Consider the following 72,089-nt stretch of genomic DNA (forward strand, 5'->3'; position numbering starts at 1 on the left):
ACATACAAAAAGAAGAAAGAGCCAAAATCAGAGAACTGTCCCTACAACTTGAACAAATAGAAAGTGAGCAACAAAAGAATCCATCAGGCACCAGAAGAAAACAAATAATAAAAATTAGAGCTGAACTAAATGAATTAAAAAGAACAGAAAAACAATTGAAAGAATTAACAAAACCAAAAGCTGGTTCTTTGAAAAAATTAACAAAATTGATACACCATTGGCTAGACTGACTAAAGAAATACAGGAAAGGAAACAAATAACCCGAATAAGAAACGAGAAGGACCACATCACAACAGAACCAACTGAAATTAAAAGAATCATATCAGATTATTACGAAAAATTGTACTCTAACAAATTTGCAAACCTAGAAGAAATGGATGAATTCCTGGAAAAACACTACCTACCTAAACTAACACATTCAGAAGTAGAACAACTAAATAGACCCATAACAAAAAAAGAGATTGAAACGGTAATCAAAAAACTCCCAACAAAAAAAAAGCCCTGGCCCGGACGGCTTCACTGCAGAGTTCTACCAAACTTTCAGAGAAGAGTTAACACCACTACTACTGAAGCTATTTCAAAGCATAGAAAATGACGGAATACTCCCAAACTCATTCTATGAAGCCACCATCTCCCTGATACCAAAACCAGGTAAAGACATTACAAAAAAAGAAAATTATAGACCTATATCCCTCATGAACATAGATGCAAAAATCCTCAACAAAATTCTAGCCAATAGAATTCAACAACATATCAAAAAAATAATTCACCACGATCAAGTGGGATTTATACCAGGTATGCAAGGCTGGTTTAATATCAGAAAAACAATTAATGTAATCCATCACATAAATAAAACAAAAGACAAAAACCACATGATCTTATCAATTGATGCGGAAAAGGCATTTGACAAAGGTCAACACCCATTCATGATAAAAACTCTCACCAAAATAGGAATTGAAGGAAAATTCCTCAACATAATAAAGGGCATCTATGCAAAGCCAACAGCCAATATCACTCTAAATGGAGAGAACCTGAAAGCATTTCCCTTGAGAATGGGAACCAGACAAGGATGCCCTTTATCACCGCTCTTATTCAACATTGTGCTAGAAGTCCTAGCCAGGGCAATTAGGCTAGACAAAGAAATAAAAGGCATCCGGATTGGCAGGGAGGAAGTAAAATTATCTCTATTTGCAGATGACATGATCTTATACACAGAAAACCCTAAGGAATCCTCCAGAAAACTACTGAAACTAATAGAAGAGTTTGGCAGAGTCTCAGGTTATAAAATAAACATACAAAAATCACTTGGATTCCTCTACATCAACAAAAAGAACATTGAAGAGGAAATCACCAAATCAATACCATTCACAGTAGTCCCCAAGAAGATAAAATACTTAGGAATAAATCTTACCAAGGATGTAAAAGACCTATACAAAGAAAACTACAAAGCTCTACTACAAGAAATTAAAAAGGACAAACTTAAGTGGAAAAACATACCTTGCTCAAGGATAGGAAGACTTAACATAGTAAAAATGTCTATTCTACCAAAAGCCATCTATACATATAACGCACTTCCGATCCAAATTCCAATGTCATTTTTTAAGGTGATAGAGAAACAAATCACCAATTTCATATGGAAGGGAAAGAAGCCTCGGATAAGCAAAGCATTACTGAAAAAGAAGAAGAAAGTGGGAGGCCTCACTCTACCTGATTTCAGAACCTATTTTAGAGCCACAGTGGTCAAAACAGCCTGGTACTGGTACAACAACAGGCACATAGACCAATGGAACAGAATTGAGAACCCAGATATAAATCCATCCACATATGAGCAGCTGATATTTGACAGAGGACCAGTGTCAGTTAATTGGGGAAAAGATAGTCTTTTTAACAAATGGTGCTGGCATAACTGGATATCCATTTGCAAAAGAATGAAACAGGACCCATACCTCACACCATGCACAAAAACTAACTCCAAGTGGATCAAAGACCTAAACATAAAGACTAAAACAATAAAGATCATCGAAGAAAAAATAGGGACAACCCTAGGAGCCCTAATACAAGGCATAAACAGAATACAAAACATTACCAAAAATGACGAAGAGAAACCAGATAACTGGGAGCTCCTAAAAATCAAACACCTATGCTCATCTAAAGACTTCACCAAAAGAGTAAAAAGACCACCTACAGACTAGGAAAGAATTTTCAGCTATGACATCTCCGGCCAGCACCTGATCTCTAAAATCTACATGATTCTGTGAAAACTCAACCACAAAAAGACAAACAACCCAATTAAGAAGTGGGCAAAGGATATGAACACGCACTTCACTAAAGAAGATATTCAGGCAGCTAACAGACACATGAGAAAATGCTCTGGATCATTAGCCATTAGAGAAATGCAAATTAAAACTACGATGAGATTCCATCCACTCCAACAAGGCTGGCATTAATCCAAAAAACACAAAATAATAAATGTTGGAGAGGCTGCGGAGAGATTGGAACTCTTATACACTGCTGGTGGGAATGTAAAATGGTACAACCACTTTGGAAATCTATCTGGCGTTATCTTAAACAGTTAGAAATAGAACTACCATACAACCCAGAAATGCCACTCCTCGGAATATACCCTAGAGAAATAAGAGCCTTCACACAAACAGATATATGCACACCCATGTTTATTGCAGCTCTGTTTACAATAGCAAAAAGCTGGAAGCAACCAAGGTGTCCATCAATGGATGAATGGTTAAATAAATTGTGGTATATTCACACAATGGAATACTACGCATCGATAAAGAACAGTGACGAATCTGTGAAACATTTCATAACATGGAGGAACCTGGAAGGCATTATGCTGAGCGAAATTAGTCAGAGGCAAAAGGACAAATATTGTATAAGACCACTATTATAAGATCTTGAGAAATAGTATAAACTGAGAAGAACACATACTTTTGTGGTTACGAGGCGGGGAGGGAGGGAGGGAGGGAGAGGGTTTTTCACTCATTAATTAGTAGATAAGAACTGCTTTAGGTGAAGGGAAGGACAACACTCAATATATGGAAGATCAGCTCAATTGGACTGGACCAAAAGTAAAGAAGTTTCCAGGATAAAATGAATGCTTCAAAGGTCAGCGGAGCAAGGGCGTGGGTTTGGGGACCATGGTTTAAGGGGACTTCTAAGTCAATTGGCAAAATAATTCTATTCTGAAAACATTCCGCATCCCACTTTGAAATGTGGCGTCTGGGGTCTTAAATGCTAACAAGCGGCCATCTAAGATGCATCAATTGGTCTCAACCCACCTGGAGCAAAGGAGAATGAAGAACACCAAGGTCACACGATAACTAAGAGCCCAAGAGACAGAAAGGACCACATGAACCAGAGACCTACGTCATCCTGAGACCAGAAGAACTAGTTGGTGCCTGGCCACAATCAATGACTGCCCTGACAGGGAGCACAACAGAGAACCCCTGAGGGAGCAGGAGATCAGTGGGATGCAGACCCCAAATTCTCATAAAAAAACCATACTTAATGGTCTGACTGAGACTAGAGCAATCCCGGCGGCCGTGGTCCGCAAACCTTCTGTTGGCACAGGACAGGAACCATCCCCGAAGACAACTCATCAGACATGAAAGGGACTGGACAGTGGGTAAGAGAGAGATGCTGATGAAGAGTGAGCTAAGTATATCAGGTGGACACTTGAGACTGTGTTGGCATCTCCTGTCTGGAGGGGGGATGGGAGGGTAGAGAGGGTTGGAAGCTGGCAAAATTGTCAAGAAAGGAGAGACTGGAAGGGCTGACTCATTAGGGGGAGAGCAAGTGGGAGTACGGAGTAAGATGTATGTAAACTTATATGTTACTGACTTGATTTGTAAACGTTCACTTGAAGCTCAATAAAAGTTAATTTAAAAAAAATACCAGTATTACTACTAGCAGTTAGACTATGTGTATTCAAATTAAGATTTTTGCATCTCTATTTGTTCGTAGAATATATTTCAATAAGGATGCATGGTCAAAATACTGTGTTTTTTTTTTAATTGAACTTTAGATGAAGTTTACAGAACAAACTAGTTTCTCATCAAACAGTACACACACTGTTCCATGACATTGGTTAAAAATCCCATGACATGTCAACACTCTCCCTTCTCAACTCTGGGTTCCCTATTACCTGCTGTCCTGTTCCCTCCTACCTTCCAGACTCTGCCCCGGGGCTGGTGCATTCTTTTAGTCTTGTTTTTTTCCATGGGACTGTTCCATCTTCAGCTGAAGGGTGCACTTCAGGAGTGGCCTCATTACTGAGCTGAAAGGGTGTCCAGGGTCCATACTCTCAGGTTTTCACTTTCACCAGTCTCTGTCAGGCCAGCAAGTCTGGTCTTTCTTTTTGAGTTGGAATTTTGTTCTACATTTTTCTCCAGCTCTGTCTGGTCTCTCTATTGTGATCCCTGTCAGAGCAGTCAGTGGTGGTAGCTGGGCACCATCTAGTTGTACTGGACTCAGTCTGGTGGAGGCCGTGGTAGATGTAGTCCATTAGTCCTTTGGACTAATCTTTCCCTTATGTCTTTAGTTTTCTTCATTCTTCCTTGCTTCTGAAAGAGTGAGACCAGTTGAGCATCCCAGATTGCCAGTCTCAGGCTTTTAAGACCCCAGACACTACTCACCAAAGTAGAATGTAGAACATCGTCTTTATAAACTCTGTATGCCAACTGAGCTAGAGGTTCCCTGAGACCATGGTCCCCACAGCCCTCAGCCCAGCAATTCGGTCCCTCAGGTCCATGTGTCTATGGAGCTACAATGGGCTTGCCTTGTACAGGTTGTGCTGGCTTCCCCAGTATTGTGTGCTCTCTTAGCCTTCACCGGAATTACCACTTATCTATTGTCTATCAAGTGTTTTTCCATCCCCACCCCTCCCCTCCCTCATAAATGTCAAATATGATTTCTTTTTGTATGTAAACCTTTTCATGAAAATACTGTGTTCTTAAGTTATTTGCAATAATTCTTTTCTCTATGTGGTTATGCCACTATCTTGATATATAATTGGGTTCATTTGTTTCAATTTGGTACCAATTTTTAAGGATAGTTTTTTAATCTTTTTTTATTTTAATTTTAAATACATAATTTAAACTTGATCAGAGAAGTCTCAATTCCTTCCCTGTTCCCTCTACCCTATTACCTTATTCCCTGGTAGCGTAGTGGTTAAGAGCTCTGCTGCTAACCAAAAGGTCGGCAGTTCAAATTCACCAATGGCTCCTTAGAAACCCTACAGGGTGGTCCTACTCTGTCTTATAGGGTTGCTACGAGTTGAAGTCAACTCAACAGCAATGGGTTTTCTCATAGGTAATCATTTTTATTAACTTTTGGTTTATCATGACTCCATGGGTCAATTAGCTAAGTGTAAAAAGTAAAACCACTTATTGCTAGAAAATAAGTTGGTGAATTGCTTTATTATGGGGGCATAAGGAAAACCTTCCTACTTACAACTCAAAGTCCAGAAGCAATAAAAGAAAAAAAGAAAAGGATAAATTTGACTACCACATATGTATTCATACCACCACCACCCCCACCTAAAACATAAGGTTGTCCTGGGGCAATGCCATCAGATGGTGCAGTGGTTAAGAACTTGGCTGCTAACCAAAAGGTCAGCAGTTCAACCCACCAGCTGCTCCCTGGAAACTCTGTGGGGCAGTTCTACTCTGCCCTACAGGGTCGCTAAGGGTTGGAATCAATTCAACTGCAATGGATTTGGTTTGATTTTGGGACCACACCATACCAATGTAAAAGATTTTCATCACTTCTTTTTGTGGCTGCTTCATTTTATTCCATTGTGTGAATGCACAACTAGTCCCCTCCTGATAAGCATTCATGTTATTTTCAAACTTTTGCTATTACAAATAATGCCACCATGAATAACCTTGTCCATAAGTCATTTTGTATTTTTGCCAATGTATTTTTGGGACAGATTCCTGGAAGTGGAGCTGTTGGATGAAGGGGTAATTGCATATGTAATTTTTCAAGATATTGTCAAGTTCCCCTCTATTTTATATTCCCATCACCAATGTATGGGAGTATCTGCTTACTCATAGTCTCACCAGTAAAGTATGTGGTTAAACTTTTGATTTTTTGTGAATCTTATAGAAGAGAAGTAGTATCTCTTTTAGTCTGTAATTCCCTTATAAGTGACGTCAAACATCTTTCTTAATATTTAAGTATTTCTTCATAAAATATCTGTTCACTTCTTTTACCCATTTTGTTTTTGATCTATTTTTAGGAGATGCTTTTAGGTTGGAGATATTAGCTCTTCATGATATAAGTTGCAAATGTGTTTTTCCATTGTCTTATGATTTTGCTTTTCACGTTTTTTGACTTGCAAAAGGTTTTTTTTTTTTAATTTTTATATAGTGAAATTTATTCATTGTTTTTCTTTATTGCTTCTGGCCTTTGAGTGGTAGGTAAGAAGATTTTCCCTACTTCCAAGTTACAAAGAAATCCATCCACTTTATTTCTAATAATTTGTGTTTCACTTTATTTTTACATTTAGCTATCTGATCCATCTGGAATTTATCTTGTTGTATGGTGTGAGATTTCCAATTTTCACATAAGAATCAATATCCTAGGCATTAGTGGGCTGAAATGGACTGGTATTGGCCATTTTTAATCAGATAATCATGTAGTCTACTATTCTGGGAATGACAACTCAAAGAGGAATGGTGTTGCATTCATCGTCAAAAAGAACATTTCAAGATCTATCCTGAAGTACAACACTGTCAGTGATAGGATAATATCCATATGCCTACAAGGAAGACCAGTTAATACCACTATTATTCAAATTTACGCACCAACCACTAGGGCCAAAGATGAAGAAATAGAAGATGTTTATCAGCTGCCGCAGTCTGAAATTGATCGAACATGCACTCAAGATGCATTGATAATTACTGGCGATTGGAATGCGAAAGCTGGAAACAAAGAAGAAGGATCAGTAGTTGGAAAATATGGCCTTGGTGATAGAAAAGATGCCGGAGATCAAATGATAGAATTTTGCAAGACCAACGACTTCTTCATTGCAAATACCTTCTTTCACCAACATAAACGGTGACTATACACATGGACTTCGCCAGATGGAACACACAGAAATCAAATCGACTACATCTGTGGAAAGAGGCGATGGAAAAGCTCAATATCATCAGTCAGAACAAGGCCAGGGGCCGACCGTGGAATGGACCATCAATTGCTCATATGCAAGTTCAAGCTGAAAATGAAGAAAATCAGAGCAAGTCCACGAGAGCCAAAATATGACCTTGAGTATATCCCACCTGAATTTAGAGACCGTCTGAAGAACAGATTTGACACGTTGGACACTAGTGACCGAAGACCAGACGAGTTGTGAAATGACATCAAGAACATCATCCATGAAGAAAGCAAGAGGTCATTGAAAAGATAGGAAAGAAAGAAAAGACCAAGATGGATGTCAGAGGAGACTCTGACACTTGCTCTTGAGTGTCCAGCAGCTAAAGCAAAAGGAAGAATTGATGAAGTAAAAGAACTAAACAGAAGATTTCAAAGGGTCTCTCGAGAAGACAAAGTGAAGTATTATAATGACATGTGCAAAGAGCTGGAGATGGAAAACCAAAAGGGAAGAACACGCTCAGTGTTTCTCAAGCTGAAAGAACTAAAGAAAAAAATTCAAGCCTCGAGTTGCAGTAGTGAAGGATTCCATGGGGAAAATATTAAATGACGCAGGAAGCATCAAAAGAAGATGGAAGGAATACACAGAGTCATTATACCAAAAAGAATTAGTCGATATTCAACCATTTCAAGAGGTGGCATATGATCAGGAACTGATGGTACCGAAGGAAGAAGTCCAAGCTGCTCCAAAGGCATTGGTGAAAAGCAAGGCTCCAGGAACTGATGGAATATCAATTGAGATGTTTCAACAAACAGATGCAGTGCTGGAGGTGCTCACTTGTCTATGCCAAGAAATATGGAAGAGAGTTTCCTTGCCAACTGACTGGAAGAGATCCATATTTATGCCTATTCCCAAGAAAAGTGATCCAACCGAATGTGGAAATTATAGAACAATATCATTAATATCACACGCAAGCAAAATTCTGCTGAAGATCATTCAAAAGCAGCTGCAGCAGTATATCGACAGGGAACTGCCAGAAATTCAGGCCGGGTTCAGAAGAGGACGTGGAACCAGGGATATCATTGTTGATGTCAGATGGATCCTGGCTGAAAGCAGAGAATACCAGAAGGATGTTTACCTGTGTTTTATTGACTATGCAAAGGCATTTGACTATGTGGATCATAACAAACTATGGATAACACTGCGAAGAATGGGAATTCCAGAACACTCAATTGTGCTCATGAGGAACCTTTACATAGATCAAGAAGCAGTTGTTCGGACAGAACAAGGGGATACTGATTGCTTTAAAGTCAGGAAAGGTGTGCGACAGGGTTGTATTCTTTCACCATACCTATTTAATCTGTATGCTGAACAAATAATCCAAGAAGCTGGACTATATGAAGAAGAATGGGGCATCAGGATTGGAGAAAGACTCATTAACAACCTGCGTTATGCAGAGGACACAACCTTGCTTGCTGAAAGTGAAGAGGACTTGAAGCACTTACTAATGAAGATCAAAGACCACAGCCTTCAGTATGGATTACACCTCAACATAAAGAAAACAAAAATCCTCACAACTGGACCAATGAGCAACATCATGATAAACGGAGAAAAGATTCAAGTTGTCAAGGATTTCATCTTACTTGGATCCACAATCAACAGCCATGGAAGCAGCAGTCGAGAAATCAAAAGACGCATTGCATTGGGTAAATCTGCTGCAAAGAACCTCTTCAAAGTGTTGAAGAGCAAAGATGTCACCCTGAAGACTAAGGTGCGCCTGACCCAAGCCATGGTATTTTCAATCACATCATATGCATGTGAAAGCTGGACAATGAATAAGGAAGACGGAAGAAGAAATGACGCCTTTGGATTGTGCTGTTGGTAAAGAACACTGAATATACCACGGACTGCCAAAAGAACGAACAAATCTGTCTTGGTAGAAGTGCGGCCAGAATGCTCCTTAGAGGCAAGGACGGAGAGACTGCGTCTTACACACTTTGGACATGTCATCAGGAGGGATCAGTCCTTGGAGAAGGACATCATGCTTGGCAGAGTACAGGGTCAGCGGAAAAGAGGAAGACCGTCTACGAGGTGGATTGACACAGTGGCTGCAACAATGAGCTCAAACAAAACAACGATTGTAAGGATGGTGCAGGAACGGGCAGTGTTTCGTTCTTTTGTGCGTAGGGTCGCTATGAGTCGGAACCGACTCGACGGCACCTAACAACAACAACAACATGGTGTGAGAAAGGAGCCCTGGTAGCACATTGGTTAGGTGTTCGGCTGCTAACCAAAAGGTTGGCAGTTCGAATCCACCAGCCACTCCTTAGAAACCCTATGGGGCAGTTCTACTCTGTCCTATAGTCAGAATTGCCTCGACAGCAACGGGTTTGGTTTTTGTTTCTCTGATCCATTTGGAATTTATCTTGTTATATGGTGCAAGAAAAAGATCAATTTTATCTTTTTCCAAATGGCTATCCAGTTGACCCAACATGGTTTATTAAAACAGCCAGCTTTTCACCCACGTATTTGACACACTACCTTTATCATATACCAACGTTTCTGTATTCCTTAGATCTATTTCTAGATTTTCTATCTTATTCCATTGTTTGGGCCATCTATTCGTGTACCAGTACCACAGAATTTTATTACAGGATTCATACGTATTGCTCTCTTTGAAAAGTATGTATTATTGAATGCTCTCTGCCCAAGGTTGGAGATGTAGTAATTTTTTGCCTTAGTATTGGTCAACGGTTAATGTGCCCAGTGGCCTGCCAGTGCTGATAGTATAAATAGGCAGAACTGATGAAGCTAAGAACTCTGCAAAAACCTCACCTAGACTATTTCGGAACACTTCTCTGTATGTAGTGTAATGATTCAGAACACAGGCTTTAAAATCACGAGTGTGAATCCAGTTTAGGGTGTTTATTAACTGTACAAAGTTGATCTAGTCTATTGAGCTCTCTAAACCTTGGTTTCTTATAATGGTGACAAGACTATAGAATGTGGTGGTCTAGAAGACTAAATGAAATAACCCACGGCTGCCACAGAGTGTACTATTAGCTTGTGACTTATTTTCACAAAGCTGTTTTTAAGGTTACCATCTGGAGTTGTACCTTCTCTTCCCCCACCCTCACATTGTTTTCCATTCAAATACGTAATGCCTTTTTGGTAATTAGCACTTGTTTCCTCCAAGCAGTTAGGTTTCACTAGCTCTATCCTGGGTTTACAAAGGTGAAGCGATGATGAGCACTCAAAATCTTCACGCACAGAGGTCATATTTTAATCTTTTATTGCTATTTTATTTAAAAATGGACAGCCATTTATATATAACTCTTTCAATGGTACTCCCAGTACTGTATCTTTGTGATGCTTATTTATTTTTTTATGTGACATTTATTTTTATTTTTTCTGTGAAATAGAAAATTTGTGCTATTTTGAGAAAGAGCAAAGAGTTATTTACCTAGCAAGTCTTTTTTGGAGGGTGCTCAGCTCAATTGGCATAACAAATTGGCATAACAAAATTTGTAAAGAAAATGTTCTACATCCTACTTTGGTGAGTAGTGTCTGGGGTCTTAAGAGCTTGTGAGCCGCCATGTAAGATAGATACATCTTCTGGTCCCATCCCATCTGGAGCAAGGGAGAATGAAGAAAAGCATAGACACAAGGGAAAGATCAGTCTAAAGGACTAATGGACCACAACTACCACAACATCTACCAGACTGAGTCCAGTACAACTAGATGATGCCCGGCTACCACCACTGACTGCCCTGACAAGGATCACAACAGAGAGTCCCAGAGAGGGCTAGAGAAAGATGTAGAACAAAATTCAAACTCACACACACACAAAAAGGGACCAGATTTACTGGTCTGACAGAGACTGGAGAAACCCCAAGAGTATGGCCCCCAGACACCCTTTTAGCTCAGTAATGAAGTCACTCCTGAGGCTCACCCTTTAGTCAAAGATTAACCAAAAAAAAAAAAAAAAAAAAACCCAGTGCCATTGAGTCGATTCCGACTCATAGCGACCCTATAGGACAGAGTAGAACTGCCCATTAGAGTTTCCAAGGAGTGCCTGGTGGATTTGAACTGCCGACCCTTTGGTTAGCAGCTGTAGCACTTAACCACTACGCCACCAGGGGTTCCAGTCAAAGATTAGACAGGCCCATAAAACAAACAACACAGGTAGTTCAACCATGCGTAAGAGACTAAATAGGCACACCAGCCCAGGGGCAAGAATGAGATTGCAGGAGGAGACAGGAAAGCTGGACGAATGGTTGAGAAGGGGAGAGTGTTGACACTCAGGATTGGGAACCAATGTCACAATACAATATGTGTATTAATTGCTTAACGAGAAACTAACTTGCTCTGTAACCTTTCACCTAAAGCACAATTAAAAAAAATTTTTTTTTGGAGGGAATAAAAATGGTAATTTAAAGTACTTACTGTTGTGGAGCTCTTAATAAGATATTTCTTCTGCAAAAGTGAGGGAGAAGTGATGAGCTGTAGCATTCCTCTGGGCTTATTTTAGTACTAAGCAAAATAAAGGCATTAACTAAAACCCTGCTGGGTGAACAAAGTTTATAAACCAGTTCCCTTATTCGGTCACCTCTAGGTCCCATTGAAAGAAACAATGTTCTCCTTAAAAAAAGAAGAAAAATAGGTACTTTAAAATCTAATTAAAATATTCCTCAAGTGCATTTTTAATATCATAATTAAGTGTTGGTGCCATTTACAGTAAAAATGATTGCATTTTTCCTCAAGTGATAATTTTTATTTCAGAGTTTCTACCTGAAAGGTAACTTTAATCATTTTCCGGTTGACTTTAACATTTGAAAGCAGCGATTAAACCTCTACTACTTGTGGTAATGAAAATATATGGGCTGCCTGGAGGTCTAGGTATGAACTAAATAACTTGGCATATGCTGGATGCTTCAGGCCAAATTTCTTAAAGGTTTTGAATGAAATGTACTCTGAGTTCTCTCCAGCTATTTCCTGAAAGAGCTTGGAAGCATCAAGATCTGGCACTCCAAAAGCTGCCCGCAGTATAGAAGTTAACTCCTTTTCTGTTATGAAACCATCCTTATCAAGATCAAAAAGCTTAAAGGACATTTTCAGAATCTTTTTAGTGTTGTCAGGGTTGCACAGGACAGTCAGGCCTATCACATACTCTCTGAAGTCTATGCTGCCATCATTATTTCTGTCAAAGAGGGCAAAAAGTTGTTGCAGGGGTTTTGAAACTGGGAGTTTTAAGAAGCTTGCAAACTCTTCAATTCCTATCTTTCCTCCTTTTGAGGCAACTGCAATTGCAGCATATTCATCCAAACGCTGATGAATATTATCCCAATCTAACTTCAATTTCTGGCTAATTTTCGTAAATTCCACCAAACCGGCTTCCATGGGTAGTTGAAGGTGACCTGCAGAAATCATCAGTTTGCAGTCTTCGTAAGTGTGATCTGTCACTGGCACGCCCAGAGCATTTGCCATGTTGATCCGCACTGCATTGGCAAAGAGGATGGGATCTTCTTTTTCGTCATCATTTGGGGTATAAACAGACATAAACTCAACTGTCACCCTAGTGAAGAGTTGACTCAGGGTCAGCATAAAGACCTGTAATGCTGAAAACCCCTGCCAGGTCCAGGTCACCGTGTCCAGGGTGTTTGGGTACCTGAGCAGCACTGGCTGCACCGGAACACCTGGAGAGAAGGCCCCAAGTTTAAAAGTGACCAGACAGGAGCGATTAGTACACACTCCTTCTGGGAAAATCAGGATCTGTGGCCACTTCTTTCCGGATGTCACGCGCCTCACGATTTCTTTCCGGGTACTCCTCCTGGAATTGGGGTCATCCCGGGTCACAAGTACTGGCTGCGTGGACAGCATGACTTTCCCAACCCCTGGGATCCTCATGTTTCCACTAGCTGAGACCACGGATGGCAATCCTGCCACAACACAGGCGATTACGTCAAAGAAGGTGGTGTGCGGCGCCACCACTAAGATGGGGGCCTCGTCTCGTGTTGCCTTTTTCCCTTTCACTTTAACCACGAACCCCACCAAAAAGAGCATAGCCCGAAACAGGAACTTAAGAGCTGGTTGCGTCAGTTGTCTTCTCCAATTCGAGGCGGGCTGGGCAGGTTGAATAGGACGGCCAATGGTGGCAAGTGTGGCCACGGGCCAGATGAAGATGAAGAGGAAGGCGATGCAGGACACCCGCACAGGCACCAGCACAACCCCCAAGAGGATGGTGCGCACCCAGCCCCAGGCACTGATGCGCACCTGGTGCACAAAGGGGTTGGCCACCGCCGGTGGGTATAAGGACTTGCTCCTCAACTGGATGCGCCTGGATTCCCATGGCTCTGCTTCAGAGGCCGCCTCCATCACCTTGTCCCCTCCACGGGCGACTCGGAGTCCTTGGTGAGCGAGTCATGTAGCCCACTTTGCCCGTAGCCTCTGGGGGCGGCACCCGTGGCTCGCCCCTCCCCCACATCGCGGTGCTTTTTCTGTTCGCGCATAATTAGAACTTGGAGACAATTGTGGGTTAATAGGAAATGTTCCGTTACTTTTAAAATCGGAAAAATCAAAGACGGCAAATTATGTAACAGAAGAATTAGAATAATTTCAACAGAAAAATGGTGTTTTTTTGTTTTTTGGAAACATCTTGCTTCTAACATATACGCTTAGTAGGGTTTTCAAGGCCGTGACCTTTCAGAAGCAGATCCCACGCCTTTCTTTCAAGGCACCTCTGGGTGCGTTCAAACTACCAACCTTTTGGTTAGTAGTCCAGCACTTAATCCTTTGTGCCACCCAGGGAATAGATGAATATTAATCGCAACTTTTAAAATTTAAATGCCACTGAGCCCTGGTGGTTCAGTGGTTAAGAGCTCGGTTGCTAACCAAGAGGTGGGCAGTTGAAATCCACCAGTCACTCTTTGGAAACGGCATGAGGCAGTTCTACTCTGTCCTATAGGGTCACTATGAGTCAGAATCGACTCCATGGCAACAGGTTTGGGTTTTTTTAACCAGTAAAGTTTACCTACTTTACTGGTTTTGGCAGCTGGTAAGTCAAATCTATTTACTCCCCCTACAAATTAATTTCTAAGGAGGTAGTAAGGTGTCTTTATCCTAAGAAGTGTAGCTGATGGCACCCTTGAGCCTGCGTATTTGTTAGAAGCACTTTTTCCACATTTATTGGAAAAATTGGAGCATATCATTATAATAGGCTAGAATTGGCTGTGGCATGTTGGGTTTATGTTCTTAACAGTAGTCCACAAGAACCAGTCAGCGTTCCAAAGTGACATAAGTAACAACAACAACAAACCTTAAAATCACATTTGTCCATGACAGGTTTTAGTTAAGTCAGGATTACTTTGAGTGTCCACACACAGTCAACTGTCTGCTCCTTCTTTTGTGAGCAGCAAAGTGATCTGAAGTGATCAAGAGGGAAACAGAGCTCGTGTGAACCAGACTTTCTGTAGCACTTGCAGCTTTAGTAATGCTGTAGAGAATATTCCTGTATTTACTAATTGCTAACTTAAATTCATTTTCCAAGATTTAAAAGTCAAATTTTAAGTTTCTGAGAGATGTTTCCATTTTTTGGAGCATACCAAGTTACAAATGAAACAGGAAGAGCAGTGTGGCTGCCAAAGCCTGTTAAAAAGAATGTGATCTAACTGGAAAGATCATGGGCTTTACAATCAGATTGATCTAGGTCAGGTTCTGGCTTTAACACTTATACTGTGGGCATTGGCCAAGTTACTTGTTGTCTTAGTTATCTAGTGCTGCTATAACAGAAATACCACAAGTGGATGGCTTCAACAAACAGAAGTTTATTCTGTCACAGTCTAGTAGGCTGGAAGTCCAAATTCAGGTGTCAGCTCCAGCGGAAGGCTTTGTTTCCCTCTTGGCCCTGGAGGGAGATCCTTGTCATCTTCCCCTGGACTAGGAGCTTCTCAGTGCAGGGACCCCAGGTCTAAAGGATGCGCTCTTCTCCTGGTATTATTTTCTTGGTGGTATGAGGTCCCCATTTCTCTCTGCTTGCTTCTCTCTTTTATATCTCAAAAGAGATTGACTTAAAACACAATCTAATCCTGTAGATTGAGTCCTGTCTCATTAACATAACTGCCGATAATCCCACCTCCTTAACATCATAGAGGTAGGATTCACAACACATAGGAAAATCACATCAGGTGACAAAATGGTGGACAATCACACAATACTGGAAATCACAGACTAGCCAAGTTGACACACATTTCTGGGGGGACACAATTCAGTCCATGACACTTGTTAAACCTCATTTTCACATCTGTAAATTGATGATATTTCCTACCTTGCAATGTTGCTATGAGGCATAGATATAATGTATGTAGACAACTGGGCTTTTATTGTAAATACAAGTTGCTAGGATACAATATTAAGAATTCTTAGAACATTCCACTCTCTTCTGTCACTTTCAGAGCTAAGCTGAGTGAGGGAGACATTCCTTTCACCAACTTAGGACTTGTTTGAGAACACAGTTGTAGTCTCTAAGGAGTTGTGATTTGGCAATGTTATTATTTCCCATACCGAAGGAGAGCAACCCAAGAGAATGAGTAGTAGTCCCTTGAGCTGGTATCATTTCTCTCTTCTGTAACTCTTCCCACTCTTATTTGTAATGTTTCTTTCTACTCTTGAACCATTAATTTAACTGCATTCCATGTATGCCCCTTAAAGGAAAGTTCACTATTACCATGTCACCTACTTTTATCCCCCATAGTGCCTAGCAGTGTGTCAAATGTATTATTTACTCATTAAGCCAATAGCTGAGTGCCTACAATGTGTCACACTCTTATTCTAGATGCTAGCTACACATCAGTTAACAAGGCAGTAGAAAATCCCTGTCTTGTGGAGTTCATATTCTAGTGCACATAGGAAGTACAGTATTCAATTCTAATTGCATTGAATGGCACAAAAGGACATTTTGATCCTTTTTCTAAACCTCTCAGTTATTAAGCTGGAGATTTAAGGCAAGTATTTTAATGGATGTGCTTCCCTACTTTGCAATGTTTGGCATGTATATATATATATATATATATATAGCCACATCCTCCCTTGGTTGATGTGGCAAGATGAGTCAGTTTTTAAAAACAGTTAAATCTTCTCTCTATGAGTAATATATTTCATCTAGACATATTAATTTAAACATATTTGCCTTCAATTTAATAGATACACTATAAATTCAAGATTTGGTAATATAATCTTTTAATGGTTAAAAAATAGTAAAAAGAACTTTTAAACAATAAAATGAAAAATTATATCATTGCAGGTTTGTCTTTTAATATGGCACAGCTAATCTTTAATATACATTTGAAAAAGGCACCATATGTAAACAGGGTAAAGAAAGCAAAAAACCAAATCTGAGCTACTTTCCCTAACTTCATTCTTCACAAGTGTATACCTTTTAAGGCAGGCGCTTTTCTGTGCAAAATACAACTAAAGAAAATCAACATTATATTCTATGTTCGCGCGCTCTCACATTTTTTTCAATACCATTTATACCAGTATATTTATGACAAAGCATATTAAGACAATTTTCCCTAATAAAACTTAAAGAAGTCGATGAACAATTTTTAGAAATTATTTAGAGATTTCATTACGGACCCTCAGAGAAGATATAGAAAAGTCAATCTTTTTTTCTCGTTTCTTCTTTTAGAAATGTCCATATCAACTTGTTCACTATGTCAGGCTGGTCTTGTTGAAGCCAATGACTGGCTTCTGACAAAATAGTTAGCCTGAAATAGTTTTTAACATAAATCTTTGTGACTTCAGCCATCTCAACCTCCATAAATGCATCTCTCTCTCCCCAAAGGAGTAGTGTTGGAGTGGTCACCATGTGATGTTTGAGGGGCAGGCAGCTATAAAACAAACAAACAAACGAGAAAACCACGTGGGCTTGCAGCTCATTGTAAAAGTTAAAATAACCTTTTCCATAACACTCCATCAGGTCATGCATTCTCAATGTCGCCCCCCAAAGGGGCAAAAATTGATTCCAGGGGCGGTGTGTGTGTGAAAAAATCTTATTGTTTCTATATATAAAGCATGGATATATGTGCAGTACATAAACAGATACATAGCATATCTGTGATATTAAAATTTCATGGGACAAGGATGATTAGGAAAAAAAGGTCTAACAAGTCTTTCTTTTTAAAAAAAGGAGGTGATAATGAGAAAAAGGTTGAGAACAGTGCATTAGGCAATTAATCTGTACAATAAAAGATTTAAAAGGCTATTTAAGAAAGGGTCCAATAAAATTTTAAATTAGACGAGGCGAACAAAATTTCTAATGAAAGCTATAAACGGAATACGAAAGTTACCACTATGAGGAATAATTTGCTTCAAAAGCATACCAGAAGTAATGACTGTTGTGATGAAAAAGAAGCTTTGAACTGTATTACTGTTTAAGTATATTTTATGTTGTTTGTCATATAATTTGATGCATTTTATGTGAAATTTAGAATTGAGAAGTTAGAAGAAGTATATGGACTGAGCTTTAATATTACCGTTGCCCGTTGCCGTTGAGTCAATTCCAACTCATAGCAACCCTATAGGATGGAGTAGAACTGCCCTATAGAGTTTCCAAGGAGTGCCTAATGCATTCGAACTGCCGACCTTTTGGTTAGCAGCCGTAGCACTAAACACTACACCACCCAGGTTTCCTTTAATATTGCCTGATACTATATTTATTTCGCAAGATTTTTTTCTAAAATAAAGTTTTTATTGTGTATTTTCTTAAATATAGAAAAGCATAAAGAATAAAAATTAAATCATGCATAATTTCATCATCAAAAGATAACCTTTTAGTGATTTTCTATACATGTAATTGAACCCATATGATACAATACAATAAATGTACATAACATATACAAAATACATATGCAAATGTCATGTTATATCTAGATTTTCTCATTTCATAATATTTTTTCAAAAATTATTGTAAAATATACTATTTTATGGTATAAAAACAAAAAACCAAGCCCACTGCTGTCAATCCCGACTCATAGAGACCCTATAGGACACAGAGTAGAACTGCCCCATAGAGTTTCCAAGGCTATAATCTTTATAGAAGCAGATTGTCACATCTTTCTCCCATGGAACAACTAGTGGGCTGGAACGGCTGACCTTTTGGTTAGCGGTAGAGTGCTTTAACCACTGCACCACCATGGCTCCTAGATTTTATGGTATAATAAGCTATAAATGACTAACTGTTCCCCTATAATTGACAATTTTCACTTGTTTTAAGTAATGCTATGATGAGCATTTTGTGCTGAAATCTTTGTTGGCATTTCAGATAATTTCCTTGGGCTAAGCTCTGCAAGTGGGATTTGCTGAGCTAAACGGTATAAATATTTTTAAAGCTTTTGACACCTTTCCTTTTTCAGAAGAGTAAGATGGTATTAATTACACTCCTCTTGACTAAGAATGAGAATGCACATCCAATTAGACATCTCCAGCACTGTGTCACGTTTTTGGTAGTTATCAGAAAGCTTGACTTGTGGTTACTTCAGGTTGATAACAATATGCTGCTGGAATACCCACCAGGGACTGAACTTTTGACTCCCATGGAAGTGACCATCATTTGGTTGTGACGCTGCTAAAAATTAGGTTCTTTGTAAACAGGTAAGCCAACAGAAAAGTGTATTCTATACATAAGTATTGATGGATGGACTGCTACGCAAACTTCCAAAGCCACATAAATTCTACAGTACATAAAATATTCAAAGCTAAAAAAATTTCTAACATCTATTTGCATATTTTTAGCAATATCTGTGCATATAGTAACTGAATCAGTAAGGTAAGGGAGTTTTAGATTATTAGTCAAAGAATAAAGAGTAATATAAAATCCTCACCAGGTCAAATTGGGAATAAAAGGCTTCTGGAAAACTAAAGAAACACATATTCTCTGGTCCTGATGTTTCAAACTGTTAAATTTCACATGAAATAGGAGCCCTGGTGGTGCAGTGGTTAAGAGCTCCGCTGTTAACCAAGAAGTCAGCAATTTGAACCTACCAGCTGCTTCTTGGAAACCCTATGGGGCAGCTCTACTCTGTCCTACAGGATCTCTATGAGTTGGAATCAACTTGATGGCAACTTTTTTTTTTAAATAAGTTACATATAAAATAAGGGAAAAAAATTAAATATTTTAAGAAAGTAGGTTTTAGTATGTTGAATAACTTATTAGAAAACACTTGATAAAACAGTTTGATTAGAAAAATAATTATTTTAGTCAAGCACAGAAGCAATTTGAAAAATCTAAAAGTCTGTAACAAGTAGTGACTTGCCCCATATTGTTAACCAATTAACCTATGAAAAGGTTTTTTTAACTTAACTATTTCAAATTAGTCTGAATTTAACATATTGTTTTCCTCTAAACTCTGAGCTATCAGCTGGTTTATAAGTATTAAGGCAGTGATTTTCAGAGTGTTACACACTCCATCATTACTTTTGCATGTGGACATATTTTACTACTTTCATTAAAAGTAAAGTAGCAGATAATAGCATCCACATATTCACTACCCAGCTTAAGAAATAAAAACATTGCAGATATAACTGCATCTTTCTGCTTACCTTCCTTTCGTTTGTCTCCTTCCCCTCACCATAAGGCAGCATCAGCGTCAACTGTGAACTTACTACGAGTGCAGATTCCTGGGCCCCACTCCAGACATACTGAACCAGAAGTTTTAACAAGCCTTCCAGGTGATTCTGATACACACTAAAGTTTAAGAAACACTAGTCTAGGAGTAATCATTATATAAGCTGAATTTGATTCTTGCCAAATCATATCAGAAAAGGAGATTGAAAATTAGTGGAGCTAAAATTCTAATTCAAGAAGTTAGAAAAAGAAAAGCTTAGAATTATGCATTCGTTACTGTGATTATTTGATTAATGTCTGTCCCACTAGGCTACAAGCTTTGAGGTGTCAGAGACCTTGTCATTACAGTATCCCGATATTAGATTAGAAGGAAGATAATTTCAATTACGTAAAAGCAAAAATTAATATAATAAAAAACAGACACAATAGATAGAATCAACAAAACCAAAAGCAGTTTCTTTGAAAAGACTGTTAAAATCAATAAGCTTTGGTAAGATTGGTCAAAAAAAAAAAAAAAAAAAAGGCACAAATAATATAAGGAATCAGGAATATAAACATGTAAAACTATACATTCCTAAGTATTAGTCCACATTTTGATATTATCATTTTGTTCTAAGCTTTACTAATTTCCATTATGGTGTTTTTCTTTGACCTGTGAGTTATTTAGAAGTGTTTTCAAATTTCTGGATATATGGAGTTTGGTTTTTGTTTTTTTTTTTTAATTTTGTTTTGTTTTTATTTTCTAACTGCATTGTGTTCAGAGAACATAATCTATATGATACTGAATCTTCAGTATTGGTTAAGATTTGCTTTTTTGTCCAGTATGTAATCAGTCTTTTCAGATGTTCCTTATGTGCTTAAAAATGAGTATTTTCTAGTTTTGGGGTGCAGGATTCTAAAGTTGTCCATTAGCTCCAGCCCATTCTCATACCATGCCTTCTTCTTGCCCTCACTCTCCGCGCTCCAGCCACATTGGCCTTCACTGTGTTCCTTGAGACCACAATCAGCCATTCTCCCACACAATTTTGGGACATGCTGTTTCCTTTTTCTGGAATGCTAGCTGCCCCACTCCCAGCCTTGTCTAGTCAACACCTAACTCATCTTCCACTTCTTTGTTTAAACATCATTTCTCCAGAGAAGACTTCTTTGACCTCTCCCTCCACCCCAGTCTAGGCCAGGCTCTTTTGCAAATACACTTTCTTAGAACCCCATGACTTTCTTTCAAAGCTTTTGTGTTAGCTTAGAATTATGCATTCATTACTGTGATTATTTGGTTAATGTCAGTCCCATGAGGCTACAAGTTTTGTGAGATCAGGGTCCTTGTCTAGGTTTGCTCATTACAGTATCATGAGTGCTAGCATGGTCTAGAACATAGAAAACAGTAAGTATTTATCGAATGAATAAATGACCATTTTAAAAAATTACTAAAAATAGACATCTATTCATAGTAATCCAAAGGGAGTAAAGAAGTAGATAAAGTGAAGAATAAAACAAATGACAGCTATGTGGGGATGGGGGAGAGGGGTTTCATTAAACTATTCTAACCCTGGTGGCGTAACGGTTAAGAGCTACGGCTGCTAACCAAGAAGTCGACAGCTCGAATCCACCAGGTGCTCCTTGGAAACCCTATGGGGCACTTCTGCTCTGTTCTTTACAGTCACTATGAGTCAGAATTGACTCGACAGCAATTTTTTTTATCCCTGTGTTTGAAATTTTCATAAAAATTATTATGCAACTTATTAAATAGAGTACTTTATTTGAGTCTTTGGATAAGAGATGAACTTAATCTTAAAAATAAAGCCTCAGCTCTTTAGGATCAGACTGAAATATTTTATTTAACTATAAAGAAATTATACAAACCTGAAGATATTTCTGTAATGGTTAATTGGGCCAGTTAATGCTCCAGGCTGAGAAAAAACGTAAATATAAGCTTCAAGATCTTCTGTTGTTAATCGACATCCCTTTCTTCCAATGCCAGTGCTGTGACTGGTAAAGAGATGTTTCAAAGCCTAATTTAAATGAAGAGAGAATAATTAATACTTTCCAGTTATCTAATAATGAACTGAATTCTTGGCTTTTGAAAGGGAATGAGGGACAGTGGGCAGTGACAACTCCTGGTTTCTGCCATAGCCAGGCTAAGGGATCTCACTGTTTACAAACACATTTTATGCATTTCGCTTTCCTGACTTTTTAAAAAATATTCTTTCCTTCTAGTCTCCCAAGCACTCTTCACTTTTGTGAAGAGCATTCTGCCTTCTCAGTGCCTATTCAAATCCTACAAGGCCTAGCCACAGTGCTACTCCCACCCTGAACCAAAAAACCAAACCCGTTGCTGTTGAGTCATAGTGACCTATAGGACAGAGTAGAACTGCCCCATAGGGAGTTCTGAAGCTGTAACCTTTACGGAAGCAGACTGCCACATCTTTCTCCCTTGGAGCAGTTAGTGGATTCAAACTGTGGACCTTTAGGTTAGCAGCTGAGCACTTAACCACTGTGCCACCAGGGCTCCCTTTCCCTCAAGTCTTCCTTAATGTTCCAACTTAACAATAGTTTCTTCACTTTTTCACAATCAACCCTCTTCCCCACCATAGAGCTTTTTTTTTTTTGGTATCAATATTGCTCAAACTTTTTTGAGCTCAACCCAGAGTAAGAGATACATTTTACATCACAATCCAGTTCGCACCCATACAGTATATATAACTAAAAACAGCTCTTTAATTATAGTGTGCACTAATATTTTCTATTCAATTCTGTCCTACTTCATTTTTTAAAATTCGAATTGCAAAGATTTCGTGACTCATTGATGGATCCCCACCCATGATCTGAAAAACACTGTTCTATACCAGCGTTTCTCAAAGTATGGGTTTAAACCATCTGCATCAGAATCACTGGGATGTTTTATCTAAAATGCAGATCCTTCAGCCTAAAAATACACTTGGAAGGTATGAAATGACATATACATGAAGTGATTGCACCATTATTCATAACAAGAAAAGACCGAAAACAAGCAAATGTTCATCAGAGGGGGACTGGCTGAGTAAACGATGGCATATTATATTATTTAAAAAATAGTGTATTACAAAAGTAAATGAAGACAATCTCTGTAGGCTGATATCGAGTGATCTCTAGAATATATTGTTAAGTGGCGGGGGGGAAGCAAGGGTGGAAAGTAGTGTTTTATGTTCCCTTTTGTGTAAGGAAGGAAGGGGTGGGGGACAAATATATACATATTTGCTTGTATTTTAAGAAAGAAACAATAGAAAGATAAACTAAAAACTAATCAAAGTAGTTTCCCATGGCAGAGGGTGGGAACAGGGTAGAGGAAAGAGAGAAGCAAGTGAGACTTCCCTGAATGTACCTTATTTTAGAGTTATCACTTGAAACCATGCATGTGTTTTCTATAAACTCACAGAATTAAAAATCCTGTAGTCTGAAATTTGGTTTGGAAATACAAGTGTGAATTCATGACATATTTTTCTTTCTAAAAAAAAAATATGTATGTCCAAATTCTGTCCAATGGCAAGACCTAGAAGCAATGAAAACTCAGTAGCAATGATCACCTTGACACCCAGATTGTGATCTCTGGGGCAGGGAATAAAAATGGTGTTGTTATTGGATTGCCATCGAGTCAATTCCGATGCATGGTGACCCCACGTGTGCAGAGTAGAACTATATCAGAGTGTTTTCAAGGCTTTGACCTTTTGGAAATAGATCGCCAGGCCTGTTTCCTAACATGGGGCAATTTGGGCATCAAAAGAATGATTGTAATTGATTGATACATATCAAATATTCTTAAAAATCATGAGCTCATAATGATATACAAACAAAACCCCTCACTGGACATCACTGAAGATTTTTAGGGCACTAATTCATTACTCTAAAATTGATTAATAAGTGGAAAGAATAAGCATTTGACCTGTTATTCTTGTGTAACCTGTATTTCAGAATAACCAAACAGTAGATGTGGAAAAGTTCTTTACAGAGGAATTCCAGTTAATAAAAGCAAAAAGAATGATTAAAAAAAAAAAAAAAAAAACATTGCTGTTGAGTCGATTCTGACTCATAGCAACCCTGAAGGACAGAGTAGAACCGCTCCATAGAGTTTCCAAGGGGTGTCTGGTGGATTCGAACTGCCGACCTTTTGGTTAGCAGCCATAGCACTTAACCACTGTGCCACCAGGGTTTCAAAAATATATATATAGAATGAGAAAAATCACTGTTTTGCACACCTTAATGAAATAATGGATCCAGGCAATGATCCCCCCAGGAGTCTGTCAGTTTGTAGTACTGTGGGGGCTTGCGTGTTTCTGTGATGCTGGAAGCTATGCCACTGGTATTCAAATACCAGCAGGGTCACCCATAGTGGACAGGTTTCAGCTGAGCTTCCAGACTAAGACAGACTAGGAAGAAGAACTAGGTGGTCTACTTCTGAAAAGAACTAGCCAGTGTAAACCTTTTGAATAGCAGTGGAACATTGATATAGTGCCAGAAGATGAGCCCTTTGGGTTGGAAGGAAATGCCTCCTCAAAGTAGAATTGACCTTAATGATGTGGATGGAATCAAGCTTTTTCTGATGTGGCACGTCTCAAAAGAAAAAGAAACAGCTGCAAACATCCATTAATAATCGGAACCCGGAATGTACGAAGTATGAATCTAGAAAAATTGGAAATTGACAAAAATGAAATGAAACACATAAACATCGATATCATAGACATTAGTGAGCTGAAATGGACTGGTATTGGCCATTTTGAATCAGGCAATCACATGGTCTACTATACCTGAAACGACAACTTGAAGAGGAATGGTGTTGCATTCATCGTTAAAAAGAACATTTCAAGATCTATCCTGAAGTCAACACTGCCAGTGATAGGATAATATCTATACCCTACAAGAAAGACCAGTTAATACAACTATTATCAAAATTTACACACCAACCACTAAGGCCAAAGATGAAGAAATTAAAGACTTTTACCAACAACTGCAGTCTGAAATTGACACAACATGCAATCAGGATGTATTGATAATTACTGGTGATTGGAATGCCAAAGTTAGAAACATAGAAGAAGGACCAGTAGTTGGAAAATATGGCCTTGGTGATAGAAATGATGCTGGAGATCCCATGATAGAATTTTGCAAGACCAACAACTTCTTCATTGCAAATACCTTTTTTTCCACAACACAAATGGCAACTATATATGTGGACCTCACCCGTGGAATACACAGCAATCAAATCAACTACATTTGTGGAAAGAGATGGTGGAAAAGCTCAATATCATCAGTCAGAACAAGGCAAGGGACTGACTGCTGAACAGACCATCAGTTGCTCATATGCAAGTTCAACTTGAAATTGAAGAAAGTAGAACAAGTCCACAAGAGCCAAAGTACAACCTTGAGTATATCCCACCTGAATTTAGAGACCATCTCAAGACTAGATTTGATGTGTTGAACACTAATGACCAAAGACTACACCAGTTATGGAATAACATCAAAGACATCATATGTGAAGAAAGCAAGAGTTCATTGAAAAGACAGGAAAGAAAGAAAACATCAAAACGGGTGTCAGAAGAGACTCTGAAACTTGCTCTTGAATGCAGAGTAGCTAAAGCGAAAGGAAGAAATGATGAAGTAAAAAATCTGAACAGAAGATTTCAAAGGGCAGCTCGAGAAGACAAAGTATCATAATGACATGTGCAAAGACCTGAAGTTAGAAAACCAAAAGGGAAGAATACGCTTGGCATTTCTCAAGCTGAAAGAACTGAAGAAAGCATTCAAGCCTCAAGTTGCAATATTGAAGGATTCTATGGGGAAAATATTAAACAGAGCAGGGAGGCGTCAAAGGAAGATGGGAGAAATACGCAGAATCCTATTTCAAAAAGAATTGGTCAATGTTCAACCATTTTAGGAGGTAGCATATGATCAGGAACTGATGGTACTGAAGGAAGAAGACCAAGCTGCACTGAAGGAATTGGTGAAAACAAGGCTCCAGGAATTGATGAAATACCAGTTGAGATGTTTCAACAAATGGATGCAGTACTGGAGGTGCTTACTCGTCTATGTCAAGAAATTTGGAAGACAGCTACCTCACCAGCCGACTGGAAGAGATCCATATTTATGCCTATGCCCAAGAAAGGTGATCCAACCAAATGCAGAAATTATCAAACAATATTATTAATATCATATGCAAGTAAAATTTTGCTGAAGATCATTCAAAAGTGGCTGCAGCAATATATGGACAGAGAACTGCTAGAAATTCAAGCCGGGTTCAGAAAAGGACTATGGAACCAGACATATCATTGCTGATGTCAAATGGATCTTGGCTGAAAGCAGAGAACACCAAAAAGATGTGGGAGAGAGATGTGGCAGTCTGCTTCTATAAAGATTACAGCCTTGGAAACCCTATGGGGCAATTCTACTCTGTCCTGTCAGGTTGCTATGAGTCAGAATCCACTCAACAACAATGGGGTTTATTTTGGTTTTTGAGCCACCATGTAAGAAATCAGGCTACACTGCTATAGAGATCATGTAGAGAGATCACATGGAGACACCATATGGAGAGAAAGCGGCTCTGAGACCACTAAGACACAGAAAGAAGCCCAGCAGTTCCTGCTGTACCTATTGTCCAAGAGTCAAATGAGCCATCTTGAACTCCCAGATAATGGCAGCCTCAATAGGTATGATATGGAAAGCAAGAACCACCCAGCTGAGCTCAGGAAACTCACAGAAAGGCAAAAGATAATGAAATGGTTGCCGGTTTAAGCTAATAAGTTTTGGAGTGTTTTGCAGTATAGTAATAACTGAAACAGAGGGAGAAATGAAACAAGATCAGAAAAATGTTGAACACTGTTGAAGCTGGGTGATGGTTATATGGGGATTCATTGTTCTATTTTCTTTGTGTTTTAAATTTTCCGTAATAAAAAGTTTATAAGTAAAATGCAAATTCCTGGGCCCCCAACCCAAGCCTCTTAAAGATCAGAATGTCACAAGGTTCAATGGTAGAATTCTCGCCTTCCACAAGGTCATCCAGGGTTTGATTCCCAGTCAAAACACCTCATGTGCAACCCCCACCCGTCTGTCCGTGGGGGTTTGCCTATCGCTACGGTGCTGAACAGGTTTCAGCAAAGCTTCTGGATTAAGACAGACCACCCATTACCGTCAAGTTGATACTGACTCATAGCGACCCTATAGGACAGAGTAGAACTGCCCCATAGGGTTTCCAAGAAGTGGTTGGTGGATTCAAACTGCCCACCTTTTGGTTAGCAGCCACAGCTTTTAACCACTAAGCCACCAGGGCTCCAAGACAGACTAGGCCTGGTGATCTACTTCTGAAAATCAGCCAGTGAAAACTCTCTGGATCATAATGGTCTGATTTGCAACCAATCATGGGGATGATGCAGGACTGGGCAGTGTTTCATTCTGTTGTGCTGAGTTGGGAGCCAACTCAACGGCAGCTAACAACAACAAATATCTAAGACAATTCTGAACATATAAGAAGCATTTAGCAAGCTTCCAAGCAATAGGTACGTGCATATGGCTCCTGGTGTCAGTGTACACAGTATACCAACACCTGCTTGCTTACTTTGTTTGGGGGTTTTGTTTACTTTCATGAGGTTTCACCTCTGCTGCTGTCAGACTCTCTCACCTGGCATTCATATTCCTTCATCTCCCCATGCGAGGTGTGCCTGTCAGAGCACAGGCTTTTATAAAAACCTGAATAACAGCTAGGCACTCAGTATGCCCTACAGGTGAGGCTTTCAAAGTATTTATTAAGTTTTAACATTTTAAAATTTTTTTCTTAAGAATGAACATTAAAACATTTTTCATTAATAATACATTATTTGAGTGACGTACCTTGAAATCATTTATTGAGAACATAAATTCTGGGAACCATGGTATTTGGAAGAAGTAGTAATAGCTGGATTTGAACAGCTGAGCAGGGTGTCGTAAAATATATTCTGAAATCAAAATGCTGTGTTAGACATTATTCAAGGGGTATAAATTACTTACTATTGAAAGATCTTCTTTTACAGGCAATTTCATCCTTAAGGTGATCTCATTGAAGAATCTAAAATTAAGGCTCTGTATATTTCTTTTTGGAACAATTTCTATGTTCTTATATTTGAACATGGGTATTTCTTTCTGGTGTTCAGAGAATTTATAGCACTTTAAGGAAAAAGAAAGTTCTGCTTTCTGAAGTGTTGACTCAGGAGGGAACAGGAAATCCAAGCAACACTACCTTTCTTCCAAGGTCATTTTCAGTGACCTAACACTTTCTCTGGTGCAAATGGTTGATGAGTTGGGTTGCTAGCTAAAAGGTTGGAGGTTCGAGGCTGCCCAGAAGCATCTTGAAGAACGGCCTGGAGATATACTTTAGAAAAATCAGCCATTGAAAACCCTGTGGAGCACAGTTCTCCTCTGACATACATGGGTTCACTGTGAGTCAGAATCCACTTGACAATAACTGGTGGTGGTAACAGTTTCCCAAGAGATACACAGGGAGGTAATTTCCTGTTGTTTAAAAGATTTTCATTACAGATTTTTATTGGGCCTCAATATGGGAGCTGAAGGGTTCCGTATAAATTCTTCCATGTATATAGAAAATTCATTCATTCAGTGAATATTTGAGTATCTGCTGCTTGCCAGGGTAATTAGCAGTGGGCAAGACAGAAAAAAGTCCCCACTAACAAGGAACTAAAACAATAAATAAGTAACAAAAACTTAAAGACCATTTTAGATAGCAATAATACTATCAAGAAAATAAAACAAAGTAACCTGATGGAGAGTGATGGTGTGGTGGTGTGGAAGACTATTATGTAGTAGAGGTGGTCAGAGAAGGCCCCTCTGGGAAATGAGAGGTGTGCTGAGTGCTGAGTGGTAAGAGGGAGTCAGCCATGTAAAAATCTAGGAAGAGTAATTCAAGAATCAAGTAGAAAGTACAAAGATCTGGGCTTGGCACATTCAAGAACCGAAGGATGGCCAGTGTGGCTGGTGTGTAGTGAATGACAGGGAGATGGTTTGAAATGAGTCAGAAAGAAATGCTGAAGCCTGATCATTTAGGGCCAGAATGGTAAGGGCTTTATTTCAAGGGCTTTGGGAAAACACTGAGGTTTTATACTAGGGAGTCATATGATCTGACATATATATTAAAAATGTGTACTTGTGTCTAATATACTGTGCTTTCATTTTTCTTGCTATAGAGCTTGTTTTTCCTTATTTCTCATTTTGTAACTATATTCAATGTGGTCAGAGTTTTTAGAAATATCATTTTCAGGCAAATGGAACATTGTTATGCTAAATGAAACATTGTTATGGTGTACCTTTTTTTTTTTTTTAATCATCATTGAACAAAATCTTTTCAGCCCTGCATTAAGAAATATCAATATAATTATGAGAAAAATATAGGCATGTTACCTGGAGACCTCATATGGACCTGATCAAGGTTGAAACTATTACTGATAAAATAGTTCCAGAAGTATTCCAAGTGTCTTCTTGCTGAAACGACCAGTTACAATGTGTCCATACAGCAGCACCACTAAAATCATAGCTAGTCTAGAGACCTGATCAATGTAACAAGCAGTAGCGTGACTTCCACTGCCTAATTCAACAGAAAAATGTAATGAATCTGAGTGTGACATTTGAATCCTGTGCAGCTATCCTCCTGTACCCCAGTAGGGATGGGTCAACTGGGTATGCATCTCACAGCCAACTCTTACACCATGATATATATTATTTATGTAGTCACAGTCCCTTTCTTCCTCACCTACTTAATTTTAAGGAATAAACAGAAATATGTTGTTCTAAAACTTTTTTGTGCCCTAGAGGGCTGCTGTGGGTTGTAGTAGTACCTGAACCTCAGAAAACTTGATAAAGGTAAAGAAGTACAAAATTTTAATTTTTGTCTAAACCAGATAGCAATCTGCCTCACTATTGTTTATAGGTCTTTAATCACTCTTAAGATTTTAGGAGTTCCCTTTAAAGCAGAGGTTCTCAAAGTATAGCCCATGGAGACCCTTCCAAAATCCTCAGGACCCTTTCAAGGGATCCAAGAGGTCAAAATTACTTCATAACAATACTGGCATTATTTGCCTGTTTCACTGTGTCGACATTTGCACGGATGGGACAAAAGCGACTGTGGATGAAACCCCTGGTGCCTTAACACGAATCAAGGCAGTGGCAACCAACACCAGTTGTCACTGTGTTCACCATACACTGGAAGTAAATAAATAAATAGATTAATTGATTGATTGATTAAAGTGCCAGCTTTATTCATGAAATTCCCCGCTGAAGTAGCAAAAATTGTTATTTTTGTAAAATCTCTACCTTTGAGCACATGTCTAAAAATACTCTGTGTGATCAAGCAGGAAGCACACAGAGAGCAGTTCCGCTGCACATCCACATGCAATGCGTGTCTTCAGAAAATGCACTTCTACAACTGTTTGACTTGGTGAATTACCAGCCGTCTTTTTTAGGGAACATCGTTTTTACTTGAAAGTACTACTTAGCCATTCAGACTTGGGTATTTGTTATTCTCTTAAAAATGAACAAAGCGGGCCTGTCACTTCAAGGAAAACAACTGACAGTATTTGTTGCCCGTGATAAACTTTAAGCTTTCAAGTGAAAATTAGAATTTTGGAAAACTCACAGTTGCTCCTATGAGCTTGATGCTTTTCTTATGACATTGGGATGATAGTAATGTATTTATATATATATATATATTTTTTTTTTTAAATGAAATGTGTCAACATTTGGAAGATTTGTATAACTTGGGGAACCAATATTTTCCAATGCATGATAATACAATATCATGCGTGGCAAAAGATAAATTTAAAGTGCCAGAGAGACCAACAGATTTTAATGTAACAGAGTATGAAAAGTTCATTTATATGATTTCATATTCCATATTCTAATTAAGGTTTAAGAAACCACTAATATTTGAGTTTGGTGTAATATTAAAGAAGGAAATCCACAGTTACCTGAAAAGAGCTATTAAAATACTCCTGCCTTTTCCAGCTATGTATCTGTGTGAGCCCAGATTTCTTCATATACAGATCCTCCCTGACTTAGAACAGGGCTCCATTCTGACAACTCCATCATAAGCTTGTTCTGACATCAAATACCTTTTTTTTTTAATTTTCATTACTATGGACTTTTATTATTAGTATCTTTAAAAATCCAATCTTTATTTCTCTTTGGGAGTTGGAAACATTGCATATAACCTTACAGATATATTTTAACACATACATACATAAAAAAATACACAAATCAGGGAAGTACCGTGCTATCTCATCAGAGGGAGAGCAATTAGAAGTGTATAGCAAGGTGTATGTAAATTTTTGTATGAGAGACCTGATTTGTAAACTTTCACTTAAAGCTCAATAAAAATTAATTAAAAAAAATACACAAATCATTAAAAAATGGGCGGTTCATTGTAACTTGAATATGTTGTAAGTCGGGGACTACCTGTACTTCAAACAACAGGGGGTAACAGATTGAATGCAGAAACAGACATGAGAATCCAGCTGTCTTAAGTCAAAAAATCTAGTAAATTTGTAAAATGCAAAACAATGACACTCTCCTCACTAAAATTTTTGTTTTGGAAGATGTAATTATTTTTATTAAAAATATGTCATTTATGTTAACATAGTGGATTTATTTTTGTTATTTTTAAATGAATTTATATATAAATATTTTTTAAATGTCTCAGTTTTAATTCCCAGTGTAATGAAATTGATAGATATAAACCACATAGACATAGAAACAATGGGGAGTCTTTAATATTTTTTAAGAGTATAAAGGAGTCCTGAGACCAAAATGTTTGAGAATGACAGCTTTAAAGAATACTACCATTCCTGATAGCCAGAGCAGTCAGGCAGGAGAATTTATTTCTAGGCCATCAAGATTCATTACTGTCCAAACCAGATCACTACATTTTCCCCTCTTCCCAATTTAACAGTAAAATGTTTTCTAAAAAGGAATAAAATTATGCAAGCCAACATGAAGCTGAATTTTCTTTGACTCTTCAGGAAGATTTAAAGCCAAAATATCTGACATTACCATGCCCTAATATGATATGTTAGTCATTTAATGTTTAAAAAGATTATGTTAATCAAGTTTTGCTTTTTAAACCCAAAGTGTCAGATTTAAATCGTTGCTTTAACACAGCAAACTTAATGAAAACTTAAAACTCACCTGTAAATACATTTGGATGAGGAAAGTTAATGACAATAAGCTTCATCACCATTTCAGGATAACAGATTGCAATTAGCCAAGCAATCATGCCCCCCCAGTCGTGGCCAATAAGAATGCATTTGCTATACCCTGTAATTGAGAAATATATGTTGACATTAGTGAAAGGAAACAGGTGGATGCATCATTACCTCACGTAAAGGGAGCTACACTTCTGAACCTAACTTATCCCTCCACTACCCTCAGACGCACTTGTGCAGAGATCATTGAGTTCGGTAGTTCTAAAACCCGTCTCTGAATCATCTAGGTAGCTTTTCGGAAAATTTAGATGCTACGGCTCCACTCCAGACATACAAATTCAAATCTCTTCCAGGAGTTTTATTTTATTTTTTTTCTTTTCTAAATTCTAGAATAGCCAACTCAGCTCTGGCCCCATGGACTGGAGTTTGGAAACCATAGTAAAGGACTGTACATAATCAAGTCCTAAGGAAGATTATTTAAGTTGCCTATTTGGAATGCTGAGAAATTTCTAGTTACAGAAAATCATAAATGTCCCATTTATGTCTAACTTGTAAACCTTTATTTTGAGAAAGCATGTATTTACTCCCTAACTTCGTAGATCCAATGTTACAACTGAACACGGTAAAATGTCACAAATTTGGAACCGTGAAGTCAGACTGAATTAGTGGAATGTCTTGATTATAACATCGATTATATATAAGTTTCAGTTCATGTAATCATATGGTAATTTGAATTTGGTTAAAATACTGCTTAATGGAGATTCCTGCAGGATTGCCTTTGAATAGGTGGATAAGATTCATTTGTAATTTACTTCTAGAACACTTAAAATCATTTTCAAAATAATATTCCTCACCATTACCCTCCACCACTATACTACCCCCTCACATACACACACATTTTTTAAAAATCTTGTTTATATTATTGATTTGTGTAGAAAATTACATGATGACAAATTTAGGCCAGGTCTGACTGAATTATCACAAAATTTGAATGAAATGTGGCTGTTGTAAATCAGAGTCTCTGAGGCTATTTTACTGTAATCAGACTAAATGACAACACTGCATTGTCAGTCCCTGACTCGATCTATTTTTTCTCCTCTAAAAATGCTGGCTTTATCTATGCTGTCATTAGATTATTATAGAAAGGACCTTTAGTATACAGTGTTTCTCACTATACTAGTTCTATTAACATATGCCAGCTTAGCAGCTGAGTTTGAGTCAAAGGGAATGTAATAGATTAGATTGCTGAAAAAATATTTACTCCTTCCCTTTTTCTCGCTGCCATAGAAGAAATATACTTCACTATCCCCTTGAAAACAGGCTTGGCCATATGATTGGCGTTGGTCTCATGTTGGGTACATGACTTGACTTTGGGCTTGGCCATATGACTTGCTTTATTTTTCAATTAGTGGAAACTTGAAATATATTTGTGCAGCTGGGTTCGCCCTTCTGCCTCTTCTGTCACTGGCAAAAGATGATCCTCCCTCAGATAGCTACTCCCTTTTAGCTTTTTATCCACAGCAAGAAGCCAATCCCAGCTGGGCCTGCAGACTGAAGCAAAGCCACCCAGCGGGGCCCAGCCTATATTAGCCAGTCCCCAGTCGACCTGCAGATCCATGAGCACAGGAATAAATGCTTATTGCTCTGTTATACTGAGTTTGGGGTGGTTTGTTACACAATGTTATTGTGGCACTACTGTTCAACACAAAAGAGATAATGCAAGTGCTTCCACATCTTATAACATTTCTACATGAATATTTAGGTGTAGCTTCCGAAGAAATCAATTTTCTGAGTACAAAAATTAAATTTTCAATAATTAGTTCTAAAAGAATAAACAATCATGATATCTAGTTTTAAAAACAAATCTTCAAAGTCATTCTTGACTGGTGGACTGAATAGTAACTCTGGATGCATTATTTTGAATTCCCTGTATAAATATTTCTTGCTGTATACCCAAAATCATGGTGACAGGACCCAGATACCAGCTAAGGAAGATGGAAAATGCATCCTCTGAAGAAATGAAGTTATCAATTTATAATTTATTGTATATTAACCCCTTAACAAGAATTACCATTTTTTTTTAAACTAACTTACCTAAAGAGTCTAAAATATCCTTTATATCTGTAATGAGACAGTCCAATTTATAATTCTCTTGATGAATGGGAGCATCTGTTTCTCCATAACCCCTTAAATCCAGCGCTACAACTCGGTATTCACTTTTAAATTCCCTCAGTTGGTGACGCCAAGAATACCTGCAGAAGAAAGAAACATGAAAAAGACCATAACAACCAGTACAAAGAGTGACATTATACATTTTCTAAACAGAAAACTATAGGAAACTCCCTGTTTTAAGAAAGGTTATATAGCTGCATGTAAGCAGGAAATGGGAGATCTGTTTGGGAAAGAAATATTGACTTTATTAGAATTTTTTTTTTTTTAACCAGTTGCAGTGGGGTATAACAAAGGGTTGGTATTTATAGAAACTACAAAATACCAGATACTTTGTCTTTAAAAGGTCAATTTTCTAACCCTTTCTTAAATGATGCTTACAGGAAACAGGAGATGTATACTGTGTGCAGTTATTTCACAGCTGGATTTCTAGACACAATAAATGGATTATAAAGTGTCTTAGTTATCTAGTGCTGCTATAACAGAAATACCACAAGTGGATGGCTTTTTCAAGCAGAAATTTATTCTCTCACAGTTTAAGAGGCTAGAAGTCTGAATTCAGGGTGCCAGCTCCAGGGGAGGGCTTTCTTTCTCTGCTGGCTCTGGGGAAAAGCCCTGGTCATCAATCTTCCCCTGATCTAGGAGCTTCTCAGCACAAGGGCCCTGGGTCCAAAGGGCGCACTCCACTCCTGGCTCCCTTGCTTTCTGGTACTGAGGTCCCTTTCCTCCATGCTTGATTCTCTTTTATATCTCAAAAGAGGTTGACTCAAGATACAACCTAATCCTGTAGGTTGAGTCCTGCCTCATTAATATAACTGCCTCTAATCTTGCCTCTTTAACGTTATAGAGGTTAGAATTTACAACACATAGGATAATCACATCAGATCACAAAATGGAGGACAACCACACAATACTGGGGATCATCACCTAGCCAAGTCGACACACATTTTGGGGGGACACAATTCAATCTATAACATAAAGTGAGAAAAAAAAAAGTGAGAGGGAAGATGAGCTTCAGAGTTTTACCTAAACATCTGAATGCTTATACGACCTTGGACTCTGGTGGAGTAACATGAGTAAAATGCTTCTTCATTGCAGACCCATTTGGTTCTCTGACTGAAAAATTTACTAGCTGAAATTCTATTTCCCTTAAAAAAAAAGTGGGTTTTACTCACCTTGCTGCACTGTCAAATAGGGCTCAATGTCTTTAGTAGTAACAGCTTACTTTTTTTTTAGTAACATTTTTATTGAAATATAATTCACAAATCATATAATTCCACCATTCAAAGTATACAATTCAGTAGTTTTTAGTATATTCACAGAGTTGTGCACCACTACCGTATTCAATTTTAGAACATTTTCTTTACCCGCAGAAAGAAACCCCATGCCCATTAGTAGTCATTCTCCATTTTCCCCCATCCCTAGGCAACGATTAATCCACTTTCTGTCCCTGTAGATTTGCCTATTCCGGACATTTCAAATAATATGTGGCTTTTTGTGGCTGACTTCTTCCACTTAGTATAATGTTTCAAGGTTGCAGCATGTATGAGTTCTTCATTTATTTTGATTGCTAAATATTCCATTATATGGATATACCGCACATTATTTATTCATTCATCAGCTGATGGACATTTGGATTGTCTCCACCTTTGGGCTATTATGAATAAACATAAAAACATAGGTATAAAAATTTTTATGTGGATATATATTTTCATTTCTCTTGGAGTAGAATTGCTGGGTCCCATGGTAACTAGATGTGTAAGATTTTGAGGAACTGCCAAACTGGTTTCCAAAGCAGCTGTACCATGTTACATTCCCACCAGCAATGTATGAGGGTTGCAACATCTCCACATTCTCACCAACGCTTGTTATGATCTGGCTTTTTAATTATAACAGTACTTGTTGTTGACTCATTGCATAGGGACATCATGTGACAGAGTAGAACTGTCCCATAGGGTTTTCTAGGCTGTAATCTTTTTTTTTTTTTTTTTTAATGTGCTTTAGATGAAGGTCAATACTCTCCCCTTCTTGACCTTCAGTTCCCATTTCCAGCTTTCCTGTCTGCTTCTGCCTTCTCATCCTTGCCCATGGGCTGGTGTGCCTATTTAATCTCATTTGGTTTTATGGCCCTAATAGCTTACTTTGGATGAAATGTCTGGAGGTTTAAAAAAAAATTATCACTGAAATAATTCAACAACACAACAGTTTAAGATAAACCTCTGCTTGCTATAGCAAAATTCTCCAGTGGATAAGATCCTAAACCATGGGTACAAGCAAGCATGATATTAAAACAATTTAACAGCTGTCATAGTCATGTAGTGCTGCTATAACAAAAATACCACAAGTGGATGGCATAAACAAACAGAAGTTTATTCTCTCACAGTCCAGTAGGCTGGAAGTCCAAATTTAGGGTGCCAGCTCGAGGGCAAGGCTTTCTCTCTCTGTCGGCTCTGGAGGAGGGTCCTTGTGATGCATCAGTCTTCCCTTGGTGTGGGAGCATCTCAGCACAGGAACCTCAAGTCTAAAGGACACGCTTTGCTCCCAGTACTGCTTTCTTGGTGGTATGTGGTCCTCATGTCTGTCTGCTCACTTCTCTCTTTTATATCTCAAAAGAGATTGGCTTAACACACTATGTAATCTTGTAGATCTCATCAATATAACTGCCACTAATCCATTCATTACATCATAGTGATAGGATTTACAACACTTAGGGAAATCACATCAGATGACAAAATGGTAGACAAGCATACAATATTGGGAATCATGGGCTAACCAAGTTGACAGATACTTTGGGGGGACACAATTCAATCCATGACAAAAACCAAAATGGCACAAGCACTGACCAATTAGAGTGGACATAGTGCTGGAGCCAACTCTGGACACCTCTGTTGGGCCAGGTATTCCCCATGGGCCTGATCATGGAACTGCAGAAATAACTGAAATCCAGAGATCCATGAGATTTTCTTCTTCAAGTAAGAAAAATCATTTTGGATAAGAAATGTAGAAAAGATGGGATCTTCAAAGCAACTCACTATGTTTTAGAACTCAAAATATGCCTCTTTAAAAAAGGCATCTGCGTGCACATCTGTTCATGAAAGCACAGTGTAAAATGATCTGACACAAACCAAAAGGGAGATCATTATCTGAAAACACTTTTAAAGGACAATAGGTAAACAAACACAGTGATGTGAGATTATAAACCAAGAGTGAGAGGGAGACGGCAATCTGAAGGGAGACACAGAGCAAGAAGATCAATGAAACAAGGCAACCACTTTACATTAACAGATCTTCAGGAAAGGTGTCAGACACGTATTTGGAATTATGAATGAACACAGAATGTCTGATCTATTACTAGGATGCCTAAGATTTATGAAAATCTACAAGCGCATTGCCAAATAAGATGGACTTGAAAATTTTAAAAAACAGTATCCTTCTTGGCGAGGCCTTAGGAATCTTGTCTTTGAGTTTTAACAAACAATGAAGCAGCTTGTTTCCTTAGAGATACTCATATGTCAACCCAGATGATTTTATCATTTTCTCATTAGCCTTACTTAAAATTTCGAATTGATTATTTATGTCTTTGTAACTCAAGCCCAACTCTACCCTTTTTATAATCCCTCATACCCAATCAATAAAGTTCTGCAGGTTTAACCTCTTAAATATTTATGTAATCACTCCTCCTCTCCATCCCTACTATCATTATCTTAATTCAGGCCTCCATTTATGTGGCAGTCTATTGAGTGCTCTGTGTCCATTTTATTGCTTCAGCACTGTCTTCAACAAAAAAGCAGAGTGGTGTAGAAAAAACACAAATTCATTCGTGTAACTGCCCTGCTTAAAACTTTTTCTTGACTTTTTATTAGTTATAGAGTGAAGCCCAAGCTCACTAAACGGGTAGACAAACCCGCCAAGATTTGACTCTTCCAGTTCAATTACATTACACTCTCTGTCATTATAATAATAATAGCTAACATCTATATTGGAGCCTTGGTGGTGTAGTGGTTATGAGCTATGGCTGCTAACCAAAAGGTCAGCAGTTTGAATCCACCAGCCACTTCTTAGAAACCCTATGGGGCGGTTCTACTCTGTCCTATAGGGTCGCTGTGAGTCAGAATCGACTCGACGGCAATGGGTTTGGTTTCTGGAACATCTATATCATTCTTAGGAGCCCTGGTGGTTCAGTGGTTAAGCACTCGGCTGAATCAGAATCAATTGGACAGCAGTAGGTTTAGTTTTTGGTTTATATCATTCTTACTGTGTGCTAAGGACAATTCTAAATGTTTCATATATAGTAAAGATTGAACTTCAAAACAGCCCTAGGAAGTAGGTATTATCATTATCATTATCCGAAACAGAGGCACAGAGGTTAATTCATGTGCCGGAGGTCACAAGTTAGCAAATAACAGAGCCAGGATTCACACCCAGGTAATCTGGCCTCAGACTCTGGGCTATGCTGCCTCTGCAACTTGAAGCTACTTGTAGTGAAGGCACACGGATATTGTTTTTTGCTCTAATTACTTTGCTTATTTGATTTCCTTTGTCTGAAGCTCCATCTCTCCCCACCACTCCCCTGTTCCCCAACATCCCTATCTCCCACCTCTCAACCACCATCCCTGTCTTTCTTCCTCAATTAACTTTTCCTCACATTGGGCATCTCCTCTTCCAAGAGACTTCCCAGGATCCTGCCTTTATAAGCTGCATTAGGTGGGCCCCTTCTGTATTCCTGACCTTGCACATAAACTCTTTATTGCACTTGGCATGTTGTTATATAGTGATCTGTTGATATCTGGCTCTTCCATTAGGTTGTGAGCTCCCTGAGCTGTCTGGCAGAATACCTAGCTCACGTTGAGCAAGTGAAACAACCAACAAAGCCCTGAATAATGATAGTACCAGTTGCTCAATAAGATAACAGACTTCTGTCCCATATCAAACTTTGACATGCTGACGATTTAAAGAATGTGTAGAATCATGCAATATTTTGCATTTAAAATTGTTTTAAAAAACCAAACCTGTTGCCACTGAATCGAATCCAACTCATAGCGACCCTATAAGGACAGAGTAGAATAGCCCCATAGGGTTTCCAAGGAGTGACTAGTGGATTTGAACTGCCGACCTTTTGGTTAGCAGCTGTAGCTCTTAACCACTGCACCACCAGGGCTCCAAAATTGTTTTAGGGACCATGTAAACATAAAAAACTTAGTAGATGAGAATTTCATTATCTTGTGAATAATTCAAATTGCCTTAAAAAAAACAAGTATTGTTGCTAACAATGAGTGAAGATAAGCAATATGCTAAGCATCTCTAAAAAAATAGAGCAACTGCTATTTTAAAGTACAAAATAATTTTTAAATGTCATCTTCCCCGAGTTCATAAATAAAGCATATTTGATTTACACGTTAACTCTAAACCCCAGTGATAGATGAATGGGTATGTTACTCATCTGAATCAAACAAAAACAACCTCCTTATAAGGAAAGAAATTACAAAATCAGTAACCCCTGAAAATATTATAAGCAAAACTGCTATTTTCATCCATACTGTCTTTTTTTCAGGTAGCTTTAAGTGATAACAAAAAAACAAATAAACCCATTGCTGTAGAGTCAATTTCAACTCATAGTGACCCTATAGGACAACGTAGAACTGCCCCATAGGGTTTCCAAGGGGAGCGGCTGAGGGATTCGAGCTGCCAACCTTTTGGTTAGCAGCTGTAACTCTTAACCACTGCGCCACCAGGGCTCCACAGGTAGTAACAAAGGACACTCAAAAGGGAACAACCTCTCGCCAGTTATTACACTTAACAGGAGTGCTCCTGGTTTTATCAGCCAGCAACTTTCAGATATAGAATATCCTCTCCTCATCGTAACAGAGAAAAGGCCGCCGCCATCAGCCTCTGTGCTCAGCTGCGGCTGTAAGGAGCCCTCACTTGCCTCAGCACTCGAGCGGTGATGCACGCCTTCCATACAGCTGGTGAGGAAGACAACTCAAAACAAATTGCCACATCAGCTCAAAATATTTTAAAAAGAAATTTCAATTGAGGCGGAGAGAGACTGGGAGAAAAACCGTTCTTTGACAAGGAGGCTTATTTTGGGATAATTTAGCTAAAAGGCTCATAAGTGTGTATCTTGTTTGAGGTTTCCTTTAGACTTTAGGAAAGAAGACCTGGAATTTTACTGTTTCTGTGTAACATCAAATATATTGAATGTCATCATTTCTCAACAGCTAATTCTTAGGTAATGATGATAAATGCAGATGATACATGCATTTGTATGGTGCTTTTCTGCTTAAAAATCACTTTCACACACATTATAGTTTTGATCATTTTGTTTTCACTGTATCAAATAGTTCAGGCCCACTTGACCTTTTTTTTTTTTTTTTTTTTACCTACAAGCTCATAATTTTGAGTGTATTTAGGCAAAAGTTGAATAACATTTATATTTATAATATAAATTTAAATTGATTTGAAATGCCAGAAATAAAGATTTGGGGGGGCTTTTTTTTTTTTCTTTCATTTAAGAGTATCTTTTTACTTAAACATCAACAATCACCAGTAGCAAGAAAATACAACCTTGCCAGTACTAGCTTATGAATGAGTTCAACGGTACAAGAGAATCCTTCTTCCAGGGGAAATTGTAGTAGGACCATCACTTCAGCCCCAGTGTATTGTCAATAAGCTTTCCTGTTTTCAAAGAACGATTAGCATTATATACTAATGCACCTTCAGAGACACCATGGGAAAAGCAACAAACAATGAGATAATTCTTCCCCCCACCACAAGGTTATCTTGGCCTAACTGAATTTGCCAATATTTCACATCCTCTTCATCCATCCATGCCTTTTCACAAGCAATTTCCTCTACTGAAATGCTTTTTCTAGTTGTCCTCATGGGGAACTCTCACTTAATGTTGGGGGGGCTTTTAAAATGAAAAAAGAAAAAGAAAAAGAAAGAGTAGAGAAATGCAAGAGAAAAAGCCTTTGTAAAAGAGAAGGGGAAGTGTGAGAGAGAGAAATTAAGTGACTTATTCAAACAGTTTTGCCTTAAACTTAAAGAACTGGATTGACTTATTCACTGAATGGACTTCACTAGACCCCAAATGGGTAATAATGTCAATTTTATTGGAAGGAAAGACGGGGAGCATCACATAGAGGTTAGTTTAGTGTGCCATTCTCAGAGGTGTTTTGGTTACCATGCCCACCACCAATCTGTCATACTATGATGGCTTGCATGTTGCTGTGATGCTGGAAGCTGTGCTATTGATATTTCAAATACCAGCAAGGTCACCCAGAGTGGGCACTTTCAACAAAGGCAGAGTAGGAAGAAAGGCCTGGTGATTTATTTCTGAAAATCAGTCAATGAAAAACCTTATGGATCATAACAAAACAATGTTTGGGTTGCTTGCTTTGGAGGGTTCAATCGCTAGAGGAGGACATCATGTTTGGTGAAGCACAGGGCCAACGAGGGCGTGGGAGACCCTTGGTAAGATGGATTGGCACAGTAACTGCAACAATGGACTTGAAGAAGCTGGTGACTGTCAGGATGATACAGGACCTGACAACATTTTGTTCTGTTGTATATAAGGTCACTATGACTAGCAGTCGACTTAACAGCAGCTAACAACAACAATCTCTATGCAGTTGCTTTAGGACCTTTCCTGAACAACCAGGTAGCCTTCTGATTAGTGGTCAGCAAGTTCAGTGAATTCCATCTGGTCTACTGGAGTGACCAAGCTATCTTGTTTAATTATTTACAGCTAGGCTCTTGCTCCTCCACGTGTCTGTCAGTTTATCGTACTGTGGGGGCTTGCATGTTGCTGTGATGCTGGCAGCTCTGCCACCAGTATTCAGATACCAGCAGGGTCACCCGGGGAGGATAGATTTCAGCTGAGCTTCCAGGCTAAGACAGACTAGGAAGAAGGACCTGACAGTCTACTTCTGAAAAGCATTAGCCAGTGAAAACCTTATGAATAGCAGTGGAACACTGTCTGATATAGTGCTGGAAGATGAGCCCCCCAGGTTGGAAGGCACTCAAAAGATGACTGGGGAAGAGCTGCCTCCTCAAAGTAGAGTCGACCTTAACGATGTGGATGCAGTAAAGCTTTCGGGACCTTCATTTGCTGATGTGGTGTGACTCAAAATGAGAAGAAACAGCTGCAAACATCCATCAATAATCGGAACCTGGAATGTACGAAGTATCAATCTAGGAAAATTGGAAATCGTCAAAAATGAAATGGAATGCATAAACATCAATATCCTAGGCATTAGTGAGCTGAAACGGACTGGTATTGGCCGTTTCGAATCGGACAATCATACAGTCTACTATGCTGGGAATGACAACTTGAAGAGGAATGGTGTTGCATTCATTGTCAAAAAGAATGTTTCAAGATCTATCCTGAAGTTCAATGCTGCCAGTGATAGGATAATATGCATACACCTACAAGGAAGACCAGTTAATACCACTATTACTCAAATTTACACACAAACCACTAGGGCCAAAGATGAAGAAATAGAAGATGTTTATCAGCTTCTGCAGTCTGAAATTGATCGAACATGCAATTAAGATGCATTGATAATTACTGGCCATTGGAATGCGAAAGTTGGAAACAAAGGAGAAGGATCAGTAGTTGGAAAATATGGCCTTGGCGATAGAAACAATGCCAGAGATCAAATGATAGAATTTTGCAAGACCAACGGCTTCTTCATTGTAAATACCTTTTCCACCAACATAAACAGTGACTATACACATGGACCTTGCCAGATGGAACACACAGAAATCAAATTGACTACATCTGTGGAAAGAGACGATGGAAAAGCTCAATATCATCGGTCAGAACAAGGCCAGGGGCCGACTGTGGAACAGACCATCAATTGCTCATATGCAAGTTCAAGCTGAAACTGAAGAAAATCAGAGCAAGTCCACGAGAGCCAAAATATGACCTTGAGTATATCCCATCTGAATTTAGAGACCGTCTGAAGAACAGATTTGATGCATTGGACACTAGTGACCAAAGACGAGACGAGTTGTGGAATGATACCAAGGACATTATGCATGAAGAAAGCAAGAGGTCACTGAAAACACAGGAAAGAAAAAAAAGACCAAGATGGATGTCAGAGGAGACTCTGAAACTTGCTCTCGAACATCGAGCAGCTAAAGCAAAAGAAAGAATTGAGGAAGTAAAAGAACTGAACAGAAGATTTCAAAGGGCATCTCGAGAAGACAGAGTAAAGTATTATAATGACATGTGCAAAGAGCTGGAGATAAAAAACCAAAAGGGAAGAACGTGCCTGGCATTTCTCAAGCTGAAAGAACTGAAGAAAAAATTCAAGCCTCGAGTTGCAATAGTGAAGGATTCCATGGGGAAAATATTAAACGACGCAGGAAGCATCAAAAGAAGTGGAAGGAATACAGAGTCATTATACCAAAAAGAATTAGTTGATATTCAACAATTTCAAGAGGTGGCATATGATCAGGACCCGATGGTACCGAAGGAAGAAGTCCAAGCTGCTCCAAAGGCACTGGCGAAAAACAAGGCTCCAGGAATTGATGGAATATCAATTGAGATGTTTCAACAAATGGATGCAGTGCTGGAGGTGCTCACTTGTCTCTGCCAAGAAATATGAAATATGAAAGACAGCCTCCTGGCCAACTGACTGAAAGAGATCCATATTTATGCCTATTCCCAAGAAATGTGATCCAACTGAATGTGGGAATTATAGAGCAATATCATTAATATCACACGCAAGCAAAATTCTGCTGAAGATCATTCAAAAGCAGCTGCAGCCGTATATCGACAGGGAACTGCCAGAAATTCCTGCTGGGTTCAGAAGAGGACGTGGAACCAGGGATATCATTGCTGATGTCAGATGGGTCCTGGCTGAAAGCAGAGAATGCCAGAAGGATGTTTACCTGTGTTTTATTGGCTATGCAAAGGCATTCAACTGTGTGGATCATAACAAATTATGGATAACATTGCGAAGAATGGGAATTCCAGAACACTTAATTGTGCTCATGAGGAACCTTTACATAGATCAAGAGGCAGTTGTTCGGACAGAACAAGGGGATACTGATGGGTTTAAAGTCAGGAAAGGCGTGCGTCAGGTTGTATTCTTTCACCATACCTATTCAATGTGTGTGCTGAGCAAGTAATCCGAGAAGCTGGACTACATGAAGAAGAACAGGGCATCAGGATTGGAGGAAGACTCATTAACGACCTGTGTTATGCAGATGAGATAACCTTGCTTGCTGAAAGTGAAGAGGACTTGAAGCACTTGCTAATGAAGATCAGAGACCACAGCCTTCAGTATGGATTGCACCCGAACATTAAGAAAACAAAAATCCTCACAACTGGACCAACGAGCAACATCATGATAAACAGAGAAAAGATGGGAAGTTGTCAAGGATTTCATTTTACTTGGATCCACAGTCAACAGCCATGGAAGCAGCAGTCAAGAAATCCAAAGACGCATTGCATTGGGTAAATCTGCTGCAGAGGACCTCTTTAAAGTGTTGAAGAGCAAAGATGTTACCTTGAAGACTAAGGTGCGCCTGACCCAAGCCATGGTATTTCCAATCGCATCATATGCATGTGAAAGCTGGACAATGAATAAGGAAGACCGAAGAAGAATTGATGCCTTTGAATTGTGGTGTTGGCGAAGAATATTGAATATACCATGGACTGCCAAAGGAACGAACAAATCTGTCTTAGAAGAAGTACAGCCAGAATGCTCCTTAGAGGCAAGGATGGCTAGACTGCGTCTTACATACTTTGGACATGTTGTCAGGAGGGATGAGTCCCTGGAGAAGGACATCATGCTTGGCAGTGTACAGAGTCAGCGGAAAAGAGGAAGACCCTCAATGAGGTGAATTGACACAGTGGCTGCAACAATTAGCTCAAGCATAACAACAATTTTAAGGATGGCTCAGGACTGGGCAGTGTTTCGTTCTGTTGTGCACAGGGTCGCTATGAGTCAGAACCGACTCGATGGCACCTAACAACAACAACAACAACAGGCTCTTGCTGGAGTAGGGAATCGGTAGACGTGGTGAGTAAAAGAGACTTGCCCCTATGGTCAATATATGTCTTCTAATCCATGGCAGAGTGAAAATATCTCTAGAAACATTTTGAAAATTGAGCTCTTCTTCATATGATCAGTTCTCTTTTGGACACATCCAAGACTTGATTTTGTTGGAGCAAATGGGACTGATATCCAGGAGTAGTGCTGTGCCATTCCTAGGCTCTTCCATTCACTGAAGATTCTAGAACATATACAGGAATCACCAGCAATTTCTATTTTGCAAAAGGGCTCTCATGAGGAACAAATAATGGGAATGCTATGAAAAACATGTGCAAAAGTATCATTTCTTCCAGTTGGACAGAGAGCAACTACTGCCCTGTATTAAATGGGTATCACTGCCATTCTCTGGAACTCCTTAAAATAATTACCAAGTGGTTGTGGGTTTATTTTTATCTTCACGTATATTGTTCCACATGTAAATAGGTAAAGTTCCAGGAGGAAAAAGAGCATGGACAAGTATTGGGGTTGGTGTGGGGTTGGAGAGACTTTTAAATCTTTTCTTCCTAAAAAGTTAAATTCCATCCCTTCATTCAGATCATAAATTTTATTTAGGATGAATATTCAAAATATTAAAGTAAGATATTCTTATATTGTTGCCTGCTTTTAACACCTTCTTGGATGTTTCTATAACCTGCGAAATTTGAAGAGTACAAGTCCATGAATGTTATCAGATCATTATCATTTCTATGTGTACCGGACAAGCAGCAGCAGTCAGCCCTAAATTTTAAGAATGAGGTGCACCTTTCTGACACTGCCAATTTTGGAAGCTATGGGTAGCTATGAGGCTTAAATGAGATGCTATTTGTAAAATACCTGGAACAGATCTGGCACACATAATAAATGCTCAGTAATGTTAGCTATCATCAACATCATCATTACTCAGAACCAGGAAATTATTACCTTGCACATGGATTTCTACAATGAGTGAAGAGAAAGGAATGAAGGAATAAAACAAAAATTTACTAAGTGTTCATTTGGAGTCACACGAAAGGCCTTTTGCCTGTTTTGTCCCTCTTTATACTTACGACAACTCTACAAGATTATTGTAGATGAGTGTTCAGGATGCTGCAGCAAGTGGCTGAGCTGGAATCACTACCCAGGATACTCTAGGCAGATTTGACTAATGCTTCAGACTACCATTTTACTGTGAGCTAATCATGTCACAAGCTCCACTAGGTGAGTCCACATACATATTCTTGAATTGCACTAGGTTGTTTATCTACCACCTCATTAGTCTCCAGAATGGAAGATAAAGGTTTAACATGAGAATGATTTATGTTTCTGTATGTAGGTAAATTCAGAGGAAAAAACTTCATGAGGGGAAATTCTTAGAAGAGGTATCCATAGACTTCTTGCTCTGGAAAAATTATGAGGTAGATGAATCTTTGCGATCCTCCATTCTGTTTTCAATGCCCAATACTTGCCATCCTCAATGTGTTTATTCATAAAATCCCTTTCACCCATAAAGTATTAACTACAGTGTCTTAAGATAGTACCCCGTTCAGAGCTAGATGCATATTAAATCAGGACTTTAGATGATACAAAATCTTTAAAACATAAAAGAAGGTCAGGAATCTAGAATGGTGGAATTCTGGATATCACAAGAGATAGCAAAGGAGAAATTTTACTGGTTGTTATCCAAGACCTTTCAAGATACTACATATTCAGCCTTAAGTTGACTCAGAGAATTTTTTTTTAATTCATTTCTTGACCTATTTAGTTCATGAACTGTCTCAAAATAACAGCCCTGTGCTATCAAAAAGTTCGTTTTATTAACATCTCTTTTAAAGATGTTCATTAAAAAAAAAAAATTTAATCATGTGTTGCTTTCATCAGAACTTATTTGACCCTATAGGGGTTCAAAGGAGAACAGGACATTTTCCTCTAGCAACTGTGTATTTTTGGCTATAAATTTTCTTCCTAGCATAAATATTTAGGTCCTTATTCTGTTCTGAATTCATATGAGCCTGTTGCTGTGTGTGTAGGCAACAGTTCATCTTTCAGTCTCCATGCGCTCTCTTCTCTTCTTGCCTCTCACTCATTCCAATTCTCAAAAAGCTTCCTGTTAACAGGCACTCCAAGCCTTTGTTTCTTCTAACCCTCCTTCTCCACCCAATGTTTTATATTGTCCATAATAGTTACTCTATGAACACTATTTTGTAACTGACTTGTGATGGTTAAGATAGGCCATGATTCTCAGTGGTTTGGCAGTTATGTAATGACATAATCACCTCCATAATGAGATCTGATGTAATCTAATCACTTCTATAATGAGCTCTGCTATGAGCGGCCAATCAGTGGAAAGGGAGTTTCTTTGAAGGTGTGGCCTGCATCCAATACATGTGGACTTTCTGGCAAAGCTGGTGGGCTCTTGGTCACTCTGTATCCTGCAGTTGGTTCCTGTTCATCTGACCTCTGGTTCTTGGGAATTGAGCTGGCAGCTTACTTGCTGATCTTGGGATTCATCAGCCTCTAAAGCCTGTGAGCCAGCCGCCTATCATCTTACCTGCTAATCTTGGCATCTGTCAGCCTCCACAGCCTGTGAGCCAGAAGCCTGCTGTCTGACCTGCTGATCTTGGGTTTGCCAGCCCCTGCAGCTACAGAGTCAGGAGAAGCCGCCAACTTGACCCACAGACTTGGGACTTTCCAGCCTCTACAACCATATGAGCCATTTCCTTGGTATAAATCTCTCTCTGTCTTTCTCTATGTATCTCTATATATATACACTTTGCTGATTTTGCTTCTCTAAAGAGCCCAGCTTAAGACATGAATATTTCATAAATTTGCGACATTAAAGATACTTCTTTAAATCCTCAGAAAACATAAATTTAGCATGGTAGCATGGTAGCATGCAGGTATCTTTAGACTAGGAGGAAGACCATTCCTGTGATTCAGGAACATTCAGGAATGATTACTCTGGGCAAATGATCATAGAGTAGGATCTGTCAAAAGTCATTACCAGAAAATGACACTATGATAAGAGAAACATTTAATGCAAATGAAAAAGTTAGCTGATAAGTGTTTACCAGAATTCTGGAAATCCATGAAGCAGCAATATAAGTGGTTTGCCTCTTTCTCCAGCAGCAACATAGTGAAATCTTAACCCTGAGTCCTGCAGTAGAAAATAATGGACATGGAATTTTAGTGATATTTTGTATCGATTATCAAAACAGTACATTTACTATTTCCATTTCATAAAAAAATACTCGCATTATTTTTAACATCAGGAAATAAAATAGGTTTTAGTAATTTTAAAAAAGAAATAAACCCATGATTTATCTATACGGTAAAATGACAGACTCACTTTGGTGTTCATTCCCTTCCTTTCTTGTTCTCCTGCAAGGTCAGTTTATACTTTATGAGCTTGTGAACCAATGTCACAATTTGTGACTTTCCTCTTACCGATGTGTCATATCCCATCTCACTCAAATTATGCAGGACATGTAAATAATTCTGATCTGAATTTACATTCCTGCCAGGTTTACCTCCTAGTCATGTACTTTTCTCAGCTTGCCCGTCAGGAGCTGTGCCGTCAGTTACATAATTCACACCTCCTTCCCTTATTTTTAGGTCTCTCCTTCCCACATTATTATTTTAAGTTGAGTGTTGCATGTACTGTTCCACTTGCTGCCGGCTCCTCTTGTCTTGTCAGTGTCTGCTCCTAACAGCGGAATGCCCTGAGTGCTCAAGACTTCATTCTGCATGTGAGTGACAAGGAAAATAAAAAGCATTGGAATGAGAGAGGAATACAGCAAATAACGCGGTAAACTAAAGAGAGGAATGTGGTAAAATAGCAAGGAAAAAAAAAGTCCAAAAAAAAGGAAATCTAGGAAGGAAACCAAGAACCAAAAGCTGAGCATGGAGACTGGGTTTTATATCAGGCAATCCAAACCACTAGCTTTTCAGATGTGAAAGAATCTTAACCAAATCACTGCTGTTGAGTCAATTCCAATTCATGGTGACTCCACGTATTTCAGTGTAGAACTGTGTTACGCAGGGTTTTCAACGGCTGATTTTTCAGAGGTAGACTGCCAGGCCTTCTAAGACACCTCTGGGTGGACTCGAACCACCAACCTTTCAGTTAGCAGCCAAATGTATTAACCGTTTGCACCACCCAGGTACTCCGAAAGAATTTTAAAGGTCATTTAATTCAACTCCACCATTTTATGGATTTAGAAACTGAGGCCCAAAGTGTTAGCACAAGTCATAAATGTGGTTGGGAGCAGGGCTGGGCTCAGAATCCCCATCTTCTTCTAACTAACAGACAATTCCTTGGTTCTGAGTCTCTGGGGGAAACTCTTTAGGTGTCCAGAGTCAAAAGAAAAGCATTATGAGGAACTCCAGATGATTCTGACACTACTTTTGCTCTTTGGGTTGACCCAAGATAACAAATCTGACTTTGCCCTCAGCTGTAGGATACATTCCTAGAGATTCAATAACTTCTCTAAATGGTGGTTCAGTGAATCTTGGAGGGTTAAGCTCTGTGAGTGCATGATTGAATTTAGTTAACAAGTACTTTATGCTACTTACTATGCACTGTCCTAAGCTCTTTTACAGATATTAACTCATTTAATTTTTACATCAACCCCAGGCCTAACAAAGACAAGAAAGAAGAGTCCCCTTGTCCTTCTGAACTCCAGCTGCTGGGCAGTTAAGCTCCTAAGAGGAATCAGGACTTGGCAAAGTAAACAGCCCCTCCTGTGAGGCTAGTTTGGAAAGGCCTGTGAGGCAGACTATAGGGTGCATCCTAGGGGGCTATTTCCCTTCACCACCTGGAGCCTTCACCATCTTGGGGCTGTGAGGGGGCTTGGGACAAGCATGGACAATTAAGAGGCTGTATTTATGCAGGACTGACATTTACTTTTTGTTCCTTTCCTTTGGTCCCTGACTTCATAAGCCTGCTTCCCTCCCCCACAAACATACACCATTTAGCTGTTTTTTGCTGCCTAGGTCATCTGTGAATGCTCCATTCTGCTGACATGAATAGACTCTTAGTTTTCACTGACTTGCTCTGTTTACTGTTTCAATCTCTAAAATTTGGACAAGGACAGCCTCCTGAGACAGTAGGGCGCCACCAGGAACAATTCCCTACAGCTGATCTGAGATCTAAAGGGCAAAAAGGTGACAGGAGATAGCTTCCTTTAGAGTAGGAAAGGGAGCAGAATTATTCTGGGTTGTTGTGGCAGAAGAACAGGGGACAGTAATACAAGAGGACCTTGATTAGAGAAATTCCACATTTAGAAACCAAAGAACCTGCAAAACGGTTGCTGCTATCTGTCTCTCTCTCTCACACACTCTCGCTCTCTTTCACACACACACACACACACACAACACACAACACACACACAACACACACAACACACACAACACACACACACACACACACACACACACACACACACACACACACACACACACACACCGGTCCCCACTCCTGCCAGACCTCGCCTCTCCTGTCTCCTCTTGCCATCCTCCCGACCCCGCCGCGCGCCCTGCGAGCCCTAGGAACACCAGGGGACGCTGAACCGCCGGCGTCACGGAAGGAGCGGCCCCGGCGCCCTCCACTCTCACGGCGGTCACACTCCCTCCCGTTCCTGCCGGGCCCGCGCCGGCCTTCACCTTGATCCGCACATAGCAGTGGGTGCCCAAGGAGGGGTCGTTCAAGCACGCGGGAGGGTGTTCCCGGGCGAGCCGATGGAAGGTCTGCGCGGGTCCCGTGCCGATGCTCCACAAAAGTTTGAGCAGGTTGATGGAGGCGCAGAGTCCGCAGTAGCAGTAGATCAGGGACCAGAAGAGCAGGGACCGGATCGTGATCATCAGGCGAGGCAGGCAATCCCTCAGCCTTGCCATCGGGTGGCGGCGGAGGGGCCCGCTGCCCTTCCAAGGCGCGAGGAGAAGCCGCGCTGGACTCTGGCTGCCGAGTGAGAGAGCGAGCGCGGCGGCGCGTCAGGCCCGCCCGCTCCGCGCGCGCCTCCCCGCGGACACCGGGTGGCCGCGCACCGCCAGGGTTCTGTGTCACCGCCGCGCGCTCGGGGGCTGCTGCGCCCAGTTCCGAAGAGACACTCTGGGCGACGAGGTCGGCTCAGAACTAGGCAATGGCGGAGACCCGGCACTCCTCAGAGAGTGAAATTCTGTTTCTAAATTACTAAACTGTGGAGGAAATGAGGATGAGACTTTCCCAAATCATTCTGGGTAAGAGCAAGGAAGCACCACCACACTTGTTTTGACCAGTGTTCAAATTCTTCAGTGCCCAGGTAAACTGTTGGAATTTAATTAGACCTTTTTCTGGATCATACAATTATGGGGCATGCAGGGAGTAAACAGTTTTTGTACCACATAACACACATTGTGTGATGATCTTTAAATATTACTTTATTTCTGACAGTCTTCTGAGGAAATATGCTCAGAATCATTACCAGCCCAAGTAAAAAAAACCAAACCCATTTGCTGTCTGGTTGATTCGGACTCATAGTGACCACATAGGACAGAGTAGAACTGCCCTTTAGGGTTTCCAAGGAGCCGCTGGTGGATTCCAACTGCCAACCTTTTGGTTAACAGCCAGCCTCTTAACCACTGCGCCACTAGGGCTCCAACTAGCAAATGGCAAATGGGCCTCTGTGGTTCTAAAGTCAGTTCTTTCCATTATCCCACTTGGCCTTCACAGTGAATGCTAAACTGCCAAACCTGGATAAAATTTAGAGACTATTTACTCAAAACCCCAATCTTGGTGCTAAGGTTTTTTGTTTATTTGTTTCCACCTTCTCCCAAAAGCAGAACAAGTGTGCTAAATAATATTTGAGGTAAATCGATAGGTAGAACTCTGAGACCAAAACTAAGGACTGGGAGGTAAGAAGAGCAGAGGAAGAAGCCATATCCATAAACAATCTTCCTTCCTTACTCTCAAGTCTCTGTCTCATCATAGCCTCCATTTTTCCTAGCAATCAATCTTGGCTTTTTCACAGGGAAAAATAGAAGGTATGGGAGGGCAGCAACTCTCTGAACTTTCTACTAAACTTTAAAAACTTATAACCTCTGCACCTATCTTTCCATCCTCCCTCCAGTTACAAACACAAAAAAGTTGCATGACCTCAAATGTATAGAATCTATCTCTACCTTTGCTCTGGTGCCACATTACCTTCTCTGGCCTTCTCAGTGAACTTCTTCTGTCAATATTTCCACATTTTCCTCTTTCCCCCAACTCACTCCATGCCTCTAAACACCGCCCCCCCCGCCCCGCCAAAACAAACAAACAAAAAGCCTTCCTGCATCCTACATCTTACTGACCCTTGTCACCTCTTTGTATTTTTCTTTTGAAAAATTTCAGACTTCAGAAATGTTGAAGGACTAATTCAGGGAACACCCGCATAACTTTCACCTTCATTTACCAATTATTAACATTTTTGACAGATTTACTTTATCTCTCTCTTTTATGTAAACAGCATACACACACACACACACATAGGCACACACGTACACACACACACACACACAGCAGGGCCACACACAGAGCCAGGACTGTTGTTGTTTTTAGGTGCCATCAAGTCAGTTTTGACTCATAGCGACCCTATGTACAACAGAAGGAAAGATTCCATAACCCTGCGCCATTCTCACAATCATTGCTATGTTCAAGCCCATCATTGCAGCCTTGGTGTCAATCCATCTCATTTTCTCTTTGTCTTTTTTGCTGACCCTCTATCAAGCGTAATATTCTTCTCCAGGGATTGGTCTGTCCTGATAACATATCCAAAGTACCTGAGACGAAGTCTCACCATCTGCCCTTCTAAGGAGCATCCTGGCTGTACATCTTCCAAGACAGATTTTTCGTTCTTCTGGCAGTCTATTATACATTCTTCACCAACACTGTAATTCAAAGCATCAATTCTTCTTCAGTCTTCCTTATTCATTGTCCAGTTTTTGGATGTACATGAGGTGATTGAAAATACAATGGCTTGGGTCAGGTGCACCTTTGTCCTCAGGGTGACATCTTGCTTTTTAATACTTCAAGGAAGTCTTTTGCAGATTTGCCCAATGCAGTATGTCATTTGATTCTTGACTGCTGCTTCCATGGGCATTGGTTGTGGATCCAAGTAAAATGAAATCCTTGACAACTTCAATCTTTTCTCCTTTAATCATGATGTTGCTTATTGGTCCAGTTGTGAGGATTTTTGTTTTCTTTATGTTGAGGTGTAATCCTTACTGAAGGCTGTGGTCTTTGAGCTTCATCAGTAAGTGCTTCAAGTCCTCTTCACTTTCAGCAAGCAAGGTTGTGTCATCTGAATATGGCAGGTTGTTAACCAGTCTTCCTCCAATTTTGATGCCATGTTCTTCTTCACATAGTCCAGCTTCTCAGATTATTTGCTCAGCATACAAATTGAACAAGTATGGTGAAAGAATACAACCCTGATGCACACCTTTCCTAACTTTAAACCATACAGTATCCCCTTGTTCTGTCCAAACAACTGCCTCTCGATCCCTGTATGGATTCCTCAAGAGCACAATGAATTGTTCTGGGATTCTCATTCTTCACAACATTATCCATAATTTGCTATGATCCACACAGTTAAATGCCTTTGCATAGTCAATAAAACACAGGTAAACATCCTTCTGGTATTCTCTGCTTTCAGCCAAGATCCATCTGACATCAGCAGTGATATCCCTGGTTCCACGTCCTCTTCTAAATCCAGCTTGAACTTCTGGCAGTTCCCTATTGATATACTGCTGCAGCCATTTTTGAATGATCTTCGGTAAAATTTTGCTTGTGTGTGATATTAATGATATTGTTCGATAATTTCCACACTTGGCTGGATCACCAATAAATATAGGCATAAATATGGATCTCTTCCATTTGGTTGGCCAGGTAGCTATCTTCCAAATTTTTTGGCATAGATGAGTGAGCACTTCCAGGGCTGCATATGTTGAAACATCTCAATTGGTATTCTGCCAATTCCTGAAGACTTGTTTTTCACCAATACCTTCAGTGCAGCTTGGACTTCGGTTTCTGATCATCTGTTACCTATTGAAATGGTTGAACGTCGTCCAATTCTTTTTGGTACAGTGACTCTGTGTATTCTTTCCATCTTCTTTTGATGCTTCCTGTGTCGTTTAATATTTTCCCCATGTAATCCTTCACTATTGCAACTCAAGGCTAGAATTTTTTCTTCAGTTCTTTCAGCTTGAGAAACACCGAGTATGTTCTTCCCTTTTGGTTTTCCATCTCCAGGTCTCTGCACATGTCATTATAATACTTTGTTTTCTCTAGCTGCCATTTGAAATCTGTTCAGCTCTTTTACTTCATTGTTTTTTCCTTTTGCCTTAATTACTCGACGTTCCAGAGCAAGTTTCAGAGTCTCTTCTGATATCCATTCAGGCCTTTTCTTTCTCCCCAGTCTTTTTAATGACCTCTTGCTTTCTTCAGGTATGATGTCCTTGATACCAGTCCACGATTTGTCTGGTCTTCGGTCATTAGTGTTCAATGCGTCAAATCTATCCTTGAGATGGTCTCTAAATTCAGGTGGGATATACTCAAGGTCATACTTTGGCTTTTGTGGACTTGTTCTAATTTTCTTCAGTTTCAATTTGAACTTGTATATGAGTAACTGGTGGTCTGATCTGGAGTCTGTCCCTGGCTTTGTTCTGACTGATAATATTGACCTTTTCCATCATCTCTTTCCACCAAATGCAAAAATCCAAATCCAGTGCAGTCAAGTTGATTCGGACTCATAGTGACCCTATAGGACAGAGTAGAACTGCCCCACAGAGTTTCCAAAGAGAACCTGGAGGATTCAAACCGCCGACCCTTTGGTTAGCAACTGTAGCACTTAACCACTATGCCACCATGGTTTCCTCTCTCTCCACAGATGTAGTCAATTTGGCTCCTGTGTATTCCATCTGGTGAGGTCCATATGTATAGTCACTGTTTATGTTGGTATAAAAAGGTATTTGCAATGAAGAAGTCATTGGTCTTGCCAAACTCAATCATGCAATCTCCAGCATTGTGTCTATCACCGAGGCCACATTTTCCAACTATCAATCCTTCTTTGTTTACAACTTTTGCATTCCAATCACCAGTAATTATCAGCGCATCCTGATTGGATGTTTGATCAATTTCAGACTGCAGAAGTTGGTAAAAATCTTCAATTTCTTTATCTTTGACCTTAGTGGTTGGTACATAAATTTTAATAATAGTTGTATTAACTGGTCTTCTTTGTAGGGGTATGGATATTATCCTATCACCGACAGCATTGTACTTCAGGATGGATCTTAACATTTTTTTTTTTTTTGATGATGAGTGCAACACCATTCCTATTCAAGTCATTCCTGGCATAGTAGACCATATGATTGTTCGATTTCAGGTCGCTAATGCCTAAGATATGAACCTCTGTGGATTCCATTTCATTTTTGATGACTTCCAATTTTCCTAGATTAATACTTTGTACATTCCAGGTTCTGATTATTAATGGATATTTGCAGCTGTTTCTTCTCATTTTGAGTCGTGCCACATCAGCAAATGAAGGCCCCCAAAACTTGTCTCCACCCATGTCATTAAGGTCAACTCTACTTTGAGGAGGCAGCTCTTCCAGAGTCATCTTTTGAGTGCCTTCCAACCTGAAGGGCTCATCTTCTGGCACTATATCAGACAGTGTTCTGCTGCTATTCATAAGATTTTCACTGGCTAATTCTTTTCAGAAGTAGCCTGCTAGGTCCTTTTTCCTAATCTGTCTTAGTCTAGAAGCTCAGCTGAAACCTTTCTGCCATGGTGACCCTGCTGGCATTTGAATACTGGTGGCATAGCTTCCAGCATCACAGCAACACACAAGCCCCCACAGTATGACAAACTGGCAGACACATGGGGGAAAAATAAGGTAATAGTCAATAAATTCATGAAAAGATGCTCAATACAATTAGCCATCAGAAAAACGCAAATCAAAACCACAATAAGACACCACTGCACACCTACTAGAATGGCTATAACAAATAATAACAAGTGTTAACAGGGATGTGAAGATATTGCAATCTTCATACCCTACTGGTGGGAATATAAAATAATGCAGCCACTTTGGAATATAGTCTGGCAGTTCCTCAAATGGCTAAAGATAGAATTACCATAACCAAAAAAAGGAAAAAAGCAAACCCAAACCATTGCCGTTGAGTCAATTCTGACTCCTAGTGACCCTATAGGACAGAGTAGAACTTCCCCATAGGGTTTCCAAGGAGACGCTGGTGGATTCAAAATGCTGACCTTTTGGTTAGCAGCTGAGCTGTTAAGCGAATTCCCCTCCTAGTTATGTACCCTCAAAAAAAGGACAACATGGACGGAGGCGGGGCGAGATGGCTGACTAAGCAGAAGCTACCTCGGATTCCTCTTGCAAAAAAGACTCGGAAAAACAAGTGAATTGATCACATATGTGACAATCTATGAACCTTGACCATCAAACACAGATCTAAAGAGTTGACCTGAGTGACAGGGGAGTGAAAAGCTGCGCCCTGAAGCAGCAGCTGCCTCTGGAACCAGCATCCCGCTCCACAGTCTTGAGCCCTCGCGGTTCCCTGGTGCCCAGTGGCAAGGCTGATTGCGGCTTGCTGAGGCGGGGCAGGCACGAGACACAGCCCTAACCCCTAGCCCCCTGGGGTAGCCTCAGTAGAGACTCAGCCAGCACAAGAAGGATGCACACTGACGCGGCTAACGAGAGAATGAGCTACCATGGGGAAGCAGCGATGGTTTTCGGAGCCTGGAGCCAGCGTCCCAGTCAGAAAACCTCACTGCCAGGCTTTGGACTGAGCACAGGGGAGCTGAGCACAGCTTCCTGAGATGGCACAAATATGGGAGGCAGCACTAGCCCCCTGAAGTGACCTCGGGGGAAGCCCAGCCAGCGCATGCAGGCAGCACAACGATGCGGCTGACAGGAGGAGAAGTCACCGGGAGGCAGCAACTGGTTTTGGAGCCTGGAGTGCGGAGTCCCAGCCAGGGAACCTTGGCTCTGGGCCTTGGTCTGGGAGCAGAGGAGCAGAGGAGCTGACTACAGCTTCTGAGACAGCACAAGCACGGGGGATGAGGGCCTGACCCTTGGGGGCAATCTCGACCCAGCCAGTGCACACAGGCTACACGCCCCTCGGGAATCTCAGATAAAACAGTCCTTACCAAGCAAGATAAGTAACATTGTCTATATTGCTGGGTGCTACTCTCTCTCCTATCTATCTGATCCCTCCCCTCACTGCCCCAGGCGGCTTCATTAACATTGGAATGTCCTGGGCCAGGGAGTGAAGTGCTCTTCGTTTTTTTTTTTTTTTTTCTCTTCCTAACCCATTCTCCTGGCCTGAGAGAAGCAGCTACAAAAAACCCAGTGACCAAGAATCCTTCCCTGACTTCCCGAAATTGGACTAAAAATACAGAACCAGCTCCAGCCAAGCATGTGAGATCCACAGTCTTGGGCTTTCATCCTTACAGGGAACAAGGTGGCTATTATAATGCAAAGGCAATTCTGATAGGGATCTGACTGTAACTGCTTTAGCAGATTACTGGAAAGACAAGTTTCCCAGGTCTGATATCTCTGCATATTCAACAGAGCCCTCACTGACCCACAACGGGGAACTGAGGACTGAAGCTCGACCCAAACCACCTAACCTCCTGCCATAGGGGTCTGAGGATAGTGACTTCTACCAATCTTTAGAGGTACATGCATTGGGTGCCTAAGATACAGCTGCAGAACCCACCCACCAAAGTGCTTTAGGAATAGAGACACACCTACCACACTGGGACTTGTGGGAAGCCTATCAGCATTCTGCCCCCCCTGGAATGTGACCCCCTGCTGATACTAGAATCTGGTGCACACAACTATCACCACTACTCCTCTAAGCGAATAGGTGACAGTCTACACCACACACTTGGTGACCCAAAATCAGATTCTACTCAAGAATAGCGAATGGACTCTTAGGCTTATATTTCTGGTACCGGCCCAAACCAGCTGGTAAGAGGACATAAGTGATTCAAAGCCTACAACAGTCAAGACGGCGCAACCTAGTAGCCCATCTGCGTATATTGAAAGAAAACAAAACAAGATAAGACTCAGTGAGCAAATATAAAATAAATCATTACAATATCTTATAGATGGCGCAGAGACAACAGTTGATATCAAAGCACATAAAGAAGCAGACCATGATTGCTTCTACAACATCCCATATTAAAGAATCAAAATCTTTCCCAAATGAAGATACAATCCTGGAATTGCCAGATGCAGAATATAAAAAAACAATTTACAGAATGCTTCAAGACATCAGGGATGACCTCAAAAATGAAATAATGCAATCTACACAAAAAGCCAAGGAACACACTGATAAAGCAGTTGAAGAAATCAAAAAGATTATTCAAGAACATAGTGGAAAAATTAATAAGCTACAAGAATCCATAGAGAGACAGCATTCAGAAATCCAAAAGATTAACAGTAAAATTACAGAATTAGACAACTCAATAGGAAGTCAGAGGAGCAGACTCAAGCAATTGGAATGCAGAGTGGGGGACCTGGAAGACAACGGAGTTGACACCAATATAGTTGAAGAAAAATCAGATAAAAGAATTTAAAAAATGAAGAACCTCTAAGAATCATGTGGGACTCTATCAAGAAGAATAACTTGCGTGCGATTGGAGTTCCAGAACAAGGAGGAATAACAGAAAATACAGAGAGAATAGTTGAAGATCTGTTGGCAGAAAACTCCCCTGACATCATGAAAGATAAAAGGATATCTATCCAAGATGCTCATCGAACCCCATATAAGACTGATCCAACAAGAAAATCACCAAGACATATTATCATCAAACTTGCCAAAACCAAAGATAAAGAGAAAATTTTAAAAGCAGCCAGGGATAAAAGAAAGGTCTCCTACAAAGGAGAATCAATAAGAATAAGTTCAGACTACTTAGCAGAAACCATGCAGTCAAGAAGGCAATGGGATGACATATATAGAGCACTGAAAGAGAAAAACAGCTAGCCAAGGATCATTTATCCAGTAAAACTCTCTCTCAAATATGAAGGCGAAATTAAAACATTTACAGATAAACATAAGCTTAGAGAATTTGCAAAAACCAAACCAGAGCTACAAGAAATACTAAAGGAAATTGTTTGGTCAGAAAATCAATAACATCAGATAACAACACAGCACAAAGACACAGAACAGAACATCCTGATATCAATTCAAATAAGGGAATCACAAAAACAAATTAAGATTAATTTTAAAAAGGAAAAAATGCTCAAAACAGGGAATCATTGAAGTCATTATGTAAAAGATCACAATAATCAAAGACAGGGATTAAATACAGGAGGCATAGACCTGCCATATGGAGAGGAAAACAAGGCAATATAGGACGATACAAGTTAGGTTTTTACTTAGAAAAATAGGGGTAAATATTAAGGTAACCACAAAGAGATCTAACAATTCCATAACTCAAAATAAAAACCAAGAAAAACATAACGACTCAGCAAACATAAGTTCGACTACTATGAAAATGAGGAACACAGAATTTACAAAGAAAAACGTCTCAGCACAAAAAAGTAAGTGGAAAAATGAAATTGTCAACAACACACACAAAAAGGCATCAAAATGACAGCACTAAACACATTCTTATCTATAATTACACTGAATAAAAAAAAGGAGTTTTTTTTTAATGTAAATGGACTAAATGCACAAATAAAGAGACAGAGAGTCTCAGACTGGATAAAGAAACACGATCCGTCTATATGCTGCCTACAAGAGACACACCTTAGAATTGAGACACAAACAAACTAAAACTCAAAGGACAGAAAAAAATATATCAAGCAAACAATCAAAAAAGAGCATGAGTAGCAATATTAATTTCTGACAAAATAGACTTCAAAGTTAAATCCACCACAAAGGATAAAGAAGGACACTACATAATGATTAAAGGGACAATTGACCAGGAAGATATAACCATATTAAATATTTATGCACCCAGTGACAGGGCTGCAAGATACATAAAACAAACTTTAACAGAACTGCAAAGTGAGATAGACACCTCCACAATTATAGTAGGAGACTTCAACACACCACTTTTGGAGAAGGATAGGACTTCCAGTAAGAAGCTCAACAGAGACACGGAAGACCTAATTGCTACAATCAACCAATGTGACCTCATAGACCTACACAGAACACTCCACCCAACAGCTGCAGAATATACTTTTTTTTTTTAGTGCACATGGAACATTCTCTAGAATAGATCACATATTAGGTCATAAAACAAACCTTTGCAGAATCCAAAACATCGAAATATTACAAAGCATCTTCTCAGACCATAAGGCCATAAAAGTGGAAATCAATAACAGAAAAATTAGGGGAAAGAAATCAAATACTTGGAAACTGAACAATACCCTGCTCAAAAAAGACTGGGTTATAGAAGACATTAAGGAGGGAATAAAGAAATTCATAGAATGCAACTAGAATGAAAACACTTCCTATCAAAACCTCTGGGACACAGCAAAAGCGGCGCTCAGAGGCCAATTTATATCGATAAATGCACACATACAAAAAGAAGAAAGAGCCAAAATCAGAGACTGTCCCTACAACTTGAACAAATAGAAAGCGAGCAAGAAAAGAATCCATCAGGCACCAGAAGAAAACAAATAATAAAAATTAGAGCTGAACTAAATGAAATAGAGAACGAAAAAACAATTGAAAGAATTAACAAAGCCAAAAGCTGGTTCTTTGAAAAAATTAACAAAATTGATAAACCATTGGCCAGTCTGACTAAAGAAATACAGGAAAGGAAACAAATAACCCAAATAAGAGACAAGATGGGCCATATCACAACAGACCCAACTGAAATTAAAAGAATCGTATCGGATTATTATGAAAAACTGTACTCTAACAAATTTGCAAACCTAGAAGAAATGGATGAATTCCTAGAAAAACACCACCTACCTAAACTAACACAAACAGAAGTAGAACAACTAAATAGACCCATAACAAAAAAAGAGATTGATAAGGTAATCCAAAAACTCCCAGCAAAAAAAAGCCCTGGCCCGGATGGCTTCACTGCAGAGTTCTACCAAACTTTCAGAGAAGAGTTAACACCACTACTACTAAAGCTATTTCAAAGCATAGAAAATATGGAATACTACCTAACTCATTCTATGGAGCCACCATATCCCTAATACCAAAACCAGGTAAAGACACCACAAAAAAAAAGAAAATTACAGACCTATATCCCTCATGAACATAGATGCAAAAATCCTCAACAAAATTCTAGCCAATAGAATTCAACAACATACCAAAAAAATAATCCACCACGACCAAGTGGGATTTATACCAGGTATGCAAGGTTGGTTTAATATTAGAAAAACCATTAATGTAATCCACCATATAAATAAAACAAAAGACAAAAACCACATGATCTTATCAATTGATGCAGAAAAGGCATTTGACCAAGTCCAACACCCATTCATGATAAAAACTCTCAGCAAAATAGGAATTGAAGGAAAATTCCTCAACATAATAAAGGGCATCTATACAAACCCAACAGCCCACATCATTCTAAATGGAGAGAGCCTGAAAGCATTTCCCTTGAGAACAGGAACCAGACAAGGATGCCCTTTATCACTGCTCTTATTCAACATTGTGCTAGAGGTCTTAGCCAGAGCAATTAGGCTAGACAAAGAAATAAAGGGCATCCAGATTGGCAAGGAAGAAGTAAAATTATCTCTATTTGCAGATGACATGATCTTATACATAAAAAACCCTAAGGAATCCTCCAGAAAACTACTGAAACTAATAGACGAGTTCAGGAGAGTCACAGGTTATGAGATAAACATACAAAAATCAATTGGATTCCTCTACATCAACAAAAAGAACATCAAAGAGGAAATCACCAAATCAATACCATTCACAGTAGCCCCCAAGAAGATAAAATACTTAGGAATAAATCTTACCAAAGATGTAAAAGACCTATACAAAGAAAACTACAGAGTACTAGTGCAAGAAACTAAAAGGGACCTACATAAGTGGAAAAACATACCTTGCTCATGGATAGGAAGACTTAACATAGTAAAAATGTCTATTCTACCAAAAGCCATCTATACATACAATGCACTTCCGATCCCAATTCCAATGACATTTTTTAAAGTGATGGAGAAACAAATCACCAACTTCTTATGGAAGGGAAAGAAGCCCCGGATAAGCAAAGCATTACTGAAAAAGAAGAAGAAAGTGGGAGGCCTCACTCTACCTGATTTCAGAACCTATTATACAGCCACATTAGTCAAAACAACCTGGTATTGGTACAACAACAGGCACATAGACCAATGGAACAGAATTGAGAACCCAGATATAAATCCATCCACATATGAGCAGCTATTTGACAAAGGCCCAGTGTCAGTTAATTGGGGAAAAGATAGTCTTTTTAACAAATGGTGCTGGCATAACTGGATATCCATTTGCAAAAAAATGAAACAGGACCCATACCTCACACCATGCACAAAAACTAACTCCAAGTGGATCAAAGACATAAACATAAAGACTAAAACGATAAAGATCATCAAAGAAAAAATAGGGATAACCTTAGGAGCCCTAATACAAGGCATAAACGGAATACAAACATTACTAAAAATAACGAAGAGAAACCAGATAACTGGGAGCTCCTAAAAATCAAACACCTATGCTCATCTAAAGACTTCACCAAAAGAGTAAAAAGACCTCCTACAAATTGGGAAAAAATTTTCAGCTATGACATCTCCGACCAGCACGTGATCTCTAAAATCTATATGATTCTGTTAAAACTCAACCACAAAAAGACAAACAACCCAATCAAGAAGTGGGCAAAGGATATGAACACGCACTTCACTAAAGAAGATATTCAGGCAGCTAACAGACACATGAGAAAATGCTCTCGATCATTAGCCATTAGAGAAATGCAAATTAAAACTACGATGAGATTCCATCTCACTGCAACAAGGCTGGCATTAATCCAAAAAACACAAAATAATAAATGTTGGAGAGGCTGCGGAGAGATTGGAACTCTTATACACTGCTGGTGGGAATGTAAAATGGTACAACCACTTTGGAAATCTATCTGGCGTTTTCTTAAACAGTTAGAAATAGGAACTACCATACAGCCCAGAAATGCCACTCCTCGGAATATACCCTAGAGAAATAAGAGCCTTTACACAGATATATGCACACCCATGTTTATTGCAGCTCTGTTTACAACAGCAAAAAGCTGGAAGCAACCAAGGTGTCCATCAATAGATGAATGGTTAAATAAATTACGGTACATTCACATAATGGAACACTACGCATCGATAAAGAACAGTGACGAATCTGTGAAACATTTCATAACATGGAGGAACCTGAAGGCATTATGCTGAGTGAAATTAGTCAGATGCAAAAGGACAAATAGTGTATAAGACCACTATTTTAAGTTCTTGAGAAATAGTATAAACTGAAAAGAACACATTCTTTTGTGGTTAGGAGCGGGGGGAGGGAGGGAGGGTGGGAGAGGGTTATTTACTGCATAGTTAGTAGGTAAGAACTACTTTGGGGAAGGGAAGGACAATACTCAATACAGGGAAGGTCAGCTCAATTGGATTGGATCAAAAGCAAAGAAGTTTCTGGGATAAACTGAATGCTTCGAAGGTCAGCGGAGCAAGGGCGGGGGCTTGGGAACTATGGCTTAAGGGGACTTCTAAGTCAATTGGCATAATAAACTCTATTATGAAAACATTCTGCATCCCACTTTGAAGTGTGGTGTCTGGGGTCTTAAATGCTAACAAGTGGCCATCTAAGATGCATCAATTGGTCTCATCTCATCTGAATCAAAGGAGAATCAAGAACACCAAGGTCACACGATAACTATGAGCCTGAGACAGAAAGGGCCACATGAACTAGAGACTTACATCATCCTGAGACCAGAAGAACTAGATGGTGCCCAGCCACAACCGATGACTGCCCTGACAGGGAACACAACAGAGAACTCCTGAGGGAGCAGGAGAACAGTGGGATGCAGACCCCAAATTCTCATAAAAAGACCAGACTTAATGGTCTGACTGAGACTAGAAGAATCCTGGCGGTCATGGTCGCCAAATCTTCTGTTGGCCCAGGACAGGAACCATTTCCGAAGACTATTCATCAGACATGGAAGGGACTGGACAATGGGCTGGAGAGAGATGCTGATGAAGAGTGAGCTACTAGTATCAGGTGGACGCTTGAGACTGTTTTGGCATCTCCTGTCTGGAGGGGAAATGGGAGGGTAGAGAGGGTTAGAAACTGGCAAAACGGTCACGAAAGGAGAGACTGGAGGAAGGGAGCTGCTGACTCATTAGGGGGAGAGTAAATGGGAGTATGTAGTAAGGTGTATATAAACTTATATGTGACAGACTGACTTGATTTGTAAACTTTCACTTAAAGCACAATAAAAATTATTAAAAAAAAATGGTGAGGAGTGGACATTCTTGCCTTGTTTCCAATTGTAGTCTTTCACCATTAAATATGAAATTACTACAACTACCACAGCCTCCGCCAGACTGAGTCCAGCATAACTAGATGGTGCTCAGCAAAATTTTAACTTGCAAAAAAAAAAAAAAAAACAGATTTACTGGTCTGAGAGGGACTGGAGAAACCCTGAGAGTATGGCCCCTGGACACCCTTATAGCTCAGTAATGAAGTCTCTCCTGAGGTTCATCTTTCAGCCAAGGATTAGACAGGCCCATAAAACAAAATGAGACTAAATGGGCATACCAGCCTAGGGGCAAGAACTAGAAGGCAGGAGGGGACAGAAAAGCTGGTAACAAAGAACCCAGGGTTGAGAAGGGGAGAGTGTTGACATGTCGTGGGTTGGCAACCAATGTCACAAAACAATATAAGTATTAATTATTTAATGACAAACTAGTTTGTTCTGTAAACCTTCTAAAGTACAATAAAAATAAAGAAATAAAATATATAAAGTTAGCTGCAGGTTTTTTTGTAGATGTTCTTTAGCAAATTGAGGTAATTTTCCTCTACTAAAAAAAAAAAAAATTTTTTTTTTTTTTTCCTAACATGCTGAGTTTATCATGAATATCACATTGTGTCAATTGCTTTTTGGGTGCCAATTGATATGATCATATTATTTTTCTTCTCTAGCTTGTTGTTAGGTGGATTACATTGATTTTCAAATGTTGAACCAGCCTTGCGTACCTCGAATAAATCCCAATTTGTCATGGTGTATAATTCTTATACATTGTTGCATTTTGTTTGCCAGTATTTTTGTGTCTAAATTCATGAGTGATATTTGTCTTTCGTTTTCTTTTTCTTCTTCTTTTGGTACTGTCTTTAGTTTTGGTATGAGGGTAAGAGTGGTCTCATAGAATGAGTTGGGCACTGTTCCCTCCTCTTGCATTTTCTGGAAGAGATTGTGTTAAATTAGTATTAATCCTTCTTTAAACGGTAGAATTCTCCAGTGAAACCACTTCAGCCAGCACATTTCTTTTCCCAGAGCTTTCAGACTATGAGTTCAGCTTCTTTATTGTTATAGGGCTGTTAGATTATTTATTTCATCTTGGTTGAATATTGGTAGTTTGTAGTTTTTGAGGAATTTGTCCATTTCTTCTAAGTTGTCAGATGTCTAAGCGTAAAATTGTTTGCAGTATTTTACCTTTTATCTTTTTACTGGTTATGGGATCTGTACTGATATTTACTATTTCATTCCTGATCCTGGCAATTTGTGTCTTCTTTTATTTTTATCATTCTTACCAAAGATTTATCAATTCTATTGATTGTTTTTTTGAAGAGTGAACTTTTTTTCCATTGATTTTTCTCTATTTTCCTATTTTCAATTTCATTGATTTATGTTCTGGTCTTTATTATTTCCTTCCTTCTTTTTTCTTTTAGTTTATTTTGCTCTTCTTTTTCTAGTTTCTTGAGGTAGGAACTGAGATTATTGATCTGAGATCCTCCATGTTTATAATGCAAATATTTAAGACTTAAAAATTGTCCTCTTGGCACTGGTATCCCCCTTGGCACCACAACATATTTTAATATGCTATATTTTCATTTTCATTCAGTTCTATTGTATTTTTAAAAAGTCCTTTACGATTTCTCTTTTGACCCATGGACTATATTTAAGTGTGTTGTTTCATTTCCACATGTTTAGAGATTTTCCTGTTGTCTTTCTGTTATTAATTTGTAATTTGATTCTACTATGATCAAAGAGCACACTGTATAAGATTTCAATTCTTTCACATTTGTTGAAGTTTTTTTATGGCCCAGAATGTGGTCTATCTTGGTGAGTGTTCCATGGGTGCTTGAGAAAAAGATGTGTATTCTGTTGTTGTTGCATGAAATTCTCTTTTTTAAAATTTTTTATTGTACTTTAAGTGAAAGTTTACAAATCAAGTCAGTCTCACACACAAAAACTTATACACACCTTGCTATGTACTCCTAGTTGCTCTCCCCCTAATGAGACAGCACATTCCTCCTCTCCTCCCTGTATTCCCCTTGTCCATTCAACCAGCTCCTGTCCCCCTCTGCCTTCTCATCTTGCCTCCAGACAAGAGCTGCCCACATAGTCTCATGTGTCTACTTGAGCCAAGAAGCTCACTCCTCACTGTCAGGTCAATCATTGGTTGTAGTTGGGCACCATCTAGTTCTTCCAGTCTCAGGCTGATACAGTCTCTGGTTTATGTGGCCCTTTATGGAATTTTCCACGTATATCAATTAGATCATGTTGATTGATTGTGTCCTATCTACATTTAAAGAAGACGTAATTCCTGTTAAACTCATTCAGACCAAATAGTTAAGTACCTCAATTTATGGGTCATAATACCAAAATTTGATAACGGCAATACAAAAATTATGCTATATATCAATTTCACTTATGAAAATTGTTGCAGTATTTCTAAATAAGACATTAGAAATTGATTCTAGGAGTGTATTATATGAATAATACAGCATAATTAAGTAGGTTTTATTTCAGGACTGCAAGAGTAGTCCAATAATAGGAAACCTATAATCATAGTATGTTACATCAAAGCTTATAGAAGAAAAACCACGTAATTACAACAATAGGTGCAAAAAAAAAGCATGCGTTAAAATTCAGCAGCTATTTGTGAACAGATAAATTAATTCAGACAGAAAGAAACTGCTTAAATATTACAGTTATCAAAACATAGTTGCTATGGTGAAATCCTAAAGACATTTACTTAAAAAATGGGAGTAAAAATTTCTCATTCTATTACTTCCATTATTTAACATTGCTTTGGAAATTCTAGCTAAAAAATAGACCAAGGGAAAAAAGCCCAAATAATTTAAAAATTGATATAAAAATTTGAAAAGAGGCAATGTTACATTTGTCTTGAAATTACTATATTCCTATTAATCTTAAAAAACGTTAGTTAAAAAATAATAAAATTAAAAAGAAAATTTGGTAAGGTGGCTAGATACAAGGTAAGTACATAAAAATTAATAGTTTTTCCATATACTAGCATTAACCAATTAGAAATTGAAACTGCATTCACAAAAATGCAGGAGACCTCAGCATTCTATCATTCATGTTACTGCATATAGATAGCTATGATTCATTTATTTTCAATGCTAATATTGCCCTGTGAAATTATGCCAGTTTATGCATCCTTCTATCAACAGCATTTAGGTTGGTTCTTGTTTTTCTTTATCTATAACTTTTCTCTTCTTCCCTCCTTTTCTCCCTTCCTTCCTTCCTCTCCTCTCTTCCTTTTTTATTCTATATTATAATCCTTATTGTTTATACATGCTTTGCATATTCTTGTACATGCCACCTGGTTTATAATAGTTTTTCTAGGTGATATACTTGGAGTGGAATTGCTGGATTACGTCTACACTATTGCATTTTTTATAAATAAGATAATGTCAAATTGTTTACCAAAATTGTTATACCTATTTATACTCACCACCAGCACTGTATGAGTTCCCACTGATCCTCTCCAACACTTGATGCTAGAGATATCATCATTTTAGCTAATATAATGGGTAATATTGGTATCTCCTGTGTCCTCGATTTTCAATTCCTTCAGTATTAAAGAGGCTGAACATCTTCTCATGTTTATTAGCTAGTTACTCTTAAGTGAAATGCCTATTTATGGCAGAAAATTACCAATATCCATGTGCAGCTTTGAATTTTCCAGACTTGCAGTTGGGTTGTGGCCAAGTGGGTTGTGGTCAAGCGATTGGTTTATGGCCAGAAGGATGTAGGTGGAAGAGATAGATGTAAGTCACTTCCATGTCTGGCCCTTAAAAACATCCTGTGTGATCCCCCAACTTTCTTTTCCTCTGCTACAACATTAGAGACTACATGTTTTAGGTGGCATAACTACAAGATGTAATAGGGCCACTCAAGCTGCACTGAACTGTGCTTCAAAAACTAAATGTTTGTTAAGCCACTGAAATTTTGGATTTTTCCATTGTAATAAAAAAAAAAAACTAGTTGTAGCTGGCCTTAATTATTTTAATACTTGTTTCTATCTTTTTTTTATTAATATTCTAGATACTAAACTTTCGACAGTTATGTACGGTGCAAATATCCTCTCCTAGTTTGTAGCTTTTCTTTTTGCTTTCTTTAAAGTGTCTTGTTGAGCAGAAGTTTGTAACTGTTACAATTTATCAAATTGTCCTTTCAAGATTATCTTTTTGAGTCTCAAATCCCTCCGTACATAGTGGTTAGAAATATGTTACCCTCTGTTTTCTTCTAAAAGTTTCATCATTTTGCTTTCGATATTTAAGTCCTTAATCCACCTGGAATTTAATATATATATTTTTTCATATGATAACCAGTTGTCTTAGAATCAAGTATTAAAAATCTTATTTCCCTGTTGACCTGCAGTGCCACCTCTTGCATACTACAGAGTTCCCTGTATGCACAGGTCTGTTTTGGCATTCTGTTCAAATTTTTAAAGATTTTTTTTTAATTTGTTGTTGAGAATATACACAGCAAAACATATACCAATTCAAGTTTCTACATGTACCATTTAGTGACATTAGATTACATTCTTTGAGTTGTGCAACTGTTCTCACCCTCCTTTTCTGAATTGTTCCTCCCCCCTTAACATAAATTCACTGCCTCCTAAGGTTTCTATCTAATCTTCTAATTGCTGTTGTCAATTTGATCCCATACAGATAGTTCTTAAAATAGCATAATGCTCAAGGCAGACATTTTTTTACTAGTTAAGCTATTGTTTGGTTTTAAGAAGTCTTCAGGGGATATTTTTGGTTTAATGTTTAAAGATTATCTCAGGGTAATAGTTTCAGTCCATAAGAATTAGAAATTCTGTTCTGCATTTTCTCCTGTTCTAATTTTTATATTCCCAAGACTGTTCCACTGTAACTACTATAGCTTTATAAGTCTTAATATCTCATAAAGCAAATTCTCTAATTTTTATCTTCTTCAGAAGTATCTTGGCTGTTCTTGGCCCCATGCTCTTCTATAGAAATTTAAGAATCATTTTATCGGTTCCATGAGAAACTTCATTAAAATTTTGTTAATTGCATTGAGTTTATAGAAAATTTGAGACCAATTTCCATCTGTATGAATTCTCACTTTTTATGAAAATAGAATGTCCTTTTTTAATTTCCTTTAGGGTAGAACACTTGGCGGTAAACTTTTTTTTCACCCTCATTTTGATAGTTTTGCTGAGTATGCAATCCCATGCTGAAAGTTATTTTCTCTCAAAACTGAATATTTAATTCCACTTTTCTGGTTTTCGTTGCCACTGATAACTCATTCTTCTATTTATGATAGCGCCTTTTCTCTGGCTGCTTGCGAAATCTTCCTTGCTTATGATGTTGTGAAGGCTGCTGAAAAATGTCTTAGGTATGGATTTCTTTTTATTTATCCTGCTTGTAATGCTATATCTCCAGGATAAGAGAATCATTTTTCATAATTTCAAGGTCACAATCACTGTCTCCTTAAATGCAGACCTTCCTTTTCTCAAACACTCTTGATTTGTCCTAAAGCCTCTGGTTAAATATATGTCAAAACAAAAGCAAAACAAAAAAACCTGTTGCCATCAAGTTTACTCCAACTCATGGCAACCCCATGTGTTACAGAGTAGAACTGCTCCATAGGGTTTTCTGGGCTGCAATCTTTACAGAAAAGAACCTTAGTGGTGCACTGGTTATGCACTCAGCTGCTAATGGAAATATCGTGGTTCAAACTCACCAGCTGCTCCATGGGGGAAAGATGTGGCAGTTTGCTTTCACAAAGATTACAGCCTTGGAAATACTATGAGGCAGTTCTACTCTGTCTGATAACATTGCTATGAGTCAAAATAGACTTGACAGCAATGGATTTTTTTTAATCTTTATGGAAGCAGATTGCCAGACCTTTCTTTTGCAGTGCCTCTGGGTGGGTTCGAAATGCCAACCTTTAGGTTAGTAGTTGAGCACGAATCATTTATATCACCTAGGGACCTTAAATGTGTATTAGACCTTTTTATTTATTTTCTAGATCAAGGGTTGGCAAAATTCTCTGTAAGAGGACAAAAAAAAAAAAAAAAAAAAAAAAAACCCAAACCCTTTGCCATCGATTTTGACTTATAGCAACTCTATAGGACAGAGTAGAGCTGCCCCATTGAGTTTCTAAGGAAAGCCTAGTAGATTTGAACTGCCAACCTTTTGCTTAGCAACCATAGCTCTTAACCACTATGCCACTGTAAGAGGCCAAGTAGTAAATAAATAGACTTGGAGGGCAGTTTTTGTTGTCTACTCAACTCTGCATTACAGCACAAAAACAGACATAGTTTGTAAATAAGTGGGTGGGACTGTGTTCCAATAAAACTTTACAAATACAGGTGGCAAGGCAGATGACCCAGGGGCTACAGTTTACCAATCACTGCTCTAGATTTCTTCATGCCTCTTCTGCATTTTCCTTCCCCTTGCTGTATACTGGGATATTTGGAGAAATCTTCCAGGTCACTTTTTTTTTTTTCAGCTGTTGTCTATTTTAACCCATGAAAACATTTTAAATTGAGTTTGTTCAACACTTTTCTAGAAGTTCTATTTTTCCAAATCTGCTGATCTTTTCCAAAAAGTCTTCTATTACTTCTACTGCAGTACAGGGGCAGGAGTGGGGTAAGGTGGCAATCTACATTTGCGTTGTTTCTGTTGACATTCATTGTAACTTGCTTTCTTAAGTGATTCATCTTTAATCATGAGCTAATTTCCTGACCTTAGTTTGTTCTTCCCAAAGGCGCTCATCCAAGCCTGGGATGTTTAGTCACTTCCATGTATGCCCCTCAATGCACCATGATAGAGAGAACAAAAGGGAACTCAGGCCTGGGGCTTATACAGATAAATCAGAGGGGTATATGTGCTGGACTGCACAGAAACGAGAGAAAGGAGGGTAAGAGGGTTTCTTTGTTTAGGTACAGGTAGCATAACCATCCTGTGACTAGGAAGGTGCCTTTGGGAGCAAATAGCATGACCATTCTGTAATGAGATTTCTCTTAGCTACAAGATTCTCTACAATTAAGCAGTTATAGTCATGGAGACAGAGAAGGTTACTGTGAGCTCAGAATAGGAAGAAAGTCTTCTCTGACAAGAAGAAATTGGGAGAAAGTGTGAAACCCAATTCCCAGCCTCATTATCAGAGAATGTTGTGAGCCCAAGGCCTCGGCTTAGGTGGCCTAGATGAAAGTTGTAAAAGCAGACTGCCCTTTCAGCATCCTGCTTCTGTCTATAGCCAGCTTGAGACCTCTTTAGCCTCTTGACTAACTTCTTTCAACTTTCCCACCTCACCCTTGGCCCACAGCACAACTAGCCTGATAACATGGCTCCAAGCATGTCTCCTCAAGGAAGCCCCATCATCCCAGTTACTCACTTCCCTGATCCCAACTAATTCTGGGGTGGGAAGGGACCCTGAGAAAACTCTCTTGCCTCTTGAAACCAGCAATGGCCCAAAAAGTGGA

The 72,089-nt window shown here is 39.1% G+C and overlaps 2 protein-coding genes across 2 annotated transcripts; both read right to left on the bottom strand.

Annotated features, from left to right (window-relative positions):
• Positions 1–4,518: 4,518 nt before the first annotated feature.
• On the bottom strand, positions 4,519–13,486 carry LOC100659656 (lysophosphatidylcholine acyltransferase 2B-like). The gene is made up of 2 exons (XM_010598113.1): positions 11,972–13,486; positions 4,519–4,524 (listed from the first exon to the last, which is right to left on the bottom strand). The coding sequence occupies exons 1-2, from the start codon at positions 13,484–13,486 to the stop codon at positions 4,519–4,521; spliced, it is 1,521 nt and encodes a 506-aa protein (XP_010596415.1).
• A 2,818-nt stretch (positions 13,487–16,304) lies between these two features.
• Positions 16,305–51,024, bottom strand: EPHX4 (epoxide hydrolase 4). Its single transcript, XM_003418484.4, has 7 exons — positions 50,794–51,024; positions 48,201–48,286; positions 34,031–34,188; positions 31,920–32,048; positions 27,582–27,685; positions 21,594–21,742; positions 16,305–16,998 (listed from the first exon to the last, which is right to left on the bottom strand). Exons 1-7 carry the CDS (start codon positions 51,022–51,024, stop codon positions 16,767–16,769), a joined length of 1,089 nt encoding a protein of 362 aa, XP_003418532.1. The 3' UTR covers positions 16,305–16,766.
• Positions 51,025–72,089: the final 21,065 nt, after the last annotated feature.

The sequence above is a fragment of the Loxodonta africana genome, chromosome 3, assembly GCF_030014295.1.
Source record: "Loxodonta africana isolate mLoxAfr1 chromosome 3, mLoxAfr1.hap2, whole genome shotgun sequence".
NCBI classification, from domain to species: domain Eukaryota; kingdom Metazoa; phylum Chordata; class Mammalia; order Proboscidea; family Elephantidae; genus Loxodonta; species Loxodonta africana.

What these genes read in the sequence shown, in the direction of transcription:
- EPHX4 (XM_003418484.4), bottom strand. Translation starts at nt 51,024, where the DNA reads ATGGCAAGGCTGAGGGATTGCCTGCCTCGCCTGATGATCACGATCCGG. An exon ending in ACTGCTATGTGCGGATCAAG is followed by an intron (nt 48,287 to 50,793) that starts GTGAAGGCCGGC and finishes TTTCTACTGCAG; the next exon opens with GACTCAGGGTTAAGATTTCA. An exon ending in TCATCCAAATGTATTTACAG is followed by an intron (nt 27,686 to 31,919) that starts GTGAGTTTTAAG and finishes TTTTGATTTCAG; the next exon opens with AATATATTTTACGACACCCT.
- LOC100659656 (XM_010598113.1), bottom strand. Translation starts at nt 13,486, where the DNA reads ATGGAGGCGGCCTCTGAAGCAGAGCCATGGGAATCCAGGCGCATCCAG.